The sequence below is a fragment of the Castanea sativa genome, chromosome 9, assembly GCF_040712315.1.
Source record: "Castanea sativa cultivar Marrone di Chiusa Pesio chromosome 9, ASM4071231v1".
Classification (NCBI taxonomy): Eukaryota; Viridiplantae; Streptophyta; class Magnoliopsida; order Fagales; family Fagaceae; genus Castanea; species Castanea sativa.
This window is the reverse complement of record NC_134021.1, coordinates 11,632,551-11,704,639: the sequence shown is the minus strand read 5'-3', so window position 1 is coordinate 11,704,639 and position 72,089 is coordinate 11,632,551. Positions and strand designations below refer to the sequence as shown.

At 37.7% G+C, this 72,089-nt stretch overlaps 3 pseudogenes; all 3 read right to left on the bottom strand.

Moving 5' to 3' along the window:
* Nucleotides 1-43,477: 43,477 nt before the first annotated feature.
* On the bottom strand, nt 43,478-44,850 carry LOC142608752 (short chain aldehyde dehydrogenase 1-like; annotated as a pseudogene).
* Nucleotides 44,851-46,551: 1,701 nt separating this feature from the next.
* On the bottom strand, nt 46,552-55,106 carry LOC142608750 (short chain aldehyde dehydrogenase 1-like; annotated as a pseudogene).
* A 7,506-nt stretch (nt 55,107-62,612) lies between these two features.
* Nucleotides 62,613-66,520, bottom strand: LOC142608749 (short chain aldehyde dehydrogenase 1-like; annotated as a pseudogene).
* Nucleotides 66,521-72,089: the final 5,569 nt, after the last annotated feature.

Below are 72,089 nucleotides of genomic sequence, written 5' to 3'. Positions count from 1 at the left end.
GGCCCTAGTTTTCCTAGCCATAGTGCTAAGAGAGTAGACACAAAATAACAATTTATATAATGCATGTAATGAAATGCAAATATGATGCATGTTCTAATGCACTAAAATTTGTTCAATTAAACATTATAAATCAACAATTGACTTGAACATAGAGTTTTAGAATAAAAACCCTCGAATTCTGAAAAACCCAATTTCAAAAATTTAACCAAATTGACTAATTAGTCATTACACTAGATAGAAATCATCATATAATGACATAATCAATCAATTACACAAGTCAATTTTACCAAATTAAGCCCAACTGAACAAAATCCCCAATTTCATGTAGTTTCAAGCCCTAGAATTTCAAATTTTTCCCAAAACACAAATTTAATCAAATTAAGTATGAGAATCAAATTGGAATCATCTAGAGATAAAAACCCATGAATCAAATTGGAAAGAAAACAACCCAAAAATAAAAAATCACAAAAATCCCATGTTCGAAATTTTAAAGAAAAATGCATGTAAATGCATGAAAAAAAATGATTTTAATGAAAAAGAAAGGGGAAAAGAGACTTACTCAAGCTAGAAGACAGAAAACCTTTGAAGATTTGAGGCAAAAAGTGACAAAAAAAAGAAGACAGATTGGATCGGTCAAGCAAAGTGAGGGAAAGAGCTTTTGAAAAGATATGAAAAGTGTGAAGAACACGTGAGAGAAAAATCTTTTTAGAAACTCACTCACAGACCGATTTTCGATCGGTCGAAAATTAGGTTTGATCGATTGAAAAGCAACTTCGATCGATCCAACACCAATCGAGCACCGATTGAGCCAAGCAGATTGTAACCAAAGTTTTTTATCGCATTTTTGATCGGTCGAGCAACAAGTTCGATCGATCGAAAATCTAGAAAAATCAAATTTTTGAAAAACAGAGCATTTTAATGCAGAAACTCCTCAAAGGACATTGTTTAATGAATGAAATGCATGAGTATGAGATGAAAAGTTTTCAAAAACACTTGAATTCAACCCAGATCTCTCAAAAACAAGTTTTTCAAGAAATTTGTCCTCAAAACTTAACCATTAAATATATTTTGCATTAGAATCCGGCACATTTAATCTTGGATGGCCACAACAAGATCACGCACAATATTATATACTAAGTTTAGCAAAGAATAACTTGTGTAGTGTGTGCAACTAGCAATAGCCTGAGATACATGTGAGGTAATATATAGATAGTAATCAATCACAATTTCTACAAAATTCATCACATAAGTTTGAAAGAGATTATCACTTAAAGAGTTAAATCATATAACTCTCACATCTCCTAGAAAACAAGCTTGCAATTATGTAAGTTTCTTGTTTTACCTCATATTGTACACACCAATATTATTTGATTTAGAAATTATTAGAATAGCCAAGATAATGTACACATCAATTTTATTTCATTGTGAATTAATTATAGCCCAATAATGTACACACCAATATTAGTATTAATCTAAGGCTACGCGTTATGTTCTTTTTGTGCATGTGCTACACTTTCTCAAGCATAAAATCTTATAATATGCACTAAGATTTTCATGATTGGCTAGTAAACAGTGGTGAGATGGTTACTTATGCATTTCTCATTAAGTTCAAGTCCAACAATCAAAAACATGTGACTTCAAGATCAAGATCATGTGATCAAAAACTATAAACAACTCCCACACAACATGTTCTACATAGCTAAAACTAGCAAAGTGCAATAAAATATGCTCATCCAAGCTAAACAAAGTACATAAATATGTTATGTAAAGATAATATTGCCAGCCTTGATTTCAAGTCCAAGAACAATGATGCAAAACACATTTTTCCCTTTTCATTTTATTTATTTATTTTTTTTTTTGAAAAAAATAAACAACCTAACATGAAATGCATGAGTGTTATGCAATGCAAATCCTAAAAAGAAAAAGATTCCAAAACAACAAAAGAAGAATGGTCACAAAGAATAGAGAGATGAAGCGCAAAAACCATGTCAGAAAGTCTCAATTAGATTGAGCCTTTTGCATCCAAAACCTTCTAGATGCAACTCTAGCATCGGAGTTATTATTCTGATTAGAATGATGAGCAACTCCAGGATTGGAATAAAGGTTTAATGCCTTTACTAACTCACCAATAAGTACCATAGGATTTTGTGTTTGAGGCACAAGTACTTTTAGCTTATTTGCTCGCTTTGCAGCTTGCAACTTGAAATAGTTTGGATGAATATGTCCAATCTTTCCACAAAAATGACGAACCCATAAAGGTCTCTCATGCTCCTTATCCTTAGGAGGGTTAAGCTTCATAGAAATAGATTCTTTAAGATCAACTCTAATCTTCCTAGGAGTTGGTGTAACTTCTACTGGTTTGACACTCTCACTCTTGGGAAGCTTTGAAGAAGGAACAAAATTTGTGGAATGAGGTTTAGACCATGAGATGCTTTCTACAAAACCTAGACTAGTTTTGTCTAAAGGAGACTTCTAAACACTCAACATGTGATCAAGTTTAGAACTAGCAGACCTATTAGTTTGTTCTCTAGCAACATATAATTCTAGTTTCAATTTCTTAATCTTGTCAGTCAACATCAAGTTCTCAGTCTTCACTTTATCAATTAAAGTGCTAGCATCAAGCAATTTCAATAACAAATCTTTCTTATCAAGTTCAAGAGAAGTAATTTTCTTTAAACCCTTTTCAACATTCATTGCATCTTTTGCAACAACTTTGCATAGCTTGTTATAAGCTTCTTGCAAATCAGCACATTCAGAGAGTTCCCCATCAGAAGGGCTCTCTTCAACAACAATACTTTCATCAACTACAACAGTAGCTGTGAAAACAATGAAATTTCCATCATCATCACTGCTAGATTCATGATCAGAAACTTCATCATCACTAAGGGTTATAGTAGGACATTCTGATTTCACATGACCATACCCTTGACAACCAAAACATTGTTGACCAAAAGATTTATTAGAGGTTTGACCTACTCTCTCTTTAGATTTATCAGTATTGTTCACTTTAGTGGGTTCATTCCTCTTAAAATTCCTTAGTTCAGCAATGTTTTTGTCTCTTGCCCTTCTGTTATTGTTCCTATGAAAGTTTCTAAAGTTTTTGGCAAGATATGCAATCTCTACGGAAGAGAGTTCATCATTAAATCCATTTCCATCAACTGACTTAAAAGCCATTGATTTGGATTTGTTTATCTTAGGTAGGTCTAGCTCATAGGACTGGAGAGATCCCACAAGCTCATCAACAGGGATGGAGTCCACATCCTTGCTTTCAGTAATGACAGTTACTTTGAGTCTAAAATCCTCAGTTAAGGATTTAAGGATCTTCCTAAAAATTTTAGGTTGATCATAAATTTCACCCAAATTATAAGCAGAATTAACAATATCGTTAAGCTTAGCATAGAATTCATCAAAACTTTCATCATCAAACATCCTAATGCTTTCAAATCTAGTTGTTAACTGTTGTAACTTATTGATCTTAACTGCCTTTTTGCCTTTATGCACAGTTTGGAGAAAATTTCATGCAGTATAAGCAACCTCAACATTTGAGATCCTCTTGAATTCCTCCATAGAAACAGCATTAAAAATAGCATTCATGGCTTTGCTATTAAAAGTGGCTGCTTCTTTCTGAGAAGTTTGCCACTCGCTTACAAGAGTAGCCGGCTTCTCCCATCCGTATTCAATGGAATTCCAAACCCTCTTATCAATGGATTTTAGGAATGCTTTCTTCCTTACTTTCCAGTAGGCATAATTGTCCCAACCAAAGTGTGGTGGGATCACAAGAGAGTGACCGTGTTCCATGACAATAGGGGTCAATGATCAGCTCTTAGATTAAAGGATCTAAACACTAAAGCTAACTGGCTCTGATGCCACTTGTATGTTTTTAGATCCCTTAAAATACAAGTTGTTTAACCTAGTTATTTAGTCAAGTGATTACTTAGATAAATTATTTAGATCTAGGTTAACACAAACAAATCATATCATGTAAAGTAGTGTGGAAATATAAAGAACACACGATATGATAACCCAAGAAAACCAAACTGGTAAAAAACCTAGGGAGGATTTAACCTAGCTATCCTCAACGTAAAACAAGACCCACTATGAAAGAATTGAAGTTTTACAAAAGGACTTAGACCACTAACATCCTAATGTTACATCGAGTAGAAAACTTACTACCACGACTACGTGACAGAGCTGAGTCCACGAACTACTTCTTTCTTTGATTCACAGCAACCACAAGAACACCCATTTGTGTTTTTTTTTTTTTTTTTTAAGCTCTTGAAACAGCAATTGAAGAGATCACCAAGTTCTCGACATCAATCTTGATCTTGATAACCCTTAGTATGTATGAAGGTAAACACCTCTAGATCTCACAAGAGATTCACACATACAGCATATCAACACTCTAAAACGTGGCTAAGGCTTTTCTTTTTATATGAGAAATAAAGCATAAAACCCTACATGTCAAACAGGCTTGGGCTAAGTTGGAAAATTCTACAGAAAAACAATCTGCACGAGTTTCGATTGATCGAGTCTAATTTTCGATCAATCGAGCCTTGTAGAAATTGAATAGTAATTTCCTGCAATTACTCAATTCCAACTTTACACATAAACACACTTTGAGCAGCCTATATGTAGACTCTAAGTTTTGATCATGGTTTGCCAACATTACACATTAAAGTTCTAATACATTTAGATCCTAAAGTCTTAGAACCTAACAGAATGGACTAAATAGGATCAAATAGGATGGACCAAAGTGGACTGAGTAGAACCGATGTGGACTGAATAAGACTTTTGAATATTTATCATTTTTATTGCATTTTTGGGGCTCATATTTTTAATTTCTAATGTCTATTTTCTTTGTATTTTTTAACTCAACACTAAAGAGTTTAGCCTAAATATAATAAAATTTCATATTTTTCAACCCAAAAATTAAGAAAAAAAATGAATTATAGAGTGGCCTGATCAAATTGGACCAAAGTAAATTTAATTAGTATGAATAAAGATTGTTTAATTTTTAAGGGAGAATAAATTATTTTCAACAAATTATATATTATATTACAATAAAAAATAATTATTTATTCCCACATGGGTCTACAATTAGTAACCTCTAATATGCAAAAGTAAAGGAATTGGTGGCAGCTACGCAAATGTTCTTCATTGTGGTTAAGATAGAGTAGAAAACCCAGACAGATGATAGATGTTCAAAAATATATTTTTTTTAAAAACCATATATACTGAATTTACCACAATAGAAAATGAAATAAGAAAAAGCCCAAATGCATGTACCTACTTCGATATTTTATTACTTTATTACAAGCGAATCAGACAAACTTTGACTCTGAGACCGTGGGAGAGGGTGACAAAAAGTATGTTACTTTCAACCAATTTTGTTATCTAGATAAAGTTTTTTTCCATGGTAAAGGACACAGCCAAAATAATTAGTCTTAATCAGACAAATTTAAGGTCATTATAGAGTATAAAATCAATTTCAAATCGTCAAACTAAATACAGTTACTCTCAACTAGCAGGTGGAGAACAAAATGATTGGAGTATGAATAACTGCATGGAGCTCATCAAGTTTGTTTTTGCTTAACAGTCTTATATACTTAACTTTGCATCACAATCTTTTTAGCTTCATTTCATATTGAGACGAAAATCATCTTTCACTCATTAATTTGTCATCATTTTATTATGTTCTTGAGGGTTCGCACAAACGTTTGTGCACAAATACAACAATGTAGACCTTCTATAGCTAAAAGATATGACATGTAATTGTAAATTGTATATGTTCCAATGTGCCATGCATATACGCAATGACACTATTGAGGTCTAAAATATATATATAATAAGAAAAAAACGATAAAAGGTCCAAGGAGATGGTACATTGGGCCAATCCGTGGGAAATAAAAAAAAATTGGAAAAGAAGAGAAAGATTGGGGCTACAAAAAAAAAAGAGGGATGATGGACCTGAGGCCCAAACGAGGGTGAGGAGTCCATAGGAAAAATGGAGAGGGGAAAGAAAAGAACTCAGCCCGCCAGGACCAAAGAAAGAAAAGGAGTAGGGGAAGAACGCCAGGGGGCTGCTTGGGACCTCTGGATGTACAGCACGGCTAAAGGAGGATTAAGACAGTTCAAAAGGTACCAGGAATAAGAAACAGATGGGCCTTTTTTCGAAGCAACCCGCAATACAGCACAAGGCCTGAGGATTTGGAAAGCAATAGCTCAGGGGTAGGAAGTCGGTGCCTCGGGGAACTCAGAATAAGAAATCCACGAAAGGAAATGGGTGGGGAAACCTTCAGTTTCACAGAAGAAGACTCCACTTACTGGAAAAAATGACAAAAGGAAGGGGTGGCTAAAAAGGGATAAGCCTGAAAAGAGAAGACAAACAAAAAAAGGAGACTTGGAAGGCAAAAGCATCTTAGAATAGAAGGTCAGCAAGACACTTTCAAGGAAAAAAACATCAAAAGAAGGGAGCTATGGAAAATAAGGAAATGAGCAGTTGTTAGAAAAGCTGAGACAAATAGGGGGCTCTAGTACCCAAGGGGCCAAGGGGGGAAGAATCAATGGTACCCCGAAACCCTAATGTGACACTATAAAAGGGGGGGGGAGCAGCCAACGTTGGGGGCATTCAGCAAGGAAAAGAACAGATAGAATTATTAAGAAGAAGCTCTGTAAAACTCAAAGAAAACAGGGAAATACCTCTCGGTATCGCAGAAACAGCCACTATAGCACATGCTTGGATTCAAATTTTGCAAGTCTTGGAGATCTAAAAGAGTCATCTAAGTCTGTAATTTTTGAGCTTATTTGAACCTTGCATTAAGTCTTGGTGAGCTCATCGTAATCCATAACTAAGAAAATTAATGAAAAATTTCCCCACTGATTTTAGGATCCCGAGCAATTATTTCATTTTTTTCCCTTATTACATTTGTCTGCCCTGTTGTTTTCTTGTTGATCAATACGTATATTCTCGATTGCTAATGTATGTGTATTGCAGGAGTCTCACCCTGTGCACCACTTGGTCTTTAAACAGCCCATTTAGCTGCAGTAGACCAAGTCCAATCCCTTCAAACTACAATTAGGGAGTCTGGTGTCCTTGTTTAAACTTGGGCCTGGGTACTGTTCGAAAAAGGACTTTCACATTTTGGCGACTCCACTGGAGATTGGGAAAAGGAGAAGGAAGAAACAAGCCCTCCGCAGAGCATGGCTCCAAGAGCAAGGAACAGCAAAGGTACCAATGTACCACCCGCAGCATCTGAACCCGTAGGAGAAAACGAGGTGGCCTCCAAACAAAGGAACGAGGTGCCTCTAGTAGAACAGGAGGTTGTATTAGGACAAAGGCACGCAGGACAAAAGCCAGACCCCATGGCTCGAATGACGGAAATGCTGAAGGATTTGCAGCAAGAGATTCGCCTCCTTAAAGAGGGCAGGACGCAGGAAATCAGGGATAATTTTCCCCCTGCGGTCAACCAAGACAGAGCCCAGCCAGAAGGAGGATCGGCAGTAGGAGGGGGGGCCAACCCCCAGTACCTGACGCTTGTAGACGTTAGTGCCTTGCTGGAGCAGGAAAGGGAAAAGCTCTCAAGGATTCCTAAGAAAATTTTTCGGGATCCCCCATTCCCACCAAAGCTCCTTGGCAAGCCTTATCCCAAAGGATATGAACCCACGAAGTTCCATCCTTTTGATGGAAGGAGTGGAAGCACGGTGGAACACGTGAGCAGGTTCATACACACTATGAGCCCCTACGCAGGAGACCGAGAGCTGTGCCTAAGGGAGTTCACTAAGTCCCTAGTGGACAGAGCATACACCTGGTACACTACACTGAAGCCTGGGTCTGTTAGAACCTGGGACGAAATAATGGAGAGATTCTGCGCGAAGTATTACCCTGGAGAGGGCAAGGTCACCTTCCAAAGCCTCCAAATGGTGCGGCAAAGGCTAGGGGAAGACCTTGTCTAGTTCATCAAAAGATTTGAAGATGTGTCTCTAGACTGCTATGAAGACCATGAAGAAAAAGAGCTCGTGGAGATCTGTATATCCAACATGCTCTTTGATTACAGGGTCAATCTCGAAAATCTATGCATAACTCAGTTTGCTGACCTACTACAGAGAACCAGAAGAACAGCATAGACTATGAGAACGAAGAGGGTGCTAGTACCTCAGGCCATGACATCATCAATAGGAGAGAAAAGGAAGAAGCCTGACTGGAAAATATTCGAGGAACCACCGGTGATCCCATGTATCGCGGAAGAACTAAACCAAGTCCTGGATAAGTGGATTGGAGATGGAGTGGTCAGGCCATTTACTGTGTCTAGGCCACAAACTGAAGAAGAGAGGAAGAACCCCTTGTTTTGAATAATTCACAACTATGTCAAGCACTACACCAAAGACTACTGGACCCTCCGTAGACTTTTTCACAAGAAGCTAAGGGAGGGAACCCTAGAACTCACTCAAAAGGAACCAGAGGTGCAAAGGAACCCTTTACCCAACCATAAAGGAAAAGGGGTGGTGGCCGTAGTAATTCATAGGAACCCAGCAGAAGCAGAAGAACCTGAGGGATCCTTCCACCCAAGCACGGTCAGGACTCTTCAAAAGAACCCCAAGTTTAGATCGTTATTCAACCAGTTAGGATTTGGACCAGAAGCAAGAAGGGTGGCCACAAAGTCCCTCATGAGCATAGCAGTAGATTCAGGAATGGAATGCTTCACAGTAGAGTCCCATGCCAGTCGAGCTTACTTGGAGACAACCAATGCAATAACCTTCACTAATAAGGACATGGAAGTTGAGCATCCTGACCATCGCAGGCCCCTTTACTTGATGGCCACTATAAATGGTGTCCAAGTCAGAAGAGCATTGGTAGACACGGGTGCATCACTCAACCTCATCGCTTTGAGAACCTTGGAAGCCATCGGCCTAACAGGTAGAAGGATCCTAGGAGCCCCCATGGAGATAATAGGATTTGGAAGGTTGGCAGAATCAACTGAAGGATATATGCAGCTGGCTCTAAGGGTAGGACCCATAGTGGCCCTAACAAGATTCCATATGATTAATTCGGAGGTGTCCTACCATGTGCTGTTGGGACGCCCATGGCTCCAAAAGCACCGCCTCATTCCCTCCACCTACCATCAATGCGTTAAGGGGAGATTGAATGGAAAACCCGTAAGGATCCCTGCCAACCATAATCCTTTCATCCAAGGGGAGGAGAACTTTGTGGAAACCATGTTCTATGATGAGTTGGAGCCAGATGACGAGAGCCCCACGCCAGGGACCCTAGGAGCGCCTATCCTAGAGGCAAAAAAGGGGGCCCAGCTCCTTGGGATCCCGGAAATGTGTTGTAGTACGAGAACCCAAAGGAAGGGTGATTTATCATTTGTGAAGATACGTGGGGCCTGAATGTTTTACGCAGGAGGGTCTCGGACCACCAGATTGTATGGTTACCCAAGAAGAAATCCCTAGGGAACCAGTTCAGGAGGCCCAAATTCAGCCTGAAGAGGAGCTAATGGAAATAAACTTGGGAACTAAGCTGGGATCCCAGAAGCCTGTTTTCATCAGCAGTCAGCTAACAACGCAAGAAAAAGAGCAACTAGTAGCCCTGCTCTAAAAGTACAGGGATGTGTTCGCATGGACCTATGATGAGATGCCTGGTCTAGATCTAGAATTGGTGGTCCACTCTCTTAGTGTGGATCCAGGAGTTAAGCCAGTAGTCCAGCCAGTAAGGGTCTTTAGCACTGATGTAGAAGCTCAAATAACCTAAGAAGTTAAGAAGTTGCTAGAAGCTGGATTTGTCAAATCCATCCAACACCCCAAGTGGCTTTCCAACATAGTGCCTATGAAGAAAAAGAATGGCCAAATTCGCTGTTGCGTGGACTTCCGCAACCTAAACAAGGCATGCCTAAAAGATGAGTTCCCTCTGCCTAATATTGACCTTCTCGTAGATTCAGCCGCAGGAAGCTCTATGTTCTCATTTATGGATGGATATAATGGGTACAACCAAATCTGTATGGCTGCCAAAGATGCAGAAAAGACAGGGTTCAGGACCCCAATCGGGAATTTTTATTACATTGTGATGCCCTTTGCCCTCAAAAATGCAGGGGCCACGTACCAGCGAACCATGACAGCCATCTTCCACGACATGATGCACAAGGAAATGGAAGATTATGTGGATGATATTGTGGTGAAATCAAAAACTAGGACAAGACACCTCCAGGTACTTGAACAAGTTTTTGAGAGATGTAGGAAATACAAGCTGCGCATGAACCTCATGAAGTGTGCCTTCGGGGTGTCTATTGGGAGGTTCCTTGGGTTCCTGGTAAACCATAAAGGCATAAGTATGGATCTAGCGAAAGCCATGGCCATTGCCACAATGAGGAGGCCTACAACTGTAAGGGAGCTCAAAAGCTTCCTGGGAAGGGTCTCCTACATCAGAAGGTTTGTACCAGGATTAGCTTCGGTCACAAGTGGCTTATCTAAACTGTTGAAAAAGGGGATTGTGTTTACTTGGGGAACTGAGCAACAGGAAGCCTTCCAGAGGATCCAACAGGTCATGAACTGCCTTCCCACCCTCCAAGCACCGGTACGTGGGTGGCCCCTGTTACTGTACTTAGTATCAAACTCCTAAGCTATAGGAGCCCTACTAGCACAAGAGGATGATGATGGGAACGAGCAAACCATTTACTACGTGAGCAGGACACTTAAGGATGTTGAAACTGGGTACCCCAGAATAGAGAAGGCCTGCCTAGTAGTTATCTACGCATCCCAAAGGCTGAAACAATATTTCTAGGCCCATCAGATTCTTTTGGTGACTAAGTCTCACCCTATAAGGGTACTTCTCCATCAGCCCCTTTTGACAAGAAGGATAGCGCAATGATTGGTTTTACTCTCTCAATACGACATAGGTATCAGGACCTCCAAGACTGTCAAAAGCCAAGCCATAGCAGACCTGCTAGCCCAGTTCCTAGGGAGTGAGGAATGTTCGCTAAGTGAAGAAATCCCCGATGAGGTGGCAGTGATAGAACTCCCAGGGAAGAAGTGGACGATGAGGTTTGATGGGTCAGCAACGGCAATCTCAAATGGACTGGGAATTGTATTAAGTTGTGAAGATGGGGATACCCTACCCCTATCTTTCAAACTAGGGTTCTCCTGTTTAAACAACGCCGCTAAATATGAGGCGTATCTGACTGGGATGACCATAGCACTCACTCCAGGAGTAAAGCGTATAAGGGTTTTAGGAGACTCTGATCATGTAGTCTCTCAAGTGAAAGGCGACTTTGCATTAAGGGAACAAAGTTTGGCAGCCTACAGGACCTAGGCGCAAAGGCTAGAGTAGGAATTCCAAACCTTCAGCATCGAGTACACCTAGAGGAGTGAAAATAGGTTCGCCGATGCACTAGCCACCTTGGGATCCCAAATATATGTTAAAGGAAAAAACACCTTGATAAGGGTAAGTAGGCAAGAACACTCCATCATAGAAGTCCTCCGAAGGATGTTCTCCGAGGAACTAGAGCAGCAAGACTGGAGAAAAGAGGTCAAAGAAAAAATAAAAGGGTTAGGACATGAGGGGAGTATTAAAGAGCTAAAAGACTACACTATGATAGAAGGGGAACTATACCAGAGACTACCCGGAGGGATCCTATCTAGGTGTATCAATGAAAAGGAAGGGCGGCTAAGTTAGAAGAGCTGCATAGCCAAGCGCCTGTGGGGTTGCAAAAAAGATTAGTCTATACAGAAGAATACAGTGCATGGGGTACTATTGGCCCAGCATGAGCAAAGAGGCAGCAACTATACAGGAGAAGTGCCAAAAATGTCAACTTTCGATAGACAAAGAGGAAAGCTATGTCGTTTTTGTCACAGAAGATTGAAGGACTCCATTTATGAAGTACTTGGCTCAAGGGATCCTACCAACTGACAGGACTTTAGCCCATTGGCTCAAGAAACTTGTGGTCATATACTTCTTACAAAATGAGATCTTACTCAAGAAGGGGTACAATGGGGACCCTTTGAGATGCTTGGGGCCAAAGGAAGCTAGAGAAGTAGTCAGAGAAGTCCATTCAGGTGCTTGTGGGAGTTACCCAGGAAAAAGAAGACTTCACAAGCAGCTGCTACTATTGGGGTATTATTGGCCAACAATGAAAAGGGACTCTGAGGAACTAGTCAAAACTTGCCATGCCTGCCAAATACTCGAAGATGCGATTCATACTCACCCCAAATGTACTGTAGGGCATGACAACGCCATGACCTTTCCACACTTGGGGCTTGACCTCATAGGGCCTATAAACCCTCCTTCCAGTGGTTACATATGGATCCTGGTAGTTACTGAGTACTTTACAAAGTGGGTAGAAGCTATCCCTTTGAAAAAGGCCACAGGAGCAGCTGTAACAAACTTCATTCCAGAACATATCATTACAAGGTTTAGGATTCCTAGAAGCCTGATCAGCAACAATGGAACCCCGTTCATAAACAAGGACGTGAAGAGCCTGACTGAGGCATACTACATCAAGCATGGAAGGTCTACACCATACTACCTGCAGGGAAATAGCCAGGCCGAAGCCACTAATAGGATGATACTGAAAATCCTTAATAAGATGAAGCATGAGTATGGTGGAAAATGGAGTGACCACTTGATAGACGTACTCTGGGCATGTAGGAGCTCTGTAAAAACAACCACATGATTCTCACCATTCTCCCTAGTCTATGGGACAGAAGCCATCAGTCCTGTGGAGTTAGTCGTCCCTACACCAAGAGTAGTACTTGAAGAAAACCAAGAGGACACTGAGGACACAAGCAATGAAAAAAGACTGGCAGATCTGGAAGGGGTTGAAGAAGAAAGAGAACTGGCTAGGAGGAGAAGCCAGAGGTACCAACAAAGAATGACTAGGGCATACGCACAGGCGGTACGCCCAAGGGCCTTCATGGAAGGGCACTTGGTACTAAGGACGGCAGAATATGTAAGAAGAAACCTTCTAGGACCCTCCAAATTTGCCTCTGGAAACCCACCTCTGGAATAGCATATGGGCCAATGAACGCAAGTGCACCAGTAGGAAGGATAGGTTGAACTTGGCCTCTAAAAGATCCTGCACCACTCCTCTCCATTCCAAGAGCTTCTCTTCAGATTAGGAGTCAAGGGAGGACACTGATGTAGAAGCTCAAATAACCCAAGAAGTTAATAAGTTGCTAGCAGCTAGATTTTTCAAACCCATCCAACACCCCAAGTGGCTTTCCAACATAGTGCCTATGAAGAAAAAGAATGGCTAAATTCGTTGCTACGTGGACTTCCGCAACCTAAACAAGGCATGCCCAAAAGATGAGTTCCCTCTGCCTAATATTGACCTCCTCGTAGATTCAGCCGCAGGAAGCTCTATGCTCTCATTTATGGATGGATATAGTGGGTATAACCAAATCCGTATGGCTGCCAAAGATGCTGAAAAGACAACACACAGCGGCTCCATTAGGATGTTACCCAGAAACATGCCTCCCTTAAAGACACTGGTGAAGTCTCCATGGACTTTGAGCAGCCCCTCCAGTAATGGCAAACCCTTCACAGGCACGGAGAAATGCAGGAAGTTGCCATAAGAAGCCCCATAACAATGAAAGTGGCTCGCAGGAAGGTTGTTGAACTCTAGAAGATCAAAACGAGCCAGGAAGGCAGGAAGCCCCGAGGCAGAATCTGAAACAACAGCTTCTGAAGCTTTCCCGATTGATACATCTCCACTTATGGGTGCTGGAGAACTCTCAATCTTCTGGACAGTTTGAGGAGTCCTTGCCTGAGAGTCAGTGACCTGAGCAGATCCCACCGCCGCCTCAGGAACCATGAATTGAGGATCCCTAGCACCTGTGTCGACACCTACAAGAACAAGCATAATTCAATAGGAAGAATGGAGCCAAGAAAGAAAGAGACATGAGAAAGGATAAGGTAAAAAAAAAAAGGAGGAGAAGGGAGAGCACCTGTGTTGGTTTCCTGTGGTGGAACTTCCCCCTCTTACTCTTCTAATTTCTTGGAGGACTCTGTAAAAGAGCACGCAGCACGTTGAAGAAAGGGTGAAGAAACCTTAGCAAAATGACTAAAAGAAGGGAAGGATGCTGGGGGCTTCGCCATAGAAGAAAGAGGCAAAGGAAGAGCACAAAAGGAGAAAGGAGAAGATAGCACAGTAAAGGGGATCAGCACGCACCTTCAGAACCTTCTGATTCCAAAGAAGGAGCAGCTTCAGGGGCAGATCGAGCACTAGTTTGACCTAACATAGAGAAGAGAAGAAGGGAAGTCTAAAAAATAATATATGTAAACAGGGTTGAGCATTTTATAAGAGGAGAATGGGGGCTTACCTGTTTGAACGGATGGAGACGCCCCCCCCCCCCCGAGGGTTCTTTACTTAACGTAGTATCAAGAAACGCAATTTTGTCAAGACTAGAAGTCTGCCTAGGCTGGGGGTCTTGGGAAGCAAGAGGCTGAGGGGCTTCAGGATCCTGGATAGCCAAAGGAACGGCAGAAGGAATGGATGGGACATCCTGCGTTGGCTGCCTAGTTTTCTCAGCTACACCACCAGCAGGAGCTTCCCCTGCAGAAGCAGTAACCACAACTTCTTCCAAACTCCTTCCCGCCATAGGGGGCACTTCCACCTACAAGAAAAAAAATGGTCACGCATCAGTTAATTGAGAAAGAGAATCACTGCAATAACGATGACAAACCACCAAAAAAAAAAGAGAGAAGAAGGAGAGAGGCCTTGCCCTTCTCTCTCTCTGTACAGAACCTCCAATGGTCTTTTATTTACTACAGGTACGCCTAAAGGGTCCCAGAGGAGATTGGGATACAGGATCAAAAGATCCCAAAGAACCTTGGACTGGAGAACTCATAGGAACCTGAGAGAGAGAAGACTCTACCTTAGTCTTCATTCGGGACTTGGGGGCTACAGAATGTCCCACTTCTCTTCCCACTGCAAGGGAATTCACTCTCTCGGGTTCCTCAAAAATTACCAACTGCTTCTGGGATCTCGCAGCTTTTCTCTTCTTGGTTTCATGGCCCGTCTCAACACCTTCAACACCTTCTTCAAGTTCACTCTGCTTAACATTCTCCTGCTTAATCTTTTTCTTTTTGCCCTTACTTATGGGAGTAGTAGCCCCAATCGCCTCTACTGCCCCTCTTTTAATTGGCACTCTAGAGGAAGCACCAACCATAAGGTCACATCCTGGCCACTCTTCCAGAACACCTGAGCATAGCACACCTAACCACCCTTGGAAGCATGCCACTCCGCGAAACCTATCATGCTACTTACGGCAGCAGAAACAATACCAACAGTAGGGAGGGACAAGCGCTTATTAGATGTCGGAGCAAAAAGGATAGCAGGGCTAGGCACTCTCTCAATTTTGCCAGAACCCACATAGTCAACAAAGAACTCCTGTACTCTTCTCCAATATCCAACAAAACCACTAGAGGCAAAGACTCCCCTCTAAGAGTTGGGCACCACAAACTGAGGACTTCTGCGCGACCAATACAAGAAGGCCTAAGGTCTCAGGTACAGATCCAGAGAAGGGAAGGAAGGTACTACATCCTTAAACACAAGAGGGATATCCTGGTCAAAGCCAAATTGCCGGAGCACCCGGTGTACTGAATAGTGGGTATTCTTGGGGCCACTTGAGGAGGGCACCGGAAGCCATGAAGGACTAATACAGGCCAAGTAGGCTAGGCTGCTCTCATCACTAGGACGCAAATCAAAAGTGTTCCCTAGAGAATTAAGAAAAGAAGCTAACATAGAGTCACAAGCAAACTCGTGGTCATACTCCCGGGGAGATCAACACTTCAAGTGCCCTGCCTGATCAAATAGTTCAACCAGATTAAGACCACCACCTTTCAAACTAGCCCAGCGAAAGACGATGGGGTGACTATCGGTGGAACTACCACATAGACCTTTCACTACATCAGGGGATCCTTCGAATTTATCCTTTACAAATTTCAAATTCATACATTTAGCTAAAGTAACTAAAGAACGGTCCCACATAAATACCTGGAGGATGGCACAGTGGAGGGACAAGGTGATCACATAGCAAGAGTCACCTTCAACTTCGTCTCCGTGGAGCAGATCTAGTTGAGTATAAACATGACCCAAAAACATGGGAGCTAGAGGATATCGAACACCCTGGGCCATCTTGATTGCCAAAGGGAAGAAAACGGATTTAGCCCCGTATCCGGGGAACTCACTAAACAGGAACTTACTGAGCCAGAGCACCAGAAACCCAGCTCGCCTAATTTCCTTGTCTTTCTCCCGCGAAAGATTCATCACCCATTTACCCATTCTAGCCGGCTTCTCGCTAGGAGAGGCACCCCGCCCACCAAAATGAGCATATAACCCATCTTCCACCTTGAGATCCTCGTTAGAAAGGTTGATGGTAAAAGAATTCTCATCCCCAAACACTGGAAGGAGGAAGTTGTTGACCATATCCTCTAAAGTAATCGTAATCTCACCAACAGAAAAGAAGAAGGTATGAAGGGAAGGACACTAACAGCGTACCAAGTGCCTGAGACCCTTAGCATCTCTAAAACCTTCAAGGTTCCTGGAAATTGCCACTGCCTTTAGGATCCCGGCGCGCTCTAGGCAATCCACGAACTCACCATCAGAAAGTTCTTTGTCTACCCAGATGGGCCAACCAGAGATCCTTCCAGGGACAAAATTGAAGAAGATAGGGACCACCTCGTGAGATCCATGCCTAATCTGAAGATCTAAAATCTCTCTTGGGTCTAGTACCTGAGTAGAACTAGCGAAACCGGCCTCACCAGAGAACACCCAGGCATGAAAAGATGGAGGGGCTTCACCATGAGACGCCCTAAGGAAGAACAAGCTAGGAGTGTACCATGGGTCTCATAAAGGGAAGGCCAGATGCTTTGTAACTCCTTATGATTCATCCTACGCAGAGCTAGAAGAGCCCTTGCCTTCAGAGGGGCTGGGAGTGCGCTCTCTATCGTAATAGAGGGGGTTCTGGGAATAGAGAGGTTGAAGAATGGAGAGCACAAGGATGTAAAAAAAAAGAGGAAGGGGAGGAAGGCAACAATTAGCTAAGAAGAAAGAGATAAGCTTGAGAATGATAAAGTCAAAAAAAAAATATATATATATATATATATACATATGAAGCAATCGCAATAATGGCACCAAAGGCAGTTAGGGAAGACAATGTTTGGAAAGACGTGCTAGTTGCCAAATTTAATTTCAAGGAAGAAAGTTATTGGCAGTTATTAATGGGAGTTATAGGAAATGAGGAAAGTGGGGGGGGGGGGTGAAGTTTTTCTTTCCCACTCTTTTGAAAAAAAAAAAAAAAGGAGAAGAAGAAGGAGAGGTTAACTGCCACGTCCCATATGAAGAGGAAGAGAGTTACAACGTGCGAAGAAGACCAGGGTACTCCAAAGTCAAAGAAGTCGGGACCCTGAAAGAACAAAAAGGGAAACCCTACGGGAACTCAAACTCCGCATTACTCACGCGTGGGCTGCAAGCGACCCACGAGCTCGTGGGGCTAAATTTTGAGGTCTAAAATATATATATAATAAGAAAAAAAAATGATAAAAGGCCCAAGGAAATGGTACATTGGGTCAATTCGTGGGAAATAAAAAAAATTGGAAAGGAAAAGAGAAAGATTGGGGCTACAAAAGAAAGAGGGATGATGGACCTGAGGCCCAAAGGAGAGTGAGGAGTCCATAGGAAAAAATGGAGAGGGGAAAGAAAAGAACTCAGCCTGCCAAGACCAGAGAAAGAAAAGGAGCTGGGGAAGGACACCGGGGGCCTGCTTGGGACCTCTAGATGTACAGCACGGCTAAAGGAGGATTAAGACAGTTCAAAAGGTACTAGGAACAAGAAATAGATGGGCCCTTTCTGGAAGCAACCCGCAATATAGCACAAGGCTTGAGGATTTGGAAAGCAACGGCTCAGGGGTAGGAAGTTGGTGCCTCAGGGAACCCAGAATAAGAAATCCATGAAAGGAAATGGCTGGGGAAACCTTTGTTTTCACAGAAGAAGACTCCACTTACTAGGAAAAATGACAAAAGGAAGGGGTGGCTAAAAGTGGGTAAGCATGAAAAGAGAAGACAGATAAAAAAAGGGGACTTGGAAGGCAAAAAGCATCTCAGAATAGAAGGTCAACAAGACACTTTCAAGGAAAAAAATATCAAAAGAAGGGAGCTATGGAAAATAAGGAAAGGAGCAGTTGTCAGAAGAGCTGAGACAAACAAGGGGCTCTAGTACCAGGGGACCAAGGGGGAAGGATCAATGGTACCCGGAAACCCTAATGTGACACTATAAAAGGGAGGGAGCAACCAATGTTGGGGCATTCAGCAAGGAAAAGAACAGATAGAATCATTAAGAAGAAGCTCTATAAAATTCAAAGAAAACAGGGAAATACCTCCCGGTATCCCAGAAACAGCCACTATAGCACATGCTTAGATTCAAAAGGATTCAAATTTTGCAAGTCTTGGAGACCTAAAAGAGTCATCTAAGTCTGTCATTTTTTAGCTTATTTGAACCTTGCATTAAGTCTTGGTGAGCTCATCGTACTCCATAACTAAGAAAATTAATGAAATATTTCCCCACTGATTTCAGGATCTCAAGCAATTATTTTATTTTTTCCCTTATTACATTTGTCTGCCCTGCTATTTTCTTGTTGATCAATACGTATATTCTCGATTGCTAGTATATGTGTATTGTAGGAGTCTCGCCCTGTGTACCACTTGGTCTTTAAACAGCCCATTCAAACTACAATTAGGGAGTTCGGTGTCCTTGTTTAAACTTGGGCCTGGGTACCATTCGAAAAAGGACTCTCACAGACACAAAATTGAATTGAAATAAAGAAAGTAGAAAAATTACTTTCAATTTTATTACAAAAATTTCAACAATAGACAGATCATATATGATTGATGTCATCACCTCAATAATTTCATAAATGAATTTTTAATTATAATTTATTCATATTTAAGAATTGATACATCAAATTATAAGATATGTAATATCTTAAATATTAATTAGTCTTTTTATTTTTGAGAGTTACAACAATGATGAGGGGCTTTTCTAGGACCAATTCTCTTTATAAAGGAGAACAGTCAATGCAAATACTACTAAATTAGAAGCTTTCTTGACTTTAACATCACTCTTAAGATAACACTAAAATGAACCAACAAAATTGAGAAATGGGGGCTACAAGTGCAATACATGCAAATCAAGAGAAAAGGCTTTTTAGAGCGTTTGAGAAACCTGGATTGGTAAGAATATAACCACCATCAACAACCAGGTTCATCCCACTCACATACTTAGACTCACCACGCCCCAAATACAATGCTATCTCTCCAATATCTTCAGGTTCCAATTCTACTCCCTTCAAGTTTGCACATGATGAAACCACTTCCTCCACCTTACATTTCTCCATCCCTATACCTTTTATTACCATAGGAATTCCAACTGCAAAGGGAGACACACAATTAACTCTTATTCCATACGGTTCCAATTCCACGCTCAAGTTCTTAGCCACTCCCACCACATGAAACATCATTGACCATTATTGAAACTATACTTGAGGTGAAGAGAAGGCTTCCTTTTCTTTAGCTGGAATTATAACCCTAGTAGCATGCTTGGCACCTAAGAAAGCACTGAAAACATTGACATTCAAAACCCTTTTGAAATCTTCATTTTTTTTATTCTAAAATTTGTGTTTCAATGTTGCCTGAAATGCCAGCGTTGTTGAACATGATATCAAGCTTTCCATACTTGGATACAGCCATGTCCACGGCGTTTTCGACATGAGATTCATTTTTTACATCACAATGGATGTAAGAGATGGAATTAGAGCCAATGTCTTTGCAAACTGAGTGGCCAAGCTCGTCTTGGACATCTGCTATTAGGACCTTTGCACCATGTCTAACAAAAAGCCTTGCAATGCTCTCATCTATGCCACTCGCACCACCGGTTATTAATGCTACCTTTCCTTCTAATCTGCAAGGACAAAGAAATAAGGAAGCTAAAATTTATTCCTAGCTAGTTTTTAATATATCATAAATGATAGAAAGAATATGAATTAGAGAACACAGTTTGTGAAAGATTTGTTGTAATAATACCTTTTGGTGATGGGAGTTGCTGAAGAATTAGCACTATCTTTTCCTTAAAAATTTATGGGAGATCTCCGCCAAATTGAAGATGTGAGTTACGTTAGTGAATGTCCCCTTTATTGTTCGTAGATACTTTATAGGGGACAGGTTCAAGTATATGAAGTTTCTTGCTATGTATATTCTACTTAGCACCATTAGGAAAAGTCTTAGTTTTGACTACAGAAATCATACCTAAAAGTAACGGTCTTGAGGGAGAGTTTACTAGAAATTTGACCCTTTTACTTTTTGACTTCCAAGGCAACCATCAAAGGTTACGATGTAAAACTCAGGTGCAGGTGCTATTATTATGTGTGGAAAGTTATACCCTCCTCCGCGTGCTTCAACCTAGGGGCTTCTCCATATTTTCCGCATATTTTTTCCTCCAACAAAGTACGGTTAGGAGTGCCATTTTCACTAATTAACAAGATGATATGCGGATTTAGGACTCCAGCCTCTATTTTCGCGAGTTTTGCCTCATTCTTTCATCAGTGAGAACACAAAATCTTTGGTCCATAGGGATGGCTTTCATACCTATAAGAGATTGTTAGGAATAAAGGATACATGACTCACATTAACCATTTCCCAAAAGCATCAAATCCTATAAGTCCGAACTCATTACAAATAGACTGATCTCCTCTCAAGTTCACACCCCAGGCGACTCACCAAATGTAGCTATTTTTCTTGATCTGTAACAAAATGAAGAAACAAGGGGGTGAGTTTGACATTTCAGTAGTGTAGGGATAAAGGGCCCATAAGTGTATAATGGTCCATGGGCCTTGTCCGAGGACGTCTATTAGTCCAAGGACTAGGAGATAACATGGAAGAGGTACAAATCAGGGCATTACGGATAGTCTTTTAATGGAAAGACTTGGGAAGGTAGTTCGAGGAGGAGTGCCTCATTGGCTAAACAAGGCAAAGGTCGAAGGGATTGGTCTACCCCTAAAGGCAACATTTTGAAGGGTTCTATTAATAAGGATAAACATCAGGGAAGCAAAGGATAGAAGGAAGCTAAGATATATCTAAGAGAAAGCTGCTATCACTGCATTGTAACCAAATTCAAAAGAGGCATATATATATATATATATATATGGAATGGTTATATCAATCCCGGCTAGTTCATCACAATGGAACCAGACTATGAGCCATTGATATATTGTGGATTCTGCAACCAATATGCCATCCACCATGAGCATGATCAAAGTGATGATCCTCCCTGGACTCCTTATGATGGATATCCATGTGATGCGGCTTCCACAGATTAGACCAATCCAGATAGAAATTGGGTCATCCTTACTAGCACCAGTAACTACTCAGGATAAGATTCCAATCCGGTTACTATTCAAAATCAGCACCAGTCACTGAAAAGAACAGTACCTGCACTTAGTAGATTCCCTGACAGACTATTATTCATCCAACAGTACCAGTCACTACGGATGAACAGTACCCCAGAAAAGCAAGGGGATAAGTCACTATTCATGAACAGTAAAAGTTACTGTTCACAGACACAATCATTAAAAAGCACTGTTTGCTTTCGGTGGAAAAGGTTTTCACCTCAGTAAAAGCTTTTCTGAGTCTGTAACTTACCCCCTTTTGGTATCAGAGCCCAGTTGGTATCAGATCCAGTCATTAAAAGGGGGTAAGTTATAGCCTTAGCTATCCCTTTGGAAAAGCTTATTGTGGTTTTGGGTAAAGGCCGTTTGAAGGTTATCAAGGATGAATTTAATGGGGGCTGGTAAACCTATATAGGCTCCGTTTTTGAATTGGTATTTCCTGGATAAAACTTCCTGTAAAATAATAGCCATATTACCATGTCACCTCTGCTGGGACAAATTTCTGAAGGGATGTTGATCCTCTTTGGTTTCCCTTAGAGGATGTACCTTCATGCATTACAAAAGACGGTCCCGCTAGTAGTCTTTTGTCTTGAGGATAGCTCCTTGTTGATGCTTTCCCCTTGTTCCTCTTCTCTACCGAAGAAGTCATTATCCACTCACTAGTGGTATTAAATATTGCTTTCTCTCTATCCTGCCAAGAAAGACTTTGATCATTTGAGATTTTCAAATAATTATTTAAAAACCTTTTATCTTTGAAAACAATGGATGCAGAGATGCAATTGCCTTTATGATGGATGCATGATGATAACTGGGACCGATTGGGGTCAAAAGAATCATCAGCTGGAATGGATGAATCAAGGTTTTCAGCTTGATCATTTAGGATGGTGGGAAAATCAAGGTTCTAGGCTTGATTGGAACCATGCGATGGAGGAGTTTGGGTTAGTACTGAGACTTTTGGAGGCAGAAGCTTTTTGGAGGGTGCTTACCTGCCAAGGTTCAGGGCTCCTGATGAACTCAAACTTGACTGATTGACCAAAGGGATAGGCAGTGATTCCTTCACTGTCTGTGGTGAAAGGGTATAGTAAACAAAGGAAAGGGTTTCCTAGGATGACCCTATCTGTCATGTTTCTAACAAGGACAAATTTTTTTTTGAAACATATGCCATCTTGGCAAACATGGGCTTGTAGGAGATTGAATTCAATTTGCATTCTTCCGCCACTTGCGGATGTCAATCGCTCCGTAGACTTCTTGAAGTACTTGGAAGGAATGATTCCTTCTTGAATGCAGTTAAGATCAGCACCTGAATCACTTAAGGCTATGACCTCGAATTCAAATTCTTTGCTAATGACAATCCTAACTTTGGAATGTCATTTCTGGAAGTTAATCCTACTGATGGTATCTAAGAACTTCTCTCCAGATGGTTCTTGGATTAGATCAGCTGTAGGTTTAACTGTTTCATCTTCTTCATCATCAGAAGGGTTCTAAAATGAGGGACCTTCCTCATTGCCTTGATGAGAAGTTTTTTCCAATTGTTGGACTCTTCGATTAAGGAGATCATAATCAACCTTGAGAATGGTTAATTCTTGCTTTAGGGTTTTGACTTCAGACTTGGTCTCCTTAGCTTCTTTTTTAAGGTCGTTGACAGTAACTTCCTTCTTGGACTAGGTGAACCTATTGTAGATTTTCTCTAAATCTACCTTGGGTTGCTGGATCCTTAGTTCAGGTTTACTGGTTTCCTTTACTAAGGTTTGATGGAATTGGGTAAGCTTCTGAGCTTTAATGACTGGATCTTCTATTGCCTCTATAAGGTCTAGAAGAAGCTCTTCTTGCTTGTTGAGGACATTAATGGTTTTGTTCCTACAACAACCATCCTTAAATCGTGTGGGTTCATCTGGGCCACTAGAGGTACTGGTTCTAGAGGGTTCAGAGGATGACTGATATATCTGGCGGAGTTCTCTATTGCTAGCACTACTAAATGACTCACTATCAGAATAGTCAAGTTCTAGTGACTGGAATATTTCATTCCTGCTGGATTGGTCACTAATGAGGGTATTGATAAGGGATTTGGCCTTAGCTTTACACTCGCTCTTAAAATGACCTTTCTTTCCACAATTGAAGCATTCCCCTAACCCTTGTGGAATGGATTCCTTGGGTTTTCCTTTCTTATAGAAATCATTAATTTTGTACTTCTATTTTCTATAATACTTGGTTGTTTTCTTCCTATGGGATTTCTCAAAGGATTCCTTTCCTCTGTGCTTAGATTTTCTCTTGGAAGGTTTGACTGAGGGTAAGCCATACTGTGTACAAAAATGTCCCATTTCGTACTTGGCTTTGTTCTTGTTAACTTGGCTTTGGATTTTTAAATCTCTGCACATCTTCATTCCTTCACTTTGAATGGTACTAGAGATGTCTCCATAGGTTAGGTTATCATAATCTATGACACCTAAGGGACTACAAAGGGTCTCCTTGACTTTCTGGCCAAAGAGTGTGGGTAGTCCATCAATGAACTTCTCCTTCCAAAACAGAGAGTTACAATCACTCCTATGCATGACTCGGGTAGTAAAAACATCTTCATACCACCGGTAGTCACCTAGGTTTTACATCTAAGGTTACTCAACTGCTCATAAATCCTAGATGTGATGTTGCTAGGTTTCCCTATGAAGTGTTTCATGATTGTATATATCATGGTGTTGACTCCATCAGGAATTCCTCTTTCATCATTGTCAAAGATGGGGGTTCCTTCCTCATCTTTTTGAACTGCATGCTTGATGTCTTCTTTAGACATTTCAGTTAGGCAGTTGTTCCACCATTGCAGGAGTTTTCCTGTGAATCATAAAACCATCATTTCTATGACTTCCTTGTGAGGACGACCTTCGTCCAGGTAGTTATTGGCTACCATAGTCATATGTTGGATCTTTTTTAGGACTTCTTGTTCTGATAAACCATCTATGTTCCATTCATAGAGTTTACCAAAGGATACAGAGAATTGGTTACTAACAATCCGTTCCTCGAATTGGAGGTCAGGGGGTGTTGGTCTAGGGTACCAATTCTTTGTTAAACTGGTTGGATTTATATTGGGGTGGTAAAGTCGTTTTACTTGTAAATCCTGAAACTGACTTTCTAGCTGTTCTATTTCCTTGTCAGACTCTTGACTAGAACTGCTAGGGGTTGCTTGAATATCTAATACCTTGAGCTGGGGATTCTGACTAGTTGAAACTGATGAAGGGGTGACTGGTTCCTTCTTCACTAGTTCTTCTAGCTTCTGGGCAACTATCTCTAAGGCTGTTTTGTCCTTAGGGTAGCTGAGGCTGGTGTGCCTAGTTGTGGGTAACTTGACTAAAGGCTTTTCTAGGGTTTGGATAGGCTTACTAGGGCTTCCTGGCTGGAGGATGACCTTGTTCTCGATCCTATCTTTTATCCTATCAAGCTGTTTACCTATAACGTCTAAACACTGGTTGGTATAATTATTTTGCTCTATCACTTTCTTGATTGGTTTTTCCTCAACTGTGGGAACCTTGAAAGGAGAGACAACTATCTCACTTTTGCGGTGTTTAAAGGTTATGGCTTCTAAGGGTGGGTGGCTAAACCGGACAACTTCCTTAGTTGTATTGGGTCCTTCTATGGTCCATGCTTTGGTGAGAACACAAAATTGTTTGTGTTGGCCAAAGTATCTTTCAAGTATATGAAAAAGGGGACATTACAGGATATTCTTTCATGAATGTCTTCCAATTTTCTAATACTTTTACCTTTTACTCTCTGGTGTAGTTGGCTCTATAGGCTTCTCTTTTGAGTCTGTTCTCCTCATAATCAAATTCTTCGCCTAAGGCTTCTAGATCAGGAGTGAACTCTTTCCTGAGTACCATGAGCTGGTGATCTATGGGAGGACTCTAGGGTTCTTGCTGAAATGGTTGTTCCATATCAGTCCTAGATAGGGATGGAGGGGATTGCTCTCGGTCGTGTTCCTCATTAACAATTGAGTCCTATTTGGCTGTGTAGCAAGGTGTGCTAAGCTGGGATCTGGTCTGGACTCCTTGGAGTTGTACACCTAGATCTCTTCTAGACTTTGGAAATGGTGTTCTTGAAGGTTTGGTTGAGCTACACTGGGATCAGGTCTATCTTTAAGAAAAATAGGTGACTGCCTAAGGAGCTGGTGTAGATCTATTAGGGATCTAAACCGGGATTCATCCAGAGGTATTCTACACTCGTAGTCCAAAGGGGTACTAAGTCTGGTTCTATCAAAACTTAGTCTAACCATGCCGTCGGCTAGTTGTTAGACAAAATCTAGATCTGGATTTTGGGCTGGGTTTTGGATCTGTAGAGTATGGTTCTCATTCTCTAAAGTCCAATTGGTGGGGAACGTGACCTCTGTCCATTTCAGGGTCTTTGGAACCTGAATCTTGGCACTAGGGTCAGTGGTAAAAGGGGGTAAGTTACAGACTCAGGCCGACTGAGGCCATATGTGGAAAATAGAGAAAAAGGCCGACTGAGGCCATTGGGTTACAATTGTGAAAACCGGCTAGGGTGTTACAAATGTAAAGGGGAGTCATTTGATTACAATTGTTGGGTTGTAAAAAGGAGGCCAAACTGAGGTGTTTTGGAACTCTTCCTAAGACTAGACCTCTGAGGTATTCTGGAGTTTCTCCTAGAATGAATCCTACTTCAGAATGGAGTCTTGGCTACCTTATATAGACTGGAGGGAGCCTTGGAGTCTTCTGAAGATTGCTGGAATCATAGAAGGTGAAATGTTTTTACTGAGGTGAAAACCTTTTCCATCGAAAGCAAACAGTGCTTTTGAATGATTGTGTCTGTGAACAGTAACTTTTACTGTTCATGAATAGTGATTTGTCCCCTTGCTTTTCTGAGGTACTGTTCATCCGTAGTGACTGGTACTGTTGGATGAATAGTAGTCTGTCAGGGAATCTACTGAGTGCGGGTACTGTTCTTATCAGTGACTGGTGTTGATTTTGAATAGTAACCAGATTGGAATCTTATCCTGAGTAGTTACTGGTGCTAGTCAAGATGACCCAATTTCTATCTGGATTGGTCTAATCTGTGGAAGCCACATCAGATGGATATCCATCATAAGGAGTCCAGGGAGGATCATCACTTTAATCATGCTCATGGTGGATGGCATATTGGTTGCATAATCCACAATATATCAATGGCTTATAGTCTGGTTCCATTGTGATGAGCTGACCGGGACTGATATAACCATTCCTCCTGTGGAGATCTGGGATTGTTATGGAGTAAGGCTTAGTTGTAAACACAGAAATTCTTCCTATATTTCCAACGTGATGATAGTCTTTCCAGAGGCTTTGGACTGTATTAAGGTTGTCATTGGTGAAGTAATCTCTCCAACAATTTGCAAGAGCCTGTGGATCATCATAGGATAGGTAAGAGTTTCCTTCATACTAGGGACCTTGGTGAGTATACCCATTGATAAGTACTAGGTGAGTGGAAGGTTGTACATTCATCCAATTGTTTTTGTCCCACTGTGGGATTGTGCTCCAGCATCTGATAGAAACAAAAGGACTTTTGAGCTGTTTGACAACCTGTTGGATGATTTGTGGGAATTGGCTGACTTGGTTATGGTCTGATATCTTGACCATTCTAATAAAGCCATATTCGAACATTTTTGACAACTAGGATGGATCCATTTCTGTCTCATCGGGTTCAACTTCATAGTTGATGAGAAGTCCTAGAAAAGGGTGTCTTTTCTCATGTACTCTGAGACTGCTCCAAAAGTAATCTTCCCATTCTGCTTGGACAAAGATGTCATCCTAGCCATCCACCCCTAGAAGCCATAACCTTCAAACACCGCAAAAGTGAGAAATTGCCTCTCCTTTCAAGGTTCCCACAGTTGAGGAAAAACGAGTCAAGAAAGTGATAGAGCAAAATAATTATACCAACCAGTCTCCTCGGACTGTGCCAAGGACGGCTCATTTCGTGTAATAAAGTTTCATTCCTTTTTCCTTTTCATTTGGGCTTACTATAATTACCGTTTTATTCATTAAAGCTTAGTTTTGCTTAGCCCACTCTCTACAAATTTATTGTATTGGGTTCTTTGGGCTTGAATCCTTTGCCCTTTAGGATTGAGAACCAAATCTAGTCCTTACAATTTGTGCCATCTATGGGGAAGACTTGAGCTTTAGTGAAAACAACACTAAATCATGGTGGGATCAAGGCTGAATTAGGAGGAGTCTGTTGGCTCCCAGCGTCAAGATCAATCTCTCAATCTTGAGCAAATGAGGGACCGGGAAGTTAGTGTCCATACCGCACGTACCAGTAGGAGCTAGTCTAGGAGTGAGAGCCACGTCTCTCACGAGGCAACTACCAGAAGCATGTAATTGGAGATTGATCGTTTGAGAAGAAGGTTGCGCCAAGAGCGGCGTAGAGGAACTTCTTCAAGTTCTAACCATTCTTTTGATGATGATAATGATCATAGCTACCGCCGTAGGTCTAGGACTCCTCCTAGTGAGTCTTTTTCCTATGTCGAGGAGCATTATGATAGGCGGGGGAGAAGAAGTTTGTCACATGAGGGACTAGGCAGCGATTCCATAAGTAAGGCTCTAAATCAGATCTTCAAGTCACCTTTTACTCGAAGAATTGAGGGAAGGAGACTTCCCCGGCATTTTAGTCAGCCAATGTTTACCATATACAATGGTAGAACAGACCTTGTGGAGCACATAAGCCATTTCAACCAGAGAATGGTTGTTCACTCTAAGAACAAGACTTTAATGTGCAAGGTCTTTCCATCCAATTTGGGGCCTGGGCGATGAAGTGGTTCAATCTATTCATTCTTTTAAGGAACTTACGAGGGCTTTTGGTTCTTGGTTTGTAACCTGTAATAGGGTTACTCGGCCTTTGAACTCCTTGTTATCTATGACCATAAGAGAGGGAGAAACCTTAAAGAAGTATTCTGACCGATACTAGGAGATGTTTAATGAAATTGACGAGGATTTCGATGACGTAGCTGTAAGAATGTTTAAGGCCAGCCTGCTTACCAAGCACGGTTTAAGGAAATTGTTGACAGGGAAGCCAGTTAGTAATGTTCGTCACCTCATGGACCATATTGATAAGTATAAGTGGGACGATGAGGACCAACAACTAGGTAAAGGCAAGGCTAAGGTGGTCCCTTAGAATAGGAGGGACTTCAGGTCGGATAGGTACAACTATAATCGTCCTTGACGGGATTTTTCTGGGCAATCTAGGGCTGCTGCTGTTGCTTAAATGGTTAACACGGTGTTCCAAGAACCAGTGCATCAAATATCGGAAAAAATTAAGAATGAGCCATATTTTCAATGACCAAAAAAGATGGGAGGAGACCCATCGATGTGCAACCAAAGCCTTCATTGCCAATACCACCAAAACTTGGTGGAATCACCTAGAGCAGTTAGTTTGAGGTGGCAATTTAAAGCAATTTTTGTATCACCCCAATGGATAGGGAGGCCAGGCAAGGTCAAGATCTCAGAAAGATGCTTCTTCAAAACAACCTTTGGGTACAATCAATGTTATTCTTGCCGCCTTGGGGAGGACTGGTTCTCACCCATCTAGGATATTGTCTATAGCTCAGCCACCTACAAAGGACTCCTCCCCTGAGCCGAAGAGGAGTAGGATGGAAGTCCGACTAGTACTGAGTTTCTTTGATGAGGACAAGGTTGGTACCTTGCAGCCACATGATGGTGCACTAGTGGTTACCCTCAGGATAGGGGGTATGATGTGAAGCGAGTATTGGTTGACCAAGGTAATAAGGTAGAGATTATGTACCCTGATTTGTATAAGGGTCTAAAGCTGAAACCAGAAGATTTGGCTGGTTATGATTCACCTTTGGTAGGTTTTGATGGGAAGGTGGTTATACCAAAGGGCCAAATTAGACTATCGATACAATTAGGATCAAAGGTTGTAGAGGTGAACTTCAACGTAGTGGATGCTTACTCCCCTTACACTGCCATCGTGGCAAGACCCTGGCTACATGCCATGGGAGCCGTCTCTTCTACCTTACACTTGAAGGTGAAATATCCATCCAGTGACCAAGTTGGAGAATTAGTCGGGAGCCAATCCATGGCTAGGCAGTCTTTAGTTTTTTCTATCAGGCATCAAGCTGAGTGTGAACCCCTGGCCTCTGCTAAGCGGGGCTTATAGCAATCAAGAAAGACAATATTATTTACAAATATGGCAAAGGGGGACAAAGAGTGAGGAATTAGAAAAGGTTGTTATCAGCAACGATGGGGAAAAGTTCTTTCAGGTGGGAGCTCAGCTGCCTCATCGGAAGAAGTGGTAGCATTTCTTAGGGAGAATATTGATGTGTTTGCATGGAATGCTTACGAGGCTCCTGGGGTGGACCTGACCTTTATTTGTCACCATTTAAATGCCAACTCGGCGACCATCCCCAGAAAGCAACCACCTATGCGCTCGTCTATGGAGCATTCTAATGCTGTCAAGGATGAGGTGATCAAGCTTAAGCAGGCTGGGGCTATTAAAGAGGTTTTCTACCTCAATTGGCTGGCCAATACTGTGGTAGTAAAGAAGAAGAATGGAAAGTGGTGAGTATGTGTAGATTTTACTAATTTGAACAAGGCTTGCCCCAAGGACCCCTTTCCTATGTCTTGTATAGATCAATTGGTGGATGCCACTGTGGGTAATCCTCGGATGAACTTTTTAGATGCTTTCCAAGGATACCATCAAATATCTTTGGTTTTGGATGACTAAGGGAAAATAGCTTTTGTTACTCCTACTGGAAATTACCATTACAAGGTGATGCCCTTTGGTTTAAAGAACGCAGGATCTACCTATCAAAGAATGATGACCAGGATGTTCGAACCATAACTAGGAAAGAATATTGAGATCTATATAGATGATATGGTGCTAAAGAGAAAGTTAGAGTCCGAGCACATTGGTGAACTTAGAAACATCTTTGGAATATTGAGGAAACACAAGCTACATCTTAATGCCTTTAAATGCTCGTTCGGTGTTAGTTCAAGAAAGTTTTTGGGATACCTGGTCACTCATCGTGGAATTGAGGTCAATCCTGATCAGATTAGAGAGATCAACAATTTGCAACCACCTCAGAACCCCAAGGAGGTCTAGAGATTAACGAGGATGACTACTGCCTTGAACCGATTTATCTCTCGGTCAGCAGATAGGTGCCGACCTTTCTTCCAATTGTTGAATAAATGGAAGGGATTTGAGTGGACTGAGGAATGCACCCAAGCTTTTAAACAGTTGAAGGAATACCTCTCTCGACCATCCATCATGTCCAAATCCGAGGAGGATGAGGTCCTGTTTGCTTACATTGCTGTAGCTCTCCATGCAGTTAACTTGGTATTAATACGGGTTGATGATGGGGTTCAGAGGCCAGTCTATTATGTAAGAAAATCCCTGTATAAAGCAGAGGTCCGGTATCTATCACTAGAAAAGGCCATATTAGCAGTATTGCATGCAACACGTAAGCTCCCCCATTACTTCCAAGCTTACATGGTGGTGGTGTTGACTCAACTTCCTCTTTAATCCCTGCTTTGGAGGGTTGATTACATGGGGAGAATTGCTAAGTGGGGTACAATTCTAGGGGCCTTTGATATCAAGTATATGCCTCACACCTCTGTTAAAGGCCAAGTCCTTGCCGACCTAGTGATCGAGTTTGCTAAATCTTCTATAGAAGAAGAAGGAGAAAAGAAGAACATAGATGGAAAATCAGTTGGAGTGGTCTCTCTGCAAGAACCTTTACCCTGGAGGGTATATGTTGATGGCGCTAATCAAAGAGGATCTGGAGTGGGGCTGGTTATGGTATCTCCCGAAGGGATCATTATTGAGAAATCTTTGAGGTTAGGTTTCTCGGCTACAAATAACGAGGCTAAGTATGAGGCCTTGTTAATGGGAATGACTATGGTTCAGAAGATGGAAGGAAGGACGTTGGAAATGTTTTTGGATTCGAGCTGGTTATTGGACAGGTAGAGGGTGAACTAGAAGCTAGGGATCCGAGGATGTAAGAGTACTTGAATCATGTTAGATATTTACGGCCAAGGTTCAAGTCTTTCACCTTACAGCAAATCCCTAGAAGTAGAAATACTCATGCAGATTCTCTTGCCACTCTCGTAGCCTCCTTAGCTCAAAGTTTGCCTCGGGTTATCCTGGTTGAAGATTTGTGTAAACTTGCCGAGGTAAAGTAGGACGTGGTCCGAGTTCATCAGATTAGAGCGAGACCTAGTTGGATGGATCCTATTGTTATGTTCCTCAAAAATGACATCTTGCTTGAGGAGAGAGAAGAGGCTGATATGGTGCGAAGAAAAGCTCCTCATTTTTTGTTGTATAAGCACTCTTTCTCTGGACCATACTTGTTGTGTATACACCCCGAGGCAGTAGAACCCCTCCTAGAAGAGCTGGACGAAGGGATTTGTGGGAGTCATATAGGTGGCAAGCCTCTATCTCACACGACACTCACTCAAGGGTACTGGTGGCCAGGTATGCAAAAGGAAGCACAAGAATATGTGAAGAAGTGTGACCAATGCCAGAAATTTGCCCCAAACATTCATCAGTCTGAGGGTGTTCTCAATCCTCTTTGTAGTCCCTGGCTTTTTGCTCACTAAGGCTTAGATATTATAGGACCTTTTCCTAAAGCAACAGGAAACAAGAAATGGCTCTTGGTTGGCACTGACTACTTCACCAAATGAGCTGAAGCTAAGCCTTTGGCAAACATCAGAGATATGGATGCTAAGAGGTTCGTATGGAAAAATATTGTCACTAGGTTCTGGATTCTCCACATCCTTATCTCGGATAATGGGCTTCAGTTTGATAGTAAGGCTTTTAGGAGGTACTGTTGCGAGATGGGCAACAAGAATAGATTTTAAACTCTAGCTTATCCCAGGGAAATGGACAGGCCGAGGCTATGAACAAAGTCATAATCAATGGGATCAAAAAGAGGCTGGCTGATGCCAAGGGCAGTTAAGTGAAAGAGCTACCCCATGTTATTTGGACATATAGAACTACCCCTCGTAGATCCACGGGCGAGACTCCTTTATCTCTAACTTATGGAGCCGAGGTTGTAATCCCTTTGGAAACTGGATTCTCAACACTGAGAACGAGCTCATTTACTCCATAGAACAATGAAGGGTTATTAATGAAGTGTTTGGATTTAATCAAAGAGTGAAGAGAAAATGCCATGGTCCAATTGGCGTATTATCAGCAAAAGCTTAAGCAGAGGTATGACTCAAATATGAGATTAAGACCACTGGCTCCTGGAGATTTGGTACTATGGAAGGTTTTGGATACTGCAAAGAACCTAGCATGGGGGAAATTAGGGCCCAATTTGGAAGGGTCGTACTATGTCACTTCGGTAGTTGGTATAGAAGTATATTTCCTGGAAGATCTAGATGAAAAAGTTGTACCACGCCCTTGGAATGTAAATAACCTGTGAAGGTATTACTATTAATAAAAGGCACTTCTGCCATATTTTGCTTACAATGTTATTCATCACATTGCTTATCTATCTAATTATTAAACAGAACATTGGTCATGCCTGGCTTCTCGGACCACATACCTTGGGTAAATTAATACTTCTTAACATCTATCTAAGTATTAAACAGAACATTGGTCATGCCTGGCTCCTCGGACCACATACCTTGGGTAAATTAATACTTCTTAACATCTATCTAAGTATCAAACAGAACCTTGGTCATGCCTGGCTCCTCGGACTACATACCTGGGTAAATTAATACTTCTTAACATCTATCTAAGTATTAAACAGAACCTTGGTCATGCCTGGCTCCTCGAACCACATACCTTGGGTAAATTAATACTTCTTAATATTTGCTTAAGTATTAAACAAAACCTTGGTTATGCCTAGCTCCTTGGACTACATACCTTGGGTAAATTAATACTTCTTAACATTTTCTTAAGTATTAAACGGGACCTTGGTCAAGTTTGGCTCCTTGGACCACATACCTTGGGTAAATTAATGCTTCTTACATTTAGCTAAGTGCTAAGCAGAGCCTCGGCTATGCCAGATTTCTTGAACCACATGGTTTGAGAGAACTAGTAACTAGCCTTGCTATGATGGATCACCTAAGCATTTGCAAGTATATTCATGATCAGATCATAAGCTAGGGGAAATGTATGTGGAACTAGGGATGGTATTTAAGGTCCTCTAAGTGCACCATGTTTAAAGTATGTTTTTAAGCTTAATGGTCTTTTTTGACCAGATTATGAGCTTGGATGGTCTTGTCAAACCTGTTGCTAATTGTATAGGATGTGGTAGCTATATTATCACTTATACTAATAACATAATTAGGTTATATTTTGTTCGTGGGTTGACTAAATGTAAATAGTATTTCTTCTAAGTGTTTCTTCTAAGTATCCTGTTATTAACTATGTGAAGTAGAGTGATGATACTGTCACTTGCACCAAGGATCATCAAAGTTAAATATATGAGTATGTGTTAAGTTAGATACTATCATCCTTTACTCTTAAAACAATTGATTGTAGAGTAGAACATATGAAATGTAAGAAATTTGCACAGGACATGTATAATTAAAACTTTTTAACCATCATTAGACCAAGCCTTGAAAAAAGGAAAATTAGTTACTAACTTGGAAGTCCAAAATTAACAATAAAAAAAAAGGCTATTCTAATAATCACTTGATTTTTAATACAATCTTGTCCTTTGTCTGAGTCTTAACGGGCTGGGTAGGGGCTATTGTGGAAGAGGCAGGGCCTTTACCCTTGAGGTCCTCCTTGGAAGGCATGGGTAGACTGGTGAGCACAATCTCCATGTTTTGGGGAGCCTCTTTCTCCTTGGAGGGGTCCTTAGGGGGAGTTGGAGGCTGAGGGATGTCAGAGACCACTTCCTTTACTTTGTCAGCTGCTTTCTCAATGACCTTAGGCTCCTTGGACGGGATGCCAATAGAAGGGGGGACTTGAGCTGAACTGTCGTTGCCAATATTTGCCTCCTCGAAGACAACGTCAGCTTTGGGGATAGAAGAGCTAGAAGCACGGATGGTAGGAGGGTAGTACACGTTCTTTGCTCTCCTAAGGGCAGAAGAGGCCTCAAATCCAGCTTGGTTGAGGGCCTCGTTTCACACTTGGAGGTAGTAGTCTTTACATACCTTCGAGACCTCAACCCTAAGGGCCTCCTTGGTTTCTGCCACTCTTACCTCATACCCCTCTTGCTCAACCTAGTCTTTGGCCTTCTCGGCCTCCTCCAACTTCTTTGTTAAGGCTTTTATTTGGCCTTTGGCCGTGGTGAGCTCATTCTCGGCCTAGCGGAGCTGCTTGCGCTGAGACTCCGCCTGCTTCTTCGTCCCATCCAAAGTGACCTCGACCCTTTTCTTTTCTCTCTCAACCTCAATTAGCTTGGTGTTAAGATCTTGTGTCTCGAAGGCCTTCACTGCAGCAATGCGCTTGGCCTCCTCATCCTTCATTGACTTGTGAGAGCTGATGACAATCTCTTTAGCTCTGTGGGTATCCTGAACAGCCTGTCAGGAAAAAAAATGCAAGTGTTAGAAAGAGCAAGTATAATTGTTATAAAAAATAATAATAACAATGAAATCAAATAATAACAATAATAGGAGAAAGAGAGAAAGAGAAAGTTCAGTTAATGAGATTATTAGAGCGATGTCTGTCTTTAGACTTAGAAACACCTCGTGCTATCTCAAGGCCCTCAGGTCAGCCATGTCCCCTAGCAGTAGAAGAGTCTGTTCTACAGCATTGGCCACATAGCCATTCCTCCCAGCCTGGAAGTCCTAGATAGAGGCATCAATTGGCAAGGGGCTCCATCTAGCACCATGGCAGGGTTCCAACTTGAAACCTCGACTTGGAGACCTCCCCTTTTTTTCGCCACGGTCTGGGTCACCTTGGCTTGTTTAGCCCCCTTTTAAGGCACAATATCCTTGGAAAGGTAGCCTTTTCCTCCTTCCACCACCTCTTTTCCTTTCTTCTCCCTTTTCCGTTTGTGATCAACGGGGTTAAGACGTTAACCCTGTGTAGATGGAGGGGTGGGAGGTTTGTTCTGGGCAGCCTTTTCAGACATGTTGCTACCTGTCTGGGACTCTATCAAATCCCAAAGACTTGTTCTGGCTCTACGCTGGATCGCCATGGCGCCGGGATGGAAGGTTCTTCCTTTGATTGGCTTATGTGGGTGGAGGGAAGGTGACTGAAGTCCTTGGTGAGAGCCTCAGGGTACTGGCGATGGTTGAAGACTTCAAATTCATCTTCGGACTAGTATATTTCGACCCCCTCCTCCTCCTCCTCCTTAATGACTGGAAAAGATGAAGTAGCTACCTCCTCAGCAGTGCGTTGGATTGGCAGTTCAACTTGCAGTACACCTTCTGGGATAGGGCTGGTGGTAAGAAAACCCAGAGCGGCAACGCTTATCTGCTGTAGGCGTGGATCTTTGGTTTTGATCATGTTTTTTAGCACTTGAAAGCTCGAAGACAACGGATGGTAGCCGAGGATGAGGTGGGCCGCCCTTAATTGGCCGTCAATGTTAACAAAAACCTCAGCTTTGAGTATCTTGTCTAGGTCCGACTAATTGACAGGATTCAGGTTGGGAATAGCAGCATGCTTATCTGCAAAAGCATTAAAAAACAAATTATCAGAAAAAGTGGTAAAACTCAAGAGAAAATATAATTGCAAGCACATATGAAAAGAAACAAGTACAGAAAATATCAGAGAAAAAAAGAGGGGGTACCTTAGAATAATAAACCTAGACCTAAGAACCCCACTTGGAATCCCCTCTCTCGTCAGGCAGTGGAGGCCATCGTGCCACTCCCCGGAGACGAAATCTTTGTTCATGCCTTTGTTAGAATCATGAGGCATAAAATTAGCCTAATCTCAAGAACCCTAGTCTTTAAATAATACCCCTGCTCTTTTAACAGGTGGAGGTTGTAAATCCAGTTGACGTCGTGGTGGGTGAGGTTCAAGCCCATCCTCTCATTGAGGGCATCTACACTACCTAGGATCTTAAACATGTTTGGAACACACTAGATGGGGGAAATATGGTGAGCTATTAGGTAATCCCTAGAGACTCTACCCATGGGGATACTCATCCCTCCCTCTATGAAGGCAATCATAGTGATTACCACTTCTCCCTCCTACCTCATAGCGTGCTAGTCTTCTTGTTTATAATACCTAATAGAAACCCCTGAGGGAATTTGGTATTGGGTTTTAAAGTCTTCTATACCCTCTCGGGTGGCCATCAAGTAAGCGAATCTCCCCATATATAGGTAAAAAAGTAAGTGAACTAAGTGGCCAAGGTGAAATTATATGGGCCGAGGAAAGGAACAGGGTTTAACTATGGAGTATGACAGAAGGGACTGGGAAAAAGAAATAAGGAAAAAGTCGCTAAGGACTACTTACGGAAACGTATGAAGGCTCTTCGGACTAGCTCTTGAATTCGGAAAGTGCAAAAGTGAGATATGTGAGGTTTCCAAATAGTATATATATGAAAGAGAAAGATGAGCAGGATAATTCCCACCCAAGTACCACATAGAATCCCTAGTTGTTGGATCTTCATCGTGTCGTAAAACGTGGGAGACATGGAGACGCATAAATTTAATGCAGGCGTGCCCCGGATGTCGAAGCGTCAGGGACGTGCGTTGGGCAATGGAAAAGGCATTTGCGCGGACAAGAAATGACGTGTGGCAAGAAGAGGATAATGATAAATAATATCAAAATCCCATTCTTTTTCGAAGAGCAAAAGATGGGAATTTTGAGGAGCAATTGTAGCGATAAAGGGCCCTTAAGTGTACAAAGGGCCATAGGCCTTGTCCGAGGACGTCTATTAGTCTGAGGACCAGGAGATAACAAGGAAAAGGTACAAATCAGAGCATTACAGGTAGTCTTTTAATAGAAAGTCTTGGGAAGGTAGTTCGAGGAGGAGTGCCTCCTCAGCTAAACAAGACAGAGGTTAGAGGGATTGGTCTACCCCTAAAGGCAACATTTTGAAGGGTTCTATTGATAAAGATAAACATCAAGGAAGCAAAGGATAGAAGGAAGCTAAGAAATATCTAAGGAAAAGCTACTACCACCGCGTTGAATGCTCTGCAACTAACTCTCTGGCCGCATTAATGTGGAGTTGATGCCTGAATAGTGGTAAGTAGCCTTACAGCTACTCCCAAAGACTTTAGGAAAATGCTGATGGGACAAGAATCAAAGCCAACAGCTTGACCTACACGTGGATGATGGAAATGGGAAAAAGGGGGATATATAAGGGAGAGGAAGTCCCCTTATGGGGGGGCATCTGAGATAAAGGAAGAAAAACCATGGTAGCATAAAAAATGGGACTTGTAACCAAATTCAAGAGAGGCATATATATATATATATATATATATATATATATATATATATATATATATATATAAAATTCAGTTTCCTCGGACTGTGCCAAGGACCGCTCATTTCATGCAATACAGTTTCATTCTTGTTTCCATTTCATCTGGGCTCAATATGATTACCATCTGATTCATTAAAACTTGGTTTTGTTTAGCCCACTCTCTACAAATTTATTGTATTAGGCTCTTTGGACCTGAATTCTTTGCCCTTCAGGATTGGGAACCAAATCTAGTCCTTACAAGTAGGTAATCGAATCCTTAATTAACTAAGAAAAAATATAAATAAAATTTCCAATTAGTGTAAAGTCTTATAAATAGGCCTTGAAATTTTCATTTCAGTAAAATCAACAATTTTTCATCTAAGTCATGAAAACATATACATATATATATATATATATATTTTTTTTTTTTTTTTTAATTCAAAAGAATATACATATACTAAGTTCATATACTAACAATCAATGCATCTATGATCATGCTCTATCTTGGGACTATGGAAATCAAGCATCAATACCAAGTTGTGTTTGTGAGTTTCATGTGTATTGTATTAAGGTAAAAATATTAATTTGGTCTATACATTTTGGAGTCATAGTTAATTTGGTATTTGTACATTATCAGAAAATGTTTATGTGGCAAACGGATTACAAATTGGCACACTTGAAGCTTATGTGTCAAGTAAAATAATAATAATAATTAATTAACATTAAAAAAATTGCCACTTGAAAAAAAAAATAAAAAACACAAAAATTCATTTCATTCCAAACAAACACTTAAAAAAGCTTGGAATTTTCTTTCTTTCCCCTTGATGGAAAATCCAAGAGACCCATAATACCCATCTGCGTTTTTATCTTCTTCATCACCATTTTAGTCTTCATTAACACCCCTTCTCACATATTGGCAAATGTAAAACACAACCACTACCTCACCATAACACCCAATCTCCACTAGAGCAAGATAACATGTAAACCATCAAATGTCACATGCTCTTCAAATTTTCAGTAAGACCTGAAGAAAATTCAAACCCAAATCCAAACTCACATACCCACATATTTTGACCAACAAAGGAGATTGTTTGTTTGTTTAGACTCCTAAATACTCAGATTGTTCAACCAGTTAATTAACCAAGTTAACAGTTAGGTTTATTGTTCAGCAAGGGCGGTGTTACGTACTGGCCAGGGGGTTCAAATGAACCCCCTGACTTGGCAATTTTTTTTTTATATATAAAGTTTTTTACAAAAATTGTTTGACTCCCTTAAAATAAATATTTGAACATCCTAACCATAAATTTTTTTTAAATCTAGCTAAAATAAACTTAAATATGATCATTTTAATGTTGTTTTCACAATAGAGAGTATGTGACAAGTTGTAACTAGTTTTTATTTTGACCTACTACTGACGTCACTTTTTTACTTTTCTTTTTGGTTAATATATCACCTTTTTTTTTTACCTACCTTTAACAACTTGCCACCAATATTTTGTTGTGAAATTTTTGTGCAGGTGTTGTGTCAACAACACTACGCTTAAAATATTTAATTTTATAATAACGAAAAAAATGTTTCAAATTTTTGCTCATTCGTTAACAATAAATAAACCTTCTATCTGGGACTCTGGCTTACTTTTTTGCTAACAACAAAATGAAGTTTTTCCCTGCATTTTTCTTCTTTATTAGCAAAAAATTACACTACCGTTACAACCAACTGATCTATATTTATATATGTGATTTCTTTCTTCATTCTCTCTTTCTCCAATCTATGTTTCTTAGCTTTTATCTTTATTTGATCAAGTAGTTTTCTTAGCTTTTTTTCTCTGTTTGCTCCAATTCTAAGAGATTGATCATGTGTATGGTTAAAAAACCGTACACTTCAAAAGCAAAAATTTATATCAATTTATTTTTTTTCTTAGTTCACATTGACTCCTAGTCCCACTACTAGGTTTTTTATTATTCTTCTTTATCATATATTTTTATTTAATTAATATTACATATAAATATAATAATTTATTATGCATTCAATGGTTGTTGTCTTACTAATCTTTAAACTATTAATAAATTTTTTAGACTATTACACGATATAGTTGTATTGTATACTAAATTTTATATAATATGAAAGTTGTATATACAAAAATAAATATATTTTTTATTTTTTAATCGTCCCCATGGCAATTTCCTAGCTTCGCCACTACTGACCCCCCTAGAAAAAAATCCTAGAGCCGCCACTATTGTTCAGATCTAGGTTAAACAACAATAAATCATATCATACAGTGCGGAAAAATAAATAAGATAACGATATGATTACTCAGAAAAACCAATGAAACTGTCTAATTTCAAGGTAAACAAACTGGGGAGGATTCAACCTAGCTATCCTCAAGATAAACAAATCCACTAATAGAGAATTGAAGTTGTTACAAAAGATTTAACCCTAAATCTATTGCTATCTCCAGTAGTAACTTACTGACACGACCATGTGCAAGCTCCGAATCTATGGACTCTTCTCTCTTGGATTTGCAGCACACAAACTCCCACGCTTATGACTTTAGATCCCACTTAAAGATTTCAGATCACCACTTGTTGATCTTGCAGCAGCAACTAGATTCTACTAGCACTTGATTGTAGATCTTGTTTTGGTAGGTACTTGTGGAGTTAGAAGGTACAAAACCTTTTAGATCTCACAGGAGTAACTCACAAATCTTCCAAGAGTTTTCAAAACGTAGTTAGGGTTTACCTTTTATACTTAGGATTGTTGGACTGAAACCCTAAATGTTTTCACAAGCTTGGGCTTGATTTAAAATTATGTAGAAACTAATTTACTGCGATTTTTGATCGATTGAGCCTATTCTTCACTGAGTTTCAATTCTTTTTCCTGCAGCATGAATGTTCTTGAGACTTAACTTGAATCACCTTGAGCAATGTCTAACACCTATTCTAGACATTTTTTTGTTTTTGGTTTGCCAACATAAAAAAATTAGGACTCTAAATATTTAATCCTAAATCTTTAAAACTTAACAAAGACAGAAAGCCAGATGAAACTCAAAATCCTATTAGAAAATTTTGGCTTGGACAAGTAGAGAAAAACGAAAATCACCCGTTTCTTCTAGTTTTGGTTAACCCAAGGAAGAGAACAAAGAAAAAAGTTTTGAGACTCAAGCTTCATCTATTGATTCACGGACAAGAGAAGAAAGATAAAAATTTAGTATTTGTTTGGAAATAAATTGATTTTTGTTTTTTTTTTTGTTTTTTTGTTTTCCATTCAGACGCTTATGTGGCAATTTTTTAAATGTTAATTAAAAATTGTTATTATCACTAAGCTATAAGTGTGCCAATTTGTCATTTGTTTACTATGTCAACATTTTCTGTTAGTGAGTTAATGGTAGAGACTAAATTGACTGTAACTCGAAAATAGTGGAGACCAAATTGACTTTAAATCCAAAATGTAGGGACCAAAATGGTATCTTCGCCTTATATATAATTAGGGTTATTTTACTAAAACCCTAACCTGATCCATTTAACAATAATGTCCAAACACTTTAACTCTCACCCAACCTGTTTATTAAGTAAGTTGACACAACAAAACTCACGTAGTGCATTTAACAAACATGTTGAATCAGTAATTCATAAGGATGCTGAGGTTGAAGAGAATTTGAATTATAAGATGAGCATGGTGGATGATGTGGGGAAGTGCATAGGGAGTAATATGTGATAGTTAACAAATAAATTACAGGAAGCGTTTTACAAGACTATCATAAGACCAACTTTACTATATAGTATTGCATGTTGGACTAGTAAGAAACAAATATCATCATAAAATGAGTGTAACTGAAATGCAAATATTAAGATAGATAAGTGAAAATACAATGAAGAATATTTACAAAATGAAAAAAGAAAAAAGAAAAAAAAAAGATTAAAGATAAGGGGTGCAGGGACGTAGCCACTATTGGACTACAGGGGGCAATGGTCCCCCTAATTTTTTTTTAAAAAATATTATCATATATATATGTGTACTAATTTTAGAAATTTTATTTTATAAAATTACATTTTATTCCCCTTAAGCAATATTATTGATTCTTTTAAGAGTAATGCTATACTCACAAACTTTTTTATAAACTATTTTAGTAGCAAATTCTTATTGGTTCGCATATGGGCCTACTACTTTCATCATTTTTTTACCTACTAATAACCACTTATTACTTCAGTGATTTATAAAAAAGTTTGTAACTCTAGCATTTTCCTCATTTTAGTGACCATAAAAATTTTTTTACAGATCTAAAATCTAAAATAAAATATACAAGCAAAAAAAAAAGCTCAACAACAAAAATTACCATAGTAAAACTAAAAAAAATTAAATCCAATCAACCAATTTTATTCAAAATAAACAACCATACCCTTTAAAAAATTCTAAACAAAAATAATTTTGATCTCATCACCCCCCCAAAAAAAAACATAGCGGTTAAGTAGTAACAGAGTTAGATTGAGGACTAGTGGTTAAGTACTAGTGAAAAAAAAATGATAAATTGGTTCAAGATTCAAGTCAAGAGAACGAAAATAGGTAGAGAAAGACAAAAATTAAGAAAAAAAAAATCATAACATAAGTAAAAAAGAATGACGTGTTAATTAATTGAGGAGGTAATGAAAAATGATTTTGGATAATATAGAATTTTGAAGAAAAATACATGTGAATCACCTGATTACGTACAATCTGCCTACAATATGATTTTTATTAATTTATTACAAGCGAATCAAATAAATCTTGAGACAAATTTTGAGATCGTGGGAGGGTAGGGTCGGTGATGGAGAGGAGGCGGGGTTGGAGAATGGTGATACAAAAAAAATATGTTTCTTTCAACTAGTTTGGGCACATGGATAAAGTTTTATGCCATGGTTAAGGACACAGCCAAAACAATTATTGTCTTAATCAATTATTGTTTAACGATAATTTAAATGATCTCTTGACAAATTTTGTTTGAATAATTGAATAAGTTAAGTTATATATTTTTTGGTTATTTTTTTAGCAATGATAGTTTATTAATTTATGCGGTAAGAATTTCCTTTTAGCGATTCACAAAACGATTTTTAACGAATTATTATTATAAATTTTTACTTTAAAATAAGTACCATTTTATGATCATTGAAAATATTCCTACACATTGGTGAGTCTATGGCTAGTTATATTTAAAAATTGATATATCAAATTATAAGATTTGTAATATTTTTAATGGTCTGGTTAAGGGGCTCCCTTAAGAGATTTGTTAATAGACCATTTTAAGAATGTTTTGATACCACTTTATTGATTGATAAATCAAATTATAAGATTTGTAATATCTTTATTGGTCCGAGTAAGGGATTCCCTTAGGATATTTGTTAATAGACCAATTTAGTTTTGATATAACTTTTATGAGAAATATAAAAAGCTGTAAAAAAAAAAAATTGTTTTTTCTTTTCCTATAAAAAAACTACTAAAAATGTTTTATAAACCAATGTACTTAAAACATTTGTTAACTTTTCCCTATCTTTAATATAAGCATTTTATTTTTGATGGCTACAACAAAGATGAGGGGAGTTTCAAATCCAAATTTTCAATAAAAACGAGAACAGTCAATGTCATCGTCACTAAATTAGAAGGCACTTGACTTTAATGTCACTCTTAAGATAACACTAAAATAAACAAACAAAATGGAGAAATGGAAGTGAAAGTTACAATTTACAACACATACATATCAAGAAAATAGGCTTTTTAGTGCAGGCTTTTTAGTGCATTTGAGAAAGTTGGATTGGTAAGACTATAACCCTCGTCAACAACTAGGTTCATCCCACTCACATAGTTAGACTCATCACTCCCCAAATACAGTGCTGCCTTAGCAATATCTTCAGGCTCCAATACCACTCCCTTCAAGTTTGCACAAGATGAAATGACATCCTCCACCTTATTCTTCTCCGGTCATCCCCATAGCTTTTATTAGCATAGGAGTTGTAGTTGAAAAAGGAGACACGCAATTAACTCTTATTCCATACTGTCCCAACTCCATGCTTAAGTTCTCAACCATTCCCACCACAACATGCTTTGATGCCACGTAAGAATGTGGAACAGCACCGGCCATTACTGTAGCTACACTTGAGGTGAAGAGAATGCTACCTTTGTTCACTGGAATCATAACCCTAGCAGCATGCTTGGGACCCAAGAAAGCATCGAAAACATTGACATCTAAAACTCTTTTGAAATTTTCATTTTCTGATTTTAAAATTTGTGATTCCATGTTGCCTGAAATGCTTGCGTTGTTGAACATGATGTCCAGCAGTATAGAAAAAGAAAAAAAAAAAACTTTTTTTTTTAGTTTTGTAATTTTTGAATTTTAGTAAGGACAGAATGGTAACTTACTTGCATTAACTTATTAGTATTATTTGTTTTCTTAGTATGCAATGAACAATTAACCTTTTTATTTTTTATGTTGTGTTTTTTTTTCTTTTAATTGATGTTACAGTCTAAAATCATGAATAATTTATTCTGAATTGAGGTAATGTTTTATGGTAAACTTTTATATTTATTATAACACACACACACACATACACACACACATATATATATATATATATATATATATATATTTATTTATAAATATAAAAAATAACAGTAAACCTGAAACAGTACACCGGTATTGATCGGTACCGAAATATATCGTTCCACTGGTTAAACTAGTACAACCTTCGGTACGAGATTGACTCCCTTGACCTATGGCCTTTTCAACATCAGATTCATTTGTTACATCACAATGGATGTAAAAGATGGATTCAAAGCCAATGTCTTTGCAAACTGAGTGACCTAGCTTGTCTTGGACATCCGCTATAAGGACCTTAGCACCATGTCGAACAAAAAGCCTTTCAGTGGTCTCACCTATGCCACTGGCACCACCAGTTATTAACGCTACCTTACCTTCTAACCTTCAAGGACAAACAAATAAGGAAACTAAAATTTATTAGTCTAAACTCTTAGCTAGTTTTTAATATAACATAAATGATAGAAAGAATGTGAATTAGAGAATATAGAGTTTATAAAATTTTGTTATAAGAATACCTTTTGGTGATGGGAGTTGCTGAAGAATTAGCATTCATCTTTTCCTTAAAATTGATGGGAAATCTCTGGGTTTGGTGATGGAGAGGTGGCCGGGGTAGTGATACAATAAATAAGTTACTTTCAACTAATTTTGGCATCTAAAGTTTTCTACCAACGTAAAAGACAGCAAAAACAGCTAATGTCTTATTCAGATTAATTTAAGGTCATTCAAAAGTCTATAAATCAATTTTAAATCTTTTGACAAAATTATAAGAGAAATACTATCTCTATAACATTTTATAAAAATATTTAAGCGTTATGTTGTTATTGGCCGTTACTAGTGGGAAAAATGTAATTTTAGTGGTAGATACAAATTAAAACCAATAATAACTTATCAACTAAGATTTTTGTGAAAAAATTGCAAATGCACTTCTCACATTATAAAGATCTAAACATAGGCATATGGAAAGAAATTTCCTAGCATTAAATAAAACTTTGCGTCTAATTGAGTCACAAATCTTATAGATAATCAAATTGACTATTTGACCGGCATGATTTAAGAAAAATGATAACTAATGCTATCTGTGTGTGTATGTGTTTCTCAAAAAAAAAAAAATATGAGAGATGCTACGTCCACAACATTTTTACAACATTTTCATAACAAATCATAGGTAGTTAGTTGTTATTAGTTCAAATTTGAACCTAACACGAAGATTACTTTTTGCCCCAACAATAACTACCAGTAATAACCAGCCACTTAGGATTTGTTGTAAAAATATTGTGCAAATGTTATGGACATATCATTTCTCAATCAAGATATAACTGTTAAAGACTTTCTTATGTGAACGTAGACCGAACCACGTAATCCACACCTTCCCTCTATAAACAATCCTATGATCTACTTAAGATGGTCAAGATCAAGTGGATACAAGCTTTCGTACATATATTTATCTTCAAGCCATATTAAGGAGTAAAGCTAGCCTCAAAGTGGAGAACAGATTGTTGAAGTATGAATTACTAAACGGAGGTCGTCAAGTTTATTTTGAAGTATAAATTACTAAAGTGGAGAACAGATTGTTGAAGTATGAATTACTTTATATAACAATCTTTTTAACTTATTCTCATATCGAGGTGAAAATCGTCATTCATTCATCAATTTGTCATCAATTTATTAAGTTCTCGAGGATACGCACAAATGTATGGGCACAAATGCAAAAATGTAAATCTAGTAGCTAAAATGTATATGTGCCAATGTGCCATGCATACACACAATGATAGAAAATTGAATTAATATTAAAAGTATTTTCAATTTTATCAGAAAAATAATATCATAAATAAAATTTTAATTATATTTGAAAATTGTTATATCAAATTATAAGATTCATAATATCTTTAAACATCTAGTTAACGGGTGCTCTAATGGTATTTGTTAAAGAATAATTTTGGAATATTTTGATATTATTTTATGAAAAAAAAGGTTGTAAAAAAAAAAAAACAGTTTCTTTTTTTCTTTTTTGATAAAAAATTTCTAAATATGTTTCATAAATTAAATCCCTTAAGGCATCTGTTAACTTTTCACTGTCTTTAATATTAGCATTTTATTTTTGATAGATACAACAATGATGAGGGGAATTTGGAATCTTGATTCTTTTTATAAAAGAGAATAGCCAATTTCAATGCACTAAATTATGGTACTTGACTTTCACATCACTCTTAAGATAACACCAAAAACAAACAAACAAAATTGAGAAATGGAGATGTTAGTTGCTACTTGCAACACATACATTGATACATATAAAGAAAAAAAAAAGGCTTTTTAGTGCATCTGAGAAAGCTGGATTGGTAAGACTATAACCCTCATCAACAATCAAGTTCATCCCACTCACACACTTAGACACATCACTCCCCCAATACATTTTTGCCTCAGCAATATTATCTTTAGGCTCCAGTACCAATCCCTTCAAGTTTGCACACAATGAAACCAAATCCTCCACCTTATTCTTCTCCATTGTCCCTACAACTTTTCTTAGCATAGGAGTTGTAGTTGCAAAAGGAGACACAATTAACTCTTATTCCATATTATCCTAACTCCATGCTCAAGTTCTTAGCCATTCCCACCACAGCATGCTTTGATGCAATGTATGAATGTTGAATATCAGCCAATACTAAAGCCATGCTTGAGGTGAAGAGAATGCTTCCTTTCTTTGTTGGAGTCATAACCCTAGCAACATGCTTGGCACCCAAGAAAGCACTGAAAACATTGAAGCCTAAAATCCTTTTGAACGCTTCATTTTCTAATTCTAAAATTCGTGATTCCATGTTGTTGGAAATGCCAGAGTTGTTGAACATGATGTCCAACTTTCCATACTTTGATACATCCATGCCTGCAACCTTTTTGACATCGGATTCATTTGTTACATCACAATGGATCTAAGAGATGGACTCTGAGCCAATGTCTTTGTAGACTAAAAGGCCAAGCTTGTCTTGAACGTGATGTCCAACTTTCCATACTTAAATACATCTATGTCCACAACCTTTTCAACATCAGATTCATTTTTTACATCACAATGGATGTAAGACATGGATTCAGAGCCAATGTCTTTGTAGACTGAGAGGCCAAGCTAGTCTTGGACATTTGCTATAAGGACCTTAGCACCTTGTCAAACAAAAAACCTTCTAGTGGTCTCACCTATACCACTAGCACCACTAGTTATTAATGCTACCTTACCTTTTCGGTCAAAAATGTATTGACCCCTTGTAATGAATTAACCAATTAATTAGCCAAGTGATTTAATTAGGTTTAATTACAAGCAATGAGAGTGGCAGCACAAACAAATCATCAAATAACTAAATATTCAATGGAAATTAAATGACACGATGATTTGCTTACGAATGGGGAAAACCTACACGGCAAAAACCCCACCGTGTAATTTTAAGGTCACCACTCTTGAGAATTTACTATTATCAAAGCAAGCAGTTACAAGTAAAGGAATCTCAGTACCTTATACCAACCTACAGTTGAACCCTTACCCCAATACCCAATTGGACTTACTCTGTAATGACAATCTCTCCTTATATTGCACGGCTCCCAGTACTTGACTAACCAAAAGATGTGTGGATCTCAGTACGCGACTTGATCACCAACTTGAGAAGGATGTTGGCTGCAAAGTTCTTCAGTTCATCAACCAATGAAGATCATGGAGTTGCTTGGTCACAAAACCCTACGGTGTACAAACACAGTAGCTTCTTCAAGATGAACTAGGGCAACTAGGTTTCCAGTCACACTTTTCTTCACACATGTGGAATTGTGCAACTGTGCTACTTGTGACGGCCCTTAAGAAAATCTTTATATATGTTTAGGGTTGTGAAAAAAGAAAGCCTAAACACATACTCATGGATTGGATGAAAAACAGCTCTAAAAAACTAAGTTTCATAAACCTCGATAGATAGCCATCTATCGAGATAGCTATCGAGCCACGGGCTTCAGCAGCTTTTAAACCTCGATAGATACTAGCTGTCGAGATTTAAAATCCAGCACTTCCTTACTTGATTCTTGGACAGACTTGCATGGCTTCAACACTTGAACTTGAAACCTTGTTCCTTGAAGTATTAAACACATCCTAGATCTACCCAATTACAAGTAAAGTGTGTTTTGTCAAAGGATTAGCAAATACATAAAATGTTGACAAATGTTCCTAACAATCTCCCCATTTGGCAATCCGTGACAAAACCACAACAAACAAATGAACATATGAGAGAAGTTATAAATCACTCAACTCATATTCACTTGTTAAGTACAATAAAATTTATCCTAACACAAACTCTTGAAAATTTTTGCAAGAAAAGAGTTCATGGCAAGTAAACTTTGACAACCTGTATTTCTGAAAAACTTTAAACATAACTCATCAAGGCATCTTAATGTGAGACAGAAATAAAAGATTGCATACAATAAATAAGAAACATGTGTGTAAAGAGAGAAAAGAAACAATACATGGAAAGATAGGTGAAAGAACTGTAATAACAACCTCAAATGTATATATATCAACAAGTACAAGGTTTTCTATCACAATATGATCACAAGATCTAAGGTACATGAAAATCCTCACTACATCCCTCAAAAATATGAACACTTCCCCTATCTCCTAAACTAACCCTCCCCTTATAAGTATGACTACTCTCATCTCAAAACTACTCCCCCTTTTTGTCACGAGTGACAAAGGGATAAATACATCAAGTAGACATCTCATTATCACTAGGAGAGCCAGCATCATCATCCTCATCAGCATCATCACTGCGAGAGCCATTGTCACTCTCATCCTCAGATGCTGGTGGAGATGGAAAAGAAGCAACCGTGAAACCACCCATGACAACTTGTCGTCATGCGATACGACCAACACGAGTGTTCACCTGACACAACTCATAACTGAGTGTGTCAAGGCGAGCATCCATGTGCACAAGCTGTGCCATGATGGCCTCAAGGGTCCCTCCGCCCGTAAATGAAGAGGGAGCAGTAGAAGCTGAAGGAGCGACTGTCTCGGTTTGAGTCCGCCTCGAGCGAAGCTATGCAAAACTCCGCTTAACGGTAGTTGCATCAATGGCACACATGAACGTGAAGTGGGGAAACTTAGGATAGGAGATAAAAAAAAATGGCGAAGGAGCCGCGTGATAGCCGAAGGAGAAATGAGCTTATCACGAGTCACTATATCCTTATAGATATATATAAGGGAGAGTATAAAGTAAGAAGGGAAATCATTCAAGAGATCCTCAATGAGAGATAACAAAAAGTTAGCACGAGGCTTTATGATGGTGTTATAGTGAGACAAAGGATGTAGAACAAAGGTCATCACCATGTTAATGAACCTCGGACCTTTAGCAAAGGCTTAACAATGGGTGTATTGACGGTCACCCCAACACGTAGTACCTCAGATACAATACGCAAAGTAACTGCCATGCGTATACCCTAAACGCGAGTGACAAACTGGGGTATAGAATAATCAAATTCGTGCATATTAGAGTAGAACTCTTGTATGATCATGGAATGGCTCGTGACCGGAATGCCACAAAGTGACTCATAACCCCTACTGTAGATGACAGTGGGTAGTTCAGTGTCAGAAAAATCTGACAAAATGATTTGGCGTTCCGAATGAATGCCTTGTTGTGAAAGTTCTCCAAGAAGTCCGATTTGGCCTTCTTATCATAGAACCGTACCTGATAAGGAGTGGGGTCAGAAGGAGAAGAAGAAGAAGATGCCCCGGAACGAAGAAGATTTCGGAACGGGGTGGATTTATGTTTAGGTGTCATGACGCAACTAACGTAAGAGGGAGAAAAAGAGAGAAAGAGAGGGAGACAATTAGAAAAGTACCAAACAACAAATATATCAAAATATATAGAATTGAAGGTACATATGCATGAGAATGCATGAACATGTGACATACAAATATAAATTCATCATGGGCTCAACCCAATCCAAACCTACTAGCACACAACATAGCAACAAGGTAAACACACATCTAAAATGTATGAAACATTGTTATAATGCACATGTGATATAATGCATGAAGTTTAAACATCATTTTGACAAAACCCATACCAAAAATTGAGCAAAAACTTCATTGATTTTGAAAAATCTCAAAACTTTCCAAAAATCCCAAAAGTTACGTCAAACATACGAAATGCATGATGAAGAGAGGGATTAAGGACCTTACCAGTGAAGAAAAGCAAGATTAAGGTCGAAGAAAACTTGGGAATGAAGTTTGAAGTGAGTGAGAGGTGTTTGGGAGGTGAAAAAACTCAGAGCAATCGAGAGAGATCGAGGAGAATAGATCTGAAATTGCGAGGCACGTATATATAGAAACTTCATAAACCTCGATTTATCAAGAGCTATCAAGCTTCAAAAAGGGGTGTTTTAGCTATCAAGCCAGCTATCAAGGATCTAATGAGGCGTTTCCAAAGCAATGAAGCTCGATGGATCAAGGTAACTATTGAGGAGAAAGAAATTTTCTCGATGGATCAAACTAGCTATCGAGAGCTATCGAGAATGCGAGAAAAAAGCAGCTAAAGGGTCTCGATAGATAGCTTATCTGTCGAGAGCTATTAAGAAGCTATCGAGATTGCTTAAAAACAGTTTTTGAAAGAACAGAAAAACACAAATATAAATGCAATCAAGCACGCTACTCAACCAAAGATCCAACCAACATTTTAAGCTCTCAAAATCATCTCTTAACCAAGAAAAATGTCATGCATTTAGATCCAAAACACACACACACACACTAAACAAGTCTAACCAATTTTATATTTCAAAAACAAGTTAAGACAATTTAGTGAGCATACATTAGTGCATTTAAACCTTGTGATGGCCAAATCATATTGTACCTGCACATGTATTAAAAGTAGCAAAGAATATTGCATGTTGTGTGTGAAAACATCGCAAGATTGCATAAGTGTCTACATGTTATGACGATTTGAGATATGAGAAAATCAATTGAACTTACACACGATCATAACTACTTGATGGGGACTATCACCTTCGAGGTACATCCTATAACTCCCACATCTCCTAGAATACATGCTTACAATCATGTTTTAAAGCATTTTGATCTTTTTGCTTTTATTTTTCTTTGCATATTTTTCTTTTATTGAGCATATCATGCATGGGCATATAAGAGAGAGAAAAGAAATACCAAATTATGTTAAGCTTTTCTGACATTGCACTTTTGCTATACTGAAGCATACGGATGTCATTTCATGATTGGCGGGCAACAGTGGTGAGATGGTTATTTATGCCTTTCTCTTAGGATTTTCTAATCCTTCCCGTCAAAAAGAGTGATACGAGTGTTAAGTACAAGAGATCACTTAACCTTACTCATCACAGACACGAGCCATAAAACTCACTTTCTTAGTTGTGCATAGAGATGCTCATCTAAGTTACAAAAGATACAAAGTTTAGAAAATTTTGTTTCATTGGCCATTCAAGGTACACAAGTACCAATGTAAACAAACACACACTGTTTTTGTATTTTTCTGACTTTTCAATTTTTTTTATTTTTTTATGAATGAAAAACAAAACAAAACAAAACAAAACTGAAAAAAAACCAAACAAAAACATGTGAAATAAAGCAATGCATAAAAACTAGACTGTCTAAAAAAAAAAGAAGCAAAACACACAAGTAATGCAAACACAACAAAAAAAAAAAGGGAGAGAGAAAAAGTGACTAAATCACTTAGAGCACTTTTCCTTCCACACCTTGGAAGAACCTTTCCTTTTGGTGAACCCTTGAATCAGCGGAGAGGGGGAAGAATTGCACCCATTTAAGTTCGTAAGGAACATGAGGGCTTTGAGGAGATCTCTAAGAGGAGCAAGAAAGGATGGAAACTGACTCAGGTTTCCTGCTGAAACCATGTTGTTACTCTGCTAAGTGGCTTGCCACTTGTAACAATTTGGTCAAGTGTGTCCAGCTGCTCCACAGTGATGACAGAGATGCTGCTTCTTCTCTTTGTACTTTTCAGCATTACTCTTCTTAGCCCTAGGGTATTTGGTTTCTTTCTTAGCAAGCTTAAAGGGTGCTTCTAAGATAGATTTATCCTTATCTATGTTCTCACTAGCTATCACATTTTTAGCATCATTATTTTCAGAATCAATAATATTAGCAGGAGAAACAAATACAGTAGTACTAGAAGAAACAATAATAGGAGAAGAAAAATCATACCCTAAACCGGTTCGATCGGAGGCAGATTTTTGCATGCTAAGCATCTCATCAAGCTTTGCACTCGAGGTCCTCTCCGATTGAGCTCTCACTTGGAACAGTTCCGCCTCAAGCTTCTTGGTTCTCTCAGTCAAGAAATTGTTTTCAAACTTCAGTGCTCTAATCGTCTGATTTGCTTCATCAAACTTTGTGGAGAGTTGTTCTCGTTCGAGTTCCACATCACTGACCTTCTTGGTGGCCAACCTATACAACTTCTCATGTTTTTCCAAGACCTTGTATAACTTTGCATAGGCTGTGCAGATGTCATCTTGCTCATCCATCTTTTCAAATTTTGATTCCACCAAGTTTTCTTCTGCATCCACATCTTCTACAATCCCTTCAATAGGATTGACAGTGGCGGTGAAGGCATTTAGAATTCCATCATCTTCATTATCGGAATCATCCTCAGGTTCGGTATTGCTCAAGGTAGCAGCAAGTGCCTTGCATTTCCCAATGGACTTGAGATAGGTAGGACACTCTTGTTTCATGTGACCGAAGCCTTGACACCAGAAACACTTGGGTCCTGAGGGAACAGTGTACTGACCGCCATCTCTAGCATCCTTCTTCCCCTTGTCTTGGCTCTTAGACTAAGAAGAACTTGATTGTCTACGGTCTTTATCGAAGCCCTTTGCATTGGCATTCTTCATGAACTTCTTGAATTGCCTGGTGATATAGGGCTTCATTTTAGAATCTTCATCGTCAGAAGACTCATCCATGTTACTTTTCTTGGCCTTCAATGCCATGCTCTTGCCCTTACCCGACTTGCCAATCCTTGTCAAACCTAACTCATAGGTTTGCAGATTTCCAACGAGCTTTGTCAAAGGAATCTTGTCAATATCCTCACAATAGCGGTGATCTTGGCATGAAATCTCTCGGGCAGCGATATGAGCACATTTCTCACAATTTTGGGTTCGAGAATGGTTTCCCCAAGATTGAATGTTGAGTTTACTATGTCCTTGAACTTGGCATAGAACTTAGCAAATGACTCATCCTCCTCCATCTTGGTTTCTTTGAAGCTAGTAGTGTGCCACCAAAGCTTCGAATCATTGACAGCCTTAGTTCCTTCATAGGTTTTCTGGAGAATGATCCAAGCCTCCTTTGCAGTTTCAGTAGAGGATATCTTCTTGAACTCCTCATTTGTGACTGCATTGAATAAAGCATTCAACACCCTACTGTTGAAGTTTGCCGCCTTGATCTTTGCATCATCCTAATCGGCTTGCACTTCCTTCGACTTGGTCCAGCCTATCTCCACAACTTGCCACACTTTCTCATATAATGACTGTGAGAAAGCTCTCATACGTACTTTCTAGTATACATAGTTAGTATCATCAAATAAAGGAGGTACAATAAGTGACTGTCCTCTATCCATGACAAACAGGGGCCAATGGATCTCATAGCAAAGATTAAACCCTAATCAGAGTGTGTCTGCTTTGATACCACTTGATAGGCCAAAAATGTATTGATCCCTTATGATAAATTAACCAATTAATTATCCAAGTGATTTAATTAGGTTCAATAATAAGAAATGAGTGTGGCAGCACAAACAAATCACCAAATAACTAAATATGCAATAGAAATTAAATGACACGGTGATTTTTTTATGAATGGGAAAACCATACACGACAAAAATCTCACCGGGTGATTTTAAGGTCACCACTCCCGAGAATCCACTATTATCAAAACAAGCGGTTACAAGTAAAGGAATCTCAGTACCTTATACCAACCTACAGTTGAACCCTTACCCCAATACCCAATTGGACTTATTCTGTAGTGACAATCTCTCATTGTATTGCACGGCTCCCAGTACATGACTAACCAAAAGATGCGCGGATCCCAGTACGCAACTTGATCACCAACTTGAGAAGGATGTTGGCTGCAAAGTTCTTTAATTCATCAACCAATGAAGATTATGAAGTTGTTTGGTTACAAAACCCTACGGTGTACAAACACAGTAACTTCTTCAAGATGAACTAGGGCAACTAGGTTTCTAGTCACACTTTTCTTCACACTTGTAGAATTGTGCTCTTATGCAACTGTGCTACTTGTGATGGCCCTTAAGATAATCTTTATATATGTTTAGGGTTGTGAGAAAAGAAAGTCTAAACACATACTCACGGATTGGATGAAAAGCAGCTCTGAAAAACTGAGTTTCATAAACCTCGATAAATAGCCATCTATCGAGATAGCTGTCGAGCCACGGGCTTTAGCAGCTTTTAAACCTCGATAGATACTAGCTGTCGAGATTTAAAATCCAGCACTTCCTTACTTGATTCTTGGACAGACTTGTATGGCTTTAACACTTGAACTTGAAACCTTGTTCCTTGAAGTATTAAACACATCCTAGATCTACCGAATTTCAAGTAAAGTGCGTTTTGTCAAAGGATTAGCCAATACATAAAATGTTGAAATATGTTCTTCACATCAAATCACATATGTCCTAACAAAAACTATTAGCTAGTTTTTAATATAACATAAATGATAGAAACAGTGTGAATTAAAGAATATAAAGTTTATAAAATGTTGTTATAATAATACCTTTTGGTGATGGGAGTTGCTAAAGAATTAGCACTCATCCTTTCCTTAAAATTGATGGTAGGCTGGGTTTGGTGATGGAGAGGTGGCGGGGGTAGTGATACAATAGATAAGTTCCTTTCAAGTAATTTTTGCATCTAAAATCTTATGCCATCGTAAAAGCCCTTAGAAACAACTAATATCTTATTCAAATCAATTTAAGGTTATTCTAAAGTGTATAAATCAATTTTCTATTTTTTGACTAAATTATAAGAGAAATACTATATTCACAATATTTTCACAAAAAATATTTTAGTGTTTTTTTGTTGTTGGCTGTTACTTGGGGGTCATAAAGTAATTCTAATGGTGGATTCAAGTTAAAACCAATAATTACTTATCAACTAAGATTTGTTGTGAAAATATTGTAGAAGTAGAACTTCTCAAATTATAAAGATCTAAACATAGGCATATGAAAAGAAATTTCCTGACTTTAAATAAAACTTTGCATCTAATGAGTCAGAAATCTTATAGATAATCAAATTGACTATTTGACAGACACGATTTAAGAAAAATGATAACAAAAACTATCTACATGTTTAAGATGACGTTTATCCTATAAAAAACATGTTGAAGATGACAAGCTTAATCCTAATAAAGGCACAAGACCATCCTTAGTTTGCAGTATTTTATTTGTACCACAAATTTAATAACAAAGTATTTTACTTGTACAACAAATTTATTAATCATATATTATGTATGGTTAGTTTAGTATTTAGTATCCTATATATATATATATATATATATATATATCACATATATTGATTCTCAAAATATATATATCTCATATTTTGAGTTCATTATAAAATTGTAAACAGTATAGTAAAGATGTAACTATTACGGGCTTTCTTATGTGAACGTAAGCCGAACCACGTAAACCACGCCTTCCCTCTATAAACAATCTTATGATCTTCTTAAGATGATCAAGATCAAGTGACTACAAACTTTCATCCATATATCCATTTTCAATCCATATTACAAGAGAAATAAAGCTAGTCTCAACAAGTGGAGAATAGATGGTTGAAGTATGAATTACTAAACGGAGGTCATCAAGTTTATTTTGATTAACAGTCTTATTAATGTACATATCATTGCATCACAATCATTTTTCTCAATCTCTTTTTAACTTATTTTCATATTGAGGTGAAAATCATCTTTCACTCATCAATTTGTCATTATTTCATTAAGTTCTAACCAGTAGGCACAAATGTCTGTGCAAAAATGTAAACCTTATAGCTAAATTGCATACATGCCAATGAACCAATATAGTTTTTAGACCTGGACAGTTCAATGAACTATAAAAGAAAGAGGTTCAAGGTTTTTAAGCTCAAACTAAAGTCAAACTGAGGTTGAATCATAATGACGTCATAATTAATTTAATAATTATTTAAATATATAAAATTATATTAAATTAATATAAATATACAAATTAACTAAAATAATTAAATTAGATATAGAAATCTATCTTTCAAATGTATTTTTTTATATCATAACTTTTACAAGGCAAATAAGAAATATCAAATACTAAGCAAAGGTAGAATCGTATTCTTTATTCATTTGAATAGTATTCTTTATATATTTATATGTTGATCAGTTAAACTTGTGATAACAATAATAATATACTAATTAGAAGGACACTTACATTATATTAAATAAAATAAAATTTTTAAATTATTTAATAGTTTTAAACTAAAATAATTATATACTCAGTTGTATCTATTGCCTTTAAAAGAAAGTAATTTTACAATCACACAATTGTTAATTTGAATGTTTATCACGTACATATAAACCCATTATTTTTTTTCTACTACTCACTCTCTGTCGAATTGCAATTACAACAAAAAAGCTGTAAGACAAATTGTGGTATTAGATTTTTTCTTTTAAAAAAATTGTAAATATTAATTAAAAGTACTTAAAAATTAAGATAGTTGTCACATCACGTTGGGCAAGGTGAAAAAAATGAATGGCTGAAACTCTTCTACCTTTCCAATGTAATCGTGTGAAGGGGCTTTGGAAACACAAATAAAAAAAGAATACAAAAACTAAAAGAGAGAAAGTGGAGATGGACAAAAGAAAGAGGAGGAGAAAAAGAAGAAGGAAGAAAGAAGAAGAAGAAGAAGAAGAAGGAGAAACAGCAGTAGAGCGTGAAGGCGTGACCGGTAACTTGTGTGGGCAACCTGCTACTTCAAGTACTTGGTGCAGGCTGCTTAGCCGTCTTCTTCTTCCCTGTTTATTATTATTACTAGCTTATAACCCGTGCAAATGCACGGGATTTTTATAATTGTGCTGGTTGTTTGTTTATAGCATCATCAAAAGTACACTTCTTTTCTTATATAACATCATCAAAAGTAAATAATACTTCATCATAATAATTTATATTAACATAATTTGAATAACGGGAAAAAATTAAACTTACAGCAGAAGAAAAACAAAAACCTTTCTTCATAACAGCATAAAAATTTAGATTCATAACTCAAAATAACATTTATAATCCTAAAATAAACCAAAAGCCAAATAGTTTAACCATTTGTTTATGGACTTCATGCTTTCTCTGTTAAAAGTCTTTATGGTTCTAATAATGTAAGCAACCAAGCCATTGAGGATCTTTTTGCATACCTGGACATATTAGAAGATTCAGAACAAAATGTTAATGTTAAATAGATTCCAAATGAAGATCACATACAAATGCAAAATTAGTTCTACCATCTAAAATCTAGATCACGTGAATGAGCATTAAATAGCTCTTATCATTTCTTTTTCCTTTAAACATGTCTAATAAAAATTTTACTTAAAAACAAAATCCAATTAAAAAAAAAAATCATAGGAAAGTATCTATTAGAATATAATCATATTTTTCTTATCTTTTAATAAGGTGTTGCCGAATTTCCATGGAAGATCTGAGAGTAAAAAATGAAAAATTTGGTAAAAACCCAAGTGGAAGATACTAAAATTGATAAGGGTAATGTATATGTATGTTCAGCTGTTTACCAATTGTAAGGCGTCTACCTACTACCATAAAAAAAATTAATAATAATAAAAATAAATAAATTGTTTTCCTTATTTAAGTAGACAAATAAAACGTAGATTACATTATTAAAAAAAAAAGAGGACACTTTAATTGACACTAAAACATAAAATAAAAATGTTAATGCTTTAAATAAGGAATTTGTATGACAAATATGAAATGAAACTTTCATGAAACTTTTTTCTTAAATTATGGCTCTTAAGTTTCTTAAATTATGGCTCTTAAAACAGCATGCGATAGTACAATTGCCTAAGCAAAAGACCTCAAATGTCTTCTTTCTCATCATTCATAAATGTAAACAGTGGGACAATTTGCAAATCACATCTTCCATTAATCACCTACTGCATAAGTTACTTGATTTTCTCTTTCAATGTTTTAGAGTATTTAAGCTCTAACACTGGAGAAGATAAATCACATAAGAATAAGAAATCAATTTACCTATTTGAGGCCTATAGTGAACACCTATGCAATGATAAGTATGTTAAATTGTTTTTTATTTATTTTAAATATGGACTGTTTCAAAATTTAGAATGGATCACAAAATAACTATATAATCCATTTAGGACATGTTCATTTAATAGAATTTCATAATTAGATATTAATGTTGGGTAAATATTGAAAAATTCTAAGTTTAATGTAGGTTGTTCATCTAACTATATGACACACTATATACCAACACCAAATTGCAAAGTGTGCTTGAAATTGTCAAATTACTGATGGAGTAAGTTATTGATGCGCACATACCTCAATCTTGGAATTAGTATCAGCAAGTCTTCATTTAATGCACGAAACAAATATCATTTTGAAAAGACTCAACTTCAGCCACAGCACATCTATGAGGGTGCTTCGGGTCTCTTAACTGATTGCCAGCACCTCATGACAGCACAAACAACTTGAGCATCCTCTGTTTCTCTGTTGTATCCCATTGCTGCATATTTTTTCTTTTTTCATGGCCCTTGCCCTGTTGAATACAGACCTGTGTTTTACTATCTGGGGGTCCACTGTTCCATTTTGTAACTCAACTTGTAGTATTTCTGCTATCTTAATAAAGCTTTATATCTTTGATCTCAAAAAAAAAAAAAATCCCTTGCTTTTGAAAAGAAAACCTTCTCCACATTAATATCTGCCTTTGCACTCTGCAGAACATATTCTTTTGGTATGAGTAGAGCATTATGAATAAAATTTCAATGTAAAATTGTAGATTAGATCTTGATAACATAAATCAAATTACATAATTGTATCATCTCAAAACGCAACAAAATTTAGCCAAAATGCATTATATTTATATGTTTATTGCATAAGGTAGTTGCTTTAACTTATAGGATAAACATGGTTCAAATTCCCCTCTCCATTGTTGTAAAGAAGTTTCCCAATTATATTTTTTGAGAACCTATATAAAGTTAGACTTTTACATTCAAAATTAAAAGCTTTAATTCTAACTTATCATCAAACATAATCATAGGCACTAAACAGGACTGGTAATTGCAGATTCAAATACAAAAACATATGAATAGCTTTGACAATACAATTACCAAAAAATCTGATAGTATTGAAAACAAATTCAAAGAAAGAGAATAGTTTTAAATCCACTTTTTTTTGGAAAACTTAAAGCCCAAACTTATACCAAATGAAATACATAAATTTTCTAAAAATAAAATCCTATCTACAAATGAAGTAATATGAGATCTTGTAGCATACATCAACAATTAGAAGATTTAACAGGTTGTAGCCAATAGTGGAATTTAGAGTTTCTTTTACAAATTGAGGTGATCACTATTCAAAGAAAGAGAATAGTTTTTCACCCTCTCATTTTGGTAATAATTAAAACCCAAACTTTTACCAAATGAAAACCATAAATTCACAAAAAAGAAAACCCTATCCACCAATGAAAACAGAAAGAAAACGGGTACTGGCTTTGTAATAAGCATCATCAACAACAATGATGATGAAGGCACAAAAAAAGAGAATATAAAACATGTTAGATTAACAACTTTATGTGTTATATCATACATTTACCGACAGTAAATTAGGACAAAGTACTGTACCTCCTCTATCAAAATTATCCGTTGACTGCATATGAGTAACTTGCATGCAAAATTTCCTTAGCAACCGAAAAGAACAGAGGATTTTAGTCAATTTGAGATGTCTAATCTCCTTAATGAGAGAAAAGACATAGTGTTGGTTTAATTTTTCTAATGATCTTTATTTCTATACCTTTCTGTATAAAATACAGCCATGATATGTATTACATCCAATTAAAAATAATTCAAATAGCAAACTAATTAGAATTAAAATAGCCAAAACAATTGGCTAATGAGATAATAACATCCTAATGAGTAATGACAACCAACATAATCACCTAATCTATTCTACAAAATAGAATGAGTTTATTTCAAATCCAACTACTGCTAATTAAAGGTTCAATTCCCCAATTCACTCTATAATAGTAAAGGAGAAGAAGATTAAGAAATAAAATCCAAAGCTAAACAACTGAAAGGGAAAAAAGAAAGAGATCAGTTTTATCGGTAGTGGTTTCACTGGCTGACCAGTGGTGGCAGGCTAGTGAAGGCAGGCCTCTGTTCTTTCTCATCAAGCGTCACTGGGTTTCTTCCCGCAGAGGAAAAAGAGCATAACAATAAAAGGGAAAATTTGAAGAGAAGAAACAGTATATAAGAAGGCAGATAGACAGGCTACATACTGAACCGGCGTGGGTATTTAAAAGTTAACATTCGTAAAAACTTACCTTTCAAAATTTTTGGTACTCATTCTAATGCAATGCCTCAATCACTATGATCTGTGAACTGCAGCCTATGTATCGCAACTGCAAGGGAAAAAAATTAAATTTTATTTTAATTTTTTAATAAAAAGCACTCAAATAACTTGACAAAAATGAACAAAGAGAACATCAGAAACAAAAACATAGAAAGAATGAATGAAATAAATACCAATTGTAAAAAAAACAACATAAATAAAAAGTCATGCATGTTGATTTTAAACAAATACCCAAAACGAATGCAACCCAAATAGGCAAAAACAAAATATGAAACTGAAATTCATGAAAGCAAAGGAACAAAGCCCAGAAACTGAAAATTCCTAATAACACAATTTGATACAAACCCAGAAACTAAAAATTCCTAATAACAATTCATTTAGAATTTGATCTTCTAGGTAGTTTCCCTGATTTCAAATCCCTAAATTGACAGCAAACCTAAAGAAGACAATAGGGTAAGAGATTAACCAAATATAACCCATCTATCAACATAAATTAAACAAAACTACTCCTAACCGAAAAACCTAAATCATAACCGATCAAACCAAAATACCCGAATCATAAATAACGCCCAAATGATTCTCCTAAAAAAAACCCCAATTTGTAAAATTAAAAACAGAACTTATGGGCGGAGGCCCTAATCGTGATGACAGAACTGGTTATTTAGACTTACCGTCTCTCTATTGTCCTCTCTCCTTCTATATCGGCTGATTCCAAACGGTTATTAAAAGAATTTTAAAACGATGTAACGATCGTTCTCTTGTGACTCTAATCTGACTTGATGGCAGAAATCTAAGTGGGCAAGTTTTCACTCTGTTGCAGAAAGGAAACAGAACATGAGGCAAACTGCAAAGCAAATCGGCAAGGAAGGGTTTTTCTTTTGGCCAGCTTGTGTTTAACCAATGGAAACAGCGGATGCTTTTTTTGTCTAATGTTTGGTTTGAGCCTTTTATTTTTTTTATTTATAGTGGGATGCTTTCAAACTGTGTTGTAGAAGTAAAAGTTAAAATTCTAAGGTTATTGAAACGATGCAACGTTGCAGGGTTTAAAAAGCCAAACATTGTAACGTACAACTATTTTTTAAAAAACTGTATACGTGATTGAATTTTAAATAGGCAGTTATCCTATTTGTCAATACGTCCTTAAATGCAGGAACCAACTTTCTCTCAGCTTCATCTATTATATATATAAATATATAGATATAGATATAGATATAGATATAGATTACTTTCTTATCAACCCTTTGGTTTCAAATTTGAAAAAGTCCAGAGTTATCCAGTATTAGCTGAAAAAGGATCGTGAGAACCGTGTGGTTCGACCACGGTTCACACGGGTCTATGCTTTTTTTTTTTTTTTTCATATTAAGGTTTTTAAGGTTAAAAGAACCGGAATGGAAAGAGGTTTGTGATTAACTCGGTCCGTACGGTTTGGTCCGGGTTTCGAAACCATTACACACAATGATAAAAAAATTGAATTAATATTAAAATTACTCTAATAACATTTGTTAATGGACCATTTTGTGTATGTTTTGATATCACTTTTATAGAAATTATAAAAAATTATTAAAAAAAATCAATTACTTTTTTTCTTTTCTTATAAATTTTTTTTTAAAAGTGTTTCATAAATCAAAGCCCTTAAGGCATCTGTTAATTTTTCCATTTCTTTAATATTAGTTTTTTTTTTTTGATAGATTCAACAAAGATGAGGGGAATTTGGAATCCTATTTCTTTTTATAAATGATAATAGTCAATGTCAATGCCATTAAATTATGGTACTTGACTTTAACATCACCCTTAAGATAACACTAAAATAAACATAAAAAATAGAGGAATGGAGGTGATAGTTGCAACTTGCAACACATACATTGATACATATCAAGAAAAAAGGTTTTTTAGTGCATTTGAGAAAGTTGGATTGGTAAGACTATAACCTCCATCAACAACCAAGTTCATCCCACTCACATACTTAGATTCATCACTCCCCAAATATAGAGCCGCCTCAGCAATATCTTCAGGCTCCAATACCACTCCCTTCAAGTTTGCACATGATGAAACCACGTCCTCTACCTTATTCTTCTCCATCTCCCCCATAGCTTTTCTTAGCATAGGAGTTGCAGCTGCAAAAGGAGACACACAATTAACTCTTATTCCATATTGTCCCAACTCCACGCTCAAGTTCTTAGCCATTCCCACCACAGCATGCTTCGATGCCGCATATGAATGTGGAATATCACCAGCCAGTACTGAAGCCATTCTTGAGGTGAAGAGAATGCTTCCTTTTTTTGCTGGGATCATAACCCTAGCAGCATGCTTGGCACCCAAGAAATTACCGAAAATATTGATGTCTAAAACCCTTTTGAAATCTTTGTTTTCTGATTCTAAAATTTGTGATACCATGTTGCCTGAAATCATTGTTGAACATGATGTCCAGCTTTCCATACTTGGATACAGCCATGTCCACAGCCTTTTCAACATCAGATTCATTTCTTACATCACAATGGATGTAAGAGATGGATTCAAAGCCAACGTCTTTGCAGACTAAGTGGCCAAGCTCATCTTGGACTTCTGCTATAAGGACCTTAGCCCCATGTCGAACAAAAAGTCTTGCAGTGGTCTCACCGATGCCACTCGCACCACCGGTTATTAATGCTACCTTACCTGCTAATCTGCAAGGAGAAAGTGATAAGGAAACGAAAATTTATTAGTCTAAACGCTTAGCTAGTTTTAACTATAATATAAATGATAGAAAGACTGAATTAGAGAACACAGAGTTTATAAAAGGTTAATTTGTTATAGCAATACGGACCTGTTGGTGATGGGAGTTGCTGAAGAATTAAAGTTGACTGAATTGATCACTATCACCAAAAGGTTTTATAGTAGGTTAAGTACGAATAATATTTCTATTCAATCCTATTACTTTTCTTTGTTCAGAATTATCACAAAACCAACTTGTTTTACCCGTAGTCAGTTTTGTACTGTACCAGTTGGTTGGGACGGAACCAAGATTCAAACATGGGGGGCTAAAGCTTAAAACAAAATTTTTTTTTTATGAAAATAAAAACTAACATTTATTTCATATTCAACAAAATACTACATATAAAATAAGTGTTTCTTAAAAATTTGATATTATCAAAATGTCAACAAAGTATAACATATCAAATAAATATTTCTTAAACATTTCAACACATTTATCAAAATGGAACTTGATGCTATTTTAGAGGAGATCCAAATATATATATATATATATATTTAAGGGCAAATCTTAATTTTTCAAATTACATACGTATACCAATATTTTTTTAATTGGGGGGGGGGGGTATTAGGACCAAAATTTAAAATTTCATCACATATATATGCACTAGCTTCTTTTTTTTTTTTGGGGGGGGGGGGGGAGCCTAGTGTAGGACCGTCCCTGCCAGTTGGTGCGGCCGATATTTTCCGTACCATACTTGAAACGGTACAAACATCCTCATTTCGTACCGTTTTAAATATCGGCAGTATCGAGAGCGCTTTGACTATACCGGCAGAAATACTGGCTGGAAAATGGATGTCGGCCCGAAACAGAAACATGGATTTCTTTGTAATTTTTCACTCACCAAAGATAATTTCTCAACAAATTTCACGATCTGATGCATCTCTCTCATATCTTGGTCTCTTTTCTACTTAGATTTCCATTTTTCTTCGTGGTCTTTGCAATGTCTGTGTTCCTCTAATCTTCTTCTCCACTTTTTTATGTCTTTACTATTTCTCAAAGCGTTTTGCTTTGGGTGCCCATGTGATGATTTACCAAAGGTAAGGAGATAAGACTAGCTTTTTGAAATTTGAAACGAGATAAGACTCAGTGGAGATAAACATGTGGAGGAGATAAAAATAAAGAAAGATAGATTCTAAAAGTAAAAGAGAATGAGTAGAGGTGAAAAAAAAGTGATTTATTTGGAAACATTTTATGAGGAATTGAAAAAAGCTGTAAAACTTTTTCAATTTCCGATAAAACTTTTTCCAAAAATAGTATACTATTGTGTGCCCTTATGGCATACGTTAGTAAAATCCTTATTAAAAACAATTTGTTGGCAGATGGTAGTTTAAAATTTAGATACGTGTACCAAAAAAAAAATGCAATCTTTACAATATTTTTACAATACTTTCACAACAAGTTTTAAGCTTTAGGTTGTTACAAGTTTTTATTGGTGGGGCAAGAAAGTCATTTTAGTGATAGGTTTAAATTAGAACTAATAACAAATAGCCACCTATGATTTATTGTAAAAGTGTTGAGAAAATTTTGTGGACGTAACACATCTAAAAAAAATTGATGTTAAAAATATTACAAATTTTACTATATAACTATTAAAATTAAAGTATTACTATTAAAACATTATTTTAATTTTATTTAATATGTTTTTAATTCACATTTACTGAATCACATTAATTGTCATATCAATTTGTATATGTAATGTAATTAAATTTGTAATGTTTTTATTATTTTCCAAAAAATATTTAGTTTATATATATATAGCGGTAATTTCGAAACGGCCCCAGGTACGAAATTGACTCAACTGATTTTACCTTGTTCTGAGGGAGTCTCCTCAAGAATTACTCTAAGCCTTGTGGGAGTAATATCTCAGGTGTTAATCCAATTAATCTTAGCATGCCTAATAAATACAAACTCTTTCTGATTCATGAATAATAAAAAGGTTTTCCATCGCAAAGCTTATAATAATAATAATAATAATAATAATAATAATAATAAAATGGCTGCCGAAAAGCTCTTTGACCATTCAATGTTTCCAAAATTAATCTAGCATATATATTTTAAATTATGGTTAAAACTAAGGACATTTTCATTAGTTTCTTAATCTCTTTTTCCAGGTATTAATCCATCATGTATCTATTCTACTAGATCAACACACCTACTTTATTATATGACAAGGTTTTTTTTTTTGAGTAAATAATATATGACAATTTGTAAGTCTTAGTAAAAGTTTCAGTGTCATACTAATGTAGAGAATGAAACATTCAGTACGAATCTGGTTTCTAAGATAAGAAAAATAGGTAATTAAAATTAGCCAGAGGAGATAAACTTAACTTAGAACTTAGAAGGAATTTCTGGGAGAAATCAGTGGAATAGTTTAGCAACCAGAACAGCCCAAATTGTTGACCATTCAATATTTTAGCATTAGTCTAAACTGTGACGCGGCTAACTCATGTAAAAGATTGAGTCTTGGTCTCAATAAATGTTTTTCTCGTGCAAACTTCAAATGAAGAATGATACGTAAACTATTTGGTTTGTAAATGCTAGACAAATGAGATAAACTTAACTTTGAAGCAACAACACTTATATACAGTGGAGACAGTCTAATATTTTGGCTATTGGCGGGGGAGATCACACCCATAGGGTTGATCTCATGTAGATGACGTGCACATGCTGGAAATGGGAAGCATCCAAGATCCCCTGTTCACACTTAATAGCACTTTGTGCTAAGTATAAACACAATGCGACGGAGTTTATGGATCTTTTCTACCATGTGTTCGAACCATACCACAGCTATAAGCCGATATTCCAACCATTGAAAGATAGGTTAAAATGGCCGAATCTGGAAGAAAGGAGAACAGTGATGCCAAACCCATGGTTGATTCGAGAGAAAGGTCGGCCTAAATCCACAAGAATCCGCAATGAGATGGATGAGCAAGATAGGGAGTTGCCAACCTCTTTGTGGATTGAGAACGGACTGAAGTCGAGGTGTGGGTTGTGTCACTGAGAGGGGCATAACCGTCGTACATGTCCAACTCAAAATGTGGAATCAACAAGCCGTGGTGCTACATAGCAGGTTACAATTACAAGTCATAGTAACAAGGGGGGATATATCATAAGTTATTCTCATCATCTGTTGTCAATTAGTCATGTTATTTTCCTTCATCTGTTGGTTTTCCTAATTCTAGTTTATCCTTTGCATGAACACTGCCTTCGAGAATTGTGTTTAGCAATCCATACATTGTGCAGACATTATGCATTCATATGTTTAGGTATTTCACTCTTCTGATTTCTTTTATTTTTTATTATAAGGGGATGCTGACAGTGGACTAGATTGTATCTGGTAGAAGAAAAGGGCCGCAGTCCAACATCACTCTCCCCTAGTCTCCATCAGTCTCACTCTCCCTATCCACTCTCCCCCACTCTCCACATTGTCATAGTAACAAGAAAATGTGGTCCATGGACAAATCATGTGATTAGTTATTCTGTGTTGTCATATATAGAATGTGGTTTAAGTTGAGATGTTTATGTTTTAAGATACATTTTGAAGTACTCTTGCTTTGCTCATTAAACAATCTGTTGCAGGTTGTGACCAATTGGGGATATAGTTGAGGAATGTATGGAGGATCTAATTAATGTAGTTACAAATACTAATGCCCCATATCAGTGCCCATCGAGGGGGGGGGGGGTGAAACTCTACCCTCTTTGAACTTTTGTGGGTTTGTGTGTGTTATAGGGCTAAGGGGTTATGCATTTGACAATAAAATCTTGCATTTATCTCTCACAAAAGTATAAAATAAATTAAAAACAAAATTTTATTAAAATTGTTGCCATGGAAGAGAGAAGTGCCAACGACACTTTGGTGTATATATTAGTATGTTTGACACCATTATACGTATTGTAACCCAAATGATTCAAGTTCATTGCACAGAGAGAAAGAGAGGGGCTAACATGACACAATGATCAATAGGACGACCAAACATACCATCTAATGTGATTGCATGTAACTCAATTATACAGAAATCGAGTTATGCACAATATCCCTCTAGACACTTGGATTCCTACTTGATTGCATCTGGATCTGTCCAAAGTTCTGCACTACATCTGGATCCAAAAGGCATAACTTGAGTTACATGTTATTGAGTTACATTCCATGTAACTCGATTATACACAAATCGAGTTATGCACAATAGCCCCTTGGACACTTGGATTCCTCCTAGATTGCATCTCTGGACTGCATCTGGATCCAAAAGGCATAGCTCAAGTTTCACATTATCGAGTTATACACAGTATCCCCCTGGCCACTTGGATTCCTCCTAGATTGCATCTGGATTTGGCCAAAGTTGTGGACTGCATCTGGAACCAAAAGAGCATAACTTGATTTTCATGTTATCGAGTTACATTGCATGTAACTCGATTATACAGAAATCAAGTTATGCACATTATCCCCCTAGACACTTGGATTCCTCCTAGATTGCATCTGGATATGTCCAAAGTTTTGGATTGCATAACTTGATTCTTCAATAATCGAGTTACTTAATAACTCGATTCTTTGATAATCGAGTTACTTATAGTAACTCGATTATTTAAAAATCGAGTTTAGTTCGAACACACGATGATAAATTCACCATTTCTGCAGAATCTACAGCAATTAAGGTGCATAGGCTCGATTGCTCTCAACACATCTGGCTAGAATCAACAATTTCCCATGCAAATTCTTCAAAAAATTTATGCAGTAAGAGTCTTTTAAGCGTTGTTGTCTTTAAAATTACACATGGTGGTGCATTATTCTCCAAGTTTTGTTCTCAATTTTGAACTTCATTGTCTATGTAGATTGTGATGAAATTGGGTGTTTGGCTCTAAAATGCGTAATGGCTTAGGTAGTGTAAATGTTGTTTGCCAGTTTAATACTCTATAGTTGCAAAAAGTACATTAGATTTTGTTGAAAACTAAAAATCTAGGGCTAATACATGCTTGACAATTTAGCGATTTCATGATTGTGGGTGAAAATGTTAGAATTGGTTAATGGGCCATTGTGTATGCATTTTGTCGACTGGTTTTATACATCTCAAAGAAAAATTTCATGGTCTCTGATGAAATATAGAAGTTGGGGATTTGGGGATTTGCATGCGAAATTGGGGATTTTCCATGAATGTGGGTGTTTTGTTCTATACTGGTCATTGCAAACTTAGTTGTAGATAGGTTCTATACCTTTCATGGCTTTAATAGTTGGGTTTGGTTTAGCATATTATGTACTGTTGATGGATTAGGAAAACCAGGACAAACTATATATATATATATATATATATATATATAAAATATGAAGGTACAGTTGGGAAATGAGTATGTGTTTGTGTGTATATATTTGTCCCCGTTGCTATTTGTGTGTTGGTGGGTGAGAAAGTATGAAAAAATTTAAACAAAGTTGGGAAATGAGTATTTGATACTGAAACATTCATCGTTACTTTGATGAGTATTATTGGAAGTAGTTTTTCCCCTTTAAGCTATTCTTAATAATTGTTTAAAACGTTGATTAGTATTGTTTCCTAATCAAGATGACTGCCAAATATATTTAGGGTTTACCGAAGTAGTACTTCATGCATAATGTGTGCCTATGCATCTTGTGCAATAAGAGGATTAGAATGTGAGTGTTGTGTTTATCTCTTCGTAATGCGGTTTTTGGGTTTTTTATTTTATTTATTTATTTATTTAACTTGGGTGTAGTTTTGTGAGCTGATTGTGTTTCCATTGCTGACCATCAGTTAGTTATGGCTCCGAGGAAGGCTAAAAGGGGAAAATCCAAAGCCAGAGCAGTACATGGGGCTACATCCGAACCTGAAGTGGTGTTTGATCAATTAAGGTTCGAAACGCAGAGATATTAGCAAACCTTTGAAACCTTGATTAAGTATAGGTCTATTTAGGGAGAAAGGCAAATCAATCTAGATGAATTGCATCCTTTTGTCTGTGGGAATCTACAGTCTAGGCATTGGCTGTCTCTATGTACAAATATACAACCCCCTCCAGCTGACTTGATTAGAGAATTCTGTTCGAATCTCTCGATGTATAAGGATGTTCGCAACGGTTATTACTTGACATCGTGGATACGTGGTCTAACATTTACAATAACTAGGGACGTAGTATCCAATGCTCTTGATGTACCTTGTGTTTGTAGATCTACTTATCCATACTCTTAGTCTCCTCCTATTGATGATGTTATGAATTTTCTTTGTGGAAGATCACTCACTTGGGGTTCTGACCCAAGTATTAGCTCAAGTGAGTTAACTGAGCTTAATTATATCTTCTTTAGGATAGTCTGTCACAACATCTTCCCTATCTCTCATGTCCATACAATTCCTATAGACAAGTGTTTCTTTCTTTACGCCCTCATCACCGATAGTTCCATTTGTTTTCCTTCCCTTTTCATTCAAACCATTATAGAGGTGCGTAGGAGCAAGTATAAGAGGCATGGTCTGTTCTTTCCAGTTTTCATCCATAGGATCCTCAATTCAGGCAACTGTTTTTATTGCAGGTTTTGCTTTTTCAGTCATGTATTTTCTAGTGATTGACCTCTCCTTTTTTACGTATGGGTTTAATATTGGATATTATTTTCCCTCTTAAATTAGCATTTATATTATTCTGAATTTAGTCCCCATGTGGACTGTACCTCATGCATCATATTTTCATTACAAAATTTATTGATGAACCTTTGTAGTGCAGTCAATTTACACAATTAATGAGATAACAATAAAATATGTTTAGGTCATACTTTGCATAACAGTAAAAAAAAATAATAAAAATAGAGCAACACTTAGCACGACCTCATGTACTCCTGCATTAGGTCTAAGAGTTTTTTTTTAATGAAATATTGATTCTTTTGCTTTGGCGTTACTGGAATGGAGTGTACGAATGTTAATCTTATAGAAGTCTTAAAATGCTATTCACTATCATTTCTTCATCGTGTTGTTCAATTGGTCCATGCATCGCACGGGTTAGTAACTAGTAATAGTTATAATAACTACAATAGGGTAACTCACATGATAACTTTAAATTCCCGTTGAACCTCAAAGAGTAGGAACATTATCAGTCCCAAAAAAAAAAAAAAGAGTAACTTCATCCACTAGCTACTTTTGCACCAAGTCTAGTCCTATCAAACTGCTTCACGTGAATAATCTCTACATGTTGTGAATATGTACACAAAATTTCTCACAGTACCCTCATCAGCCCGTTACTATTGCCCCGATTCCAGTCATATCAAACCGAATCACGTGTATACAGTTCAAATGACTAATGTGGCCAACTTTCCACTACTACGCGACAGCTTCTAACAGTTTCACCATGCTCATTGAGATAGAAACACATTCACATGATTCATTATGCATGCTTCCGCACTACACTACATGGACCTATTGCTATTGCACCAAGACTAGTCATGTCAACCACATCAAACACACCATACACGCCAACAATCGTTACGGTTGAGTCGAGTCATTTTCTCAATTATGTATGTATTGTTCGACATCCCATCACTATTCCGCCCTATCCAGTCAGATCAAACACAAGCCTACTATCAGTCTCACGTGTATAATACTGTTACATGCTACACTTCACTGCATCAGCTCGAAATTGTTGTGCCAAGTCTAGTCGTATTAAGTGAAAAGCCTACATGTACCAATTACTATTATACAGTTGAGCTTACTCTTGTACCAATTATGAACTGCTGCACCCAGTCTAGTAATATCAATCAATCAAGCTGACTCATATACCAATTACTATTAACTGAACAACTTGCACATGACCGACACTACCACATCATACAGTTGCCCATGAAATCCTTCTATATATAGTTGTGTAAGCATCACATCTAGATATACCTCAGTCAAATTCACCTTTTGCAATGTCGATGCGCAACTGGCTCCTTCCCCATTTTCTTGATAACTACAGAAGGGAAAGAGACAATGATGAAAGGGAATATTATGCAGGACCGCAGCGAGAATGGGAGTACCGCATGAACGAGTCCAACTCTCTACATAATGATCTCCTTCTACTCGGGGCACCTTTGGTGGACCAAGTCTGGCTGACAATGACAAGGGGAAACATGGACCAATGTAGGTGGGCCGTGGCCAAAATCCGAAAGGAGAACAACCTGGTGTTCCTTTGTAGGGGCAGGTATCACCTGCTACAACTTGCAGAAGAGCAGGCCGCTGCAACCAACAGGAAGCTCACCCCAGCAAAACGTAATAGTGTCCTCAGTTACGAGTACTACCTGTGAGAATGAATATCTATGTACTACATTACCTAGCTAGGTTCTATGTGGGGTGCTATCTCTAGAATTATGTTATCAATGTTGGTAATGCCAGTTGGTCGATATGCAGGTCATGCATATTGATGGCATCCTATGTAGGAAAATTAAGGTACTATGTGTTATGCATCTAATAAATTGTCTAC